At 32.7% G+C, this 72,089-nt stretch overlaps 4 protein-coding genes and 3 long non-coding RNA genes across 7 annotated transcripts; 1 reads left to right on the plus strand and 6 right to left on the minus strand.

Annotated features, from left to right (window-relative positions):
* Positions 1-2,078: 2,078 nt before the first annotated feature.
* Positions 2,079-14,731, minus strand: LOC138138623 (cytochrome P450 4C1-like). Its single transcript, XM_069058610.1, has 6 exons — positions 14,557-14,731; positions 14,024-14,070; positions 12,788-13,175; positions 12,559-12,738; positions 2,146-2,375; positions 2,079-2,099 (listed from the first exon to the last, which is right to left on the minus strand). Exons 1-6 carry the CDS (start codon positions 14,729-14,731, stop codon positions 2,079-2,081), a joined length of 1,041 nt encoding a protein of 346 aa, XP_068914711.1.
* A 10,959-nt stretch (positions 14,732-25,690) lies between these two features.
* LOC138138624 (cytochrome P450 4C1-like) lies at positions 25,691-32,628 on the minus strand. Its single transcript, XM_069058611.1, has 8 exons — positions 32,313-32,628; positions 32,067-32,258; positions 29,528-29,713; positions 29,393-29,459; positions 29,214-29,340; positions 28,771-29,161; positions 28,538-28,717; positions 25,691-28,484 (listed from the first exon to the last, which is right to left on the minus strand). Exons 1-8 carry the CDS (start codon positions 32,506-32,508, stop codon positions 28,315-28,317), a joined length of 1,509 nt encoding a protein of 502 aa, XP_068914712.1. The 5' UTR covers positions 32,509-32,628; the 3' UTR covers positions 25,691-28,314.
* An 11,467-nt stretch (positions 32,629-44,095) lies between these two features.
* Positions 44,096-44,428, plus strand: LOC138138756 (uncharacterized). Its single transcript, XR_011162098.1, has 2 exons — positions 44,096-44,232; positions 44,293-44,428. It is a non-coding gene; the product is annotated as an uncharacterized lncRNA (long non-coding RNA).
* Positions 44,429-46,898: 2,470 nt separating this feature from the next.
* On the minus strand, positions 46,899-47,279 carry LOC138138625 (cytochrome P450 4c21-like). Its single transcript, XM_069058612.1, has one exon. The coding sequence runs from the start codon at positions 47,277-47,279 to the stop codon at positions 46,899-46,901; it is 381 nt and encodes a 126-aa protein (XP_068914713.1).
* A 78-nt stretch (positions 47,280-47,357) lies between these two features.
* Positions 47,358-50,472, minus strand: LOC138139397 (uncharacterized). The gene is made up of 5 exons (XR_011162284.1): positions 50,157-50,472; positions 49,911-50,102; positions 47,664-47,849; positions 47,529-47,595; positions 47,358-47,476 (listed from the first exon to the last, which is right to left on the minus strand). It is a non-coding gene; the product is annotated as an uncharacterized lncRNA (long non-coding RNA).
* Positions 50,473-63,183: 12,711 nt separating this feature from the next.
* LOC138138626 (cytochrome P450 4c21-like) lies at positions 63,184-63,564 on the minus strand. The gene has a single exon (XM_069058614.1). It carries the CDS (start codon positions 63,562-63,564, stop codon positions 63,184-63,186), a length of 381 nt encoding a protein of 126 aa, XP_068914715.1.
* A 78-nt stretch (positions 63,565-63,642) lies between these two features.
* LOC138139524 (uncharacterized) lies at positions 63,643-67,046 on the minus strand. The gene is made up of 5 exons (XR_011162322.1): positions 66,482-67,046; positions 66,236-66,427; positions 63,949-64,134; positions 63,814-63,880; positions 63,643-63,761 (listed from the first exon to the last, which is right to left on the minus strand). It is a non-coding gene; the product is annotated as an uncharacterized lncRNA (long non-coding RNA).
* Between the last annotated feature and the right edge of the window lie 5,043 nt (positions 67,047-72,089).

Raw genomic sequence — 72,089 nt, forward strand, 5'->3', positions numbered from 1 at the left:
CTTGCATCTGTGCACTGAGGTCAGTCAGGTCACAACACAACGTACAATGAAAATTTAAAATTGACAAGTGACGCACAATTGATTGTATTTCGCTCTCTCCGCTAAACTCGACTCCCGAGATTTTAGCTTGCCACGAACGTGACGCTGCCAGCTGCGAACGTGATGCATGAAACTAATTCACTGCCCAGTAATTAAATGTATGTGGTGCGCCTAAAGAAGTTCACTTCAATAATTTTCCTTCATTTTGACGAACGCGACGTCATCAATTGCGATGTCATTATAGACATTTTACGAAAGTTTATAGGTTGGGCTTGATGCATATCAGTTTAAATTAGAAAATATGCCAAGAATAGGAAGTGTGCAGTGGAAAAATTTGACCGTATTTTTTGCAATTTTACGTACTTCAGGGAGCCTACATGCAAGATTACCTTGATTATCTGCCATATTCGTATTTTGTGACATAATTTTGATAAAACAAAAGGCGACTAGATCAAATTTTTACTTTTAAAATTAAGACATTACCAACCACCACAAAAATCCCTAAAACGACTAAAGTAAAAATGTGTGTTTAAAAACGGCATAAAAAGGGCAAAAAAAAATCGTTTCATAAGACCTTGAAGGAAACTTGTTTTTTAATACACTATTATGAAGGAATTCAATGAACCAGTCTCAATCTTTATTGGTATTATTTCACTAAATTTATACAGGGTGACTGATGAAAAACCTTTGATGTTGTATCTTGCTTATTTTTTATCCAATTTGAATAAGTGACACATCAAATGAAATAATTTTGAAAACACTTTATTAACAACTAATTAAAAAAAAATCTTCCGTCCAGTTTTTGACAGATGAACATCAGCTTCTTTTTTTCAAATAGCACTGTACATTTTTTTTTATTCAGTATTGTAGAGATTTGTGTTCTGAATATAAAAATGCAAAGAAATATACCCATTCATTAAACAAAAGTCAAGAAATTAAAGAGTAAATGTACAAAATTTAAAAATCAGGTGACCAAAATAAACAAGAGAGAAGTTTGTTCTAAATGCTCGAAATGACTAAGTGAGCTCTGAGTATTCATTTGTCAAAACGGTTTGATGATAACAATATTTTAATGTTGCTGTGGAAGAAAATTTCCAAAGACGATTTAGTGTTAACCTGTGGTGTGGCATTTTTGGAGATAGAATGGACTAGTGGGTCCCTTTTTTGATAGCAGTCTCGATCAAACAAAATATCATATTATTTATTATCAAACGAAATAAGCAACTTTCTGGGTGAGATACCATTAGCAGTGTTGAATAGAGTCGTGTTTCATCAGGACGGCGCCATACCACATAATGCACGCATAAATTTTGTATTTTTAAATCATTTAAATTATGTTGGTGAACGATGAATGGGTGCTCATGGAACTATTCGATGGTCCGCTAGATCCCCAGATTTGAATCCATTGGATTTCTTTATATTCATTCGAAACTTTCGAGACGATGTTTATTTGACCTCACCAGGTACCCAAAGAGCTAAAAAAAGGGTAGTGCGAGTATGTCAGGAAAAATCCCGAAATTTTTTACTGAATGCCAAAGTGGGCATTTCCGGAAGGTATCGACAGTGTCTGCAACAGCATTGAGGAAATTTTGAGCAACCAGAATAGATTTTGTATTGTTTACAAATTTGATTACTTGATTTTGATTTTCAATTTTTTTCAGTTAAAATACATTTTTTGTTTTTTCTTTTAACGTACGAATATTCAGAAGAAGATTCTTTATAAGAACGAATAAAAAAATATATAGAGTGTGATTTGAAAAAAAAAAAGTTGGCTATCGTCTGTCAAAAAATAGATGTCGAAAAAAATATCGAATAAGATAATAATGAAGTGTTTTTTGAACTATTTCATTTGATGTGTCATTTATTCAAATCGCATAAAAAATAAGTAAGATACAGCGTCAAAGGTTTTTCGTCAGTCACCCTGTATTATTTGCATCAGCAGAGAACAAAGGCTTAAAGTTTGTTTTAACCGTTTTTTCAATTTCCTCTCTTATCTCTCTAATCATGGTTGTTTTCATTCCTCATCCATTTCCTTGCTTCTATTTGGTGATCTTCTCGTTCTGGAACTATTTCTGAGTGGGTTCTTGCCTTCTTTCGACGTCCTACCCTCTTCTCTTTCTCTCTTGCTACTTTCTTTCTTACTTCTGACGATTTCGGCATGTCCTCTCTTTCTTGCTCTCCCTTCTTCTTTCTCACTGCCGCTAATTCCTTTCTTCGTACTTTGCTCTCCTCTACTATTCCCGCCATATCCTCTTTTATCTCTCTAAGCACGGTTTTTATTTTCTTCTCTATTTCTTGGCTTTCATTTCCTTCTTCGCTTCTACTTAGGGATCTTTCTGTTCTGGAACTCTTTCTGAACGGGTTCAGACCTTCTTCATTCATATTCATTACAGTTCCGCAGTTAAAAGCGTTGAGAAATTTACGTATCTTATACAGTGAGTTTTTTTTAAGACTGGCCATAGGGTTTTACATGCTACTTTTTCAACCCCCTGTTAACTTTTGTTCTGATGAAAATATTCAAACCATTTTTGGAAGAAAGTTGGAAGATTTTTTAAACTATCGGATAGATTACAATTCAAAATCCCAAACTGTCGAAAAAGTTGTGAAAAAAATATTTTCAGGGCGCCGAAATAATAGTACGTCGAGCGGCCGCCAGAGTAGCGCCATTGTCGGCTCAACCAGCACCTGACGATCTCCACTTTTGGACGTTTTCGGCGCGCTAAAAAATATTTTTTTCACAACATTTTCGACAGTTTGGAATATTGAATTGTAATCTATCCGATAGTTTGAAAAATCTTCCAACTTTGTTCCAAAAATGGTTTGAATATTTTCATCGGAACAAAAGTTAACAGGGGGTTGAAAAATTAGCATGTAAAACCCTATGGCCAGTCTTAAAAAAACTCACTGTATATCCTTCTGAACCTGTCTCGGGATTTTTTACAAAAACCGTTCAAGTTGTGAATATATCAAGAGTCCTGTGGAACTCGAATATATTATTTTTGCCGCTTTGTAGCATATTGTGGTACCAAATAGAAAAATAGAGGTTATGTAACTTCATTAATGAAAGATTCTTTGATTTTTGCAGTAACAGCAGTTAAACGCCTTCGTGAGGCAGCAATCCATACTCCAACCTTTATAGGATGCAAACGGGTTTCTCTACAAATGCATGCGGATTTTCTGAACTCCATATTCTATAGTTTTGCGCTTCGTCCAAAAAAAAACTGATGTCTAATAATCTGCAGGCAAAGTTAAAAAATTTGATTGTTGAATTCAATTCATTATTATTACGAACCTGTCATCATTCAAATTGTTCAAAAACCAGTGTTCTAAGCGCCTCTCAGAATCATCTGGTCGAAGTTCTTGAAGTGTTGTGATTTTGTGTGGATAGAAGTTCCGGTTTTTTATAACAATTTTCTGACAAGTTGAGAGTGGTACATCAGCTTGAAGTGATATCTTTCTGAGGGATTTTTTAGAGATTTGTTCCATTCATTGGCGGAAATCTTCAATCATTTCTTCATTCACTGGCGGTCTGCCTTCACTTTTACCTTTTTCAACACTTCCAGTTGCCACAGATCTATCCACAATCCTTCTAATATGGAATTAAATTTGCTTCCACGATGTTCTCATTTGGAAATTTTGCGAAAAACTATTCCTTGCAAGCGTTTATAGAATAAACCCACTCTCCATTCTGCAGGGTACCGTTTCGGTAATACGACATCACAATAAAGGTGTTTAGCTCTAGCGATAAAACCATTGCGGTTTACTGAAAAGATTGCTTATTACTTACTGTAAACGTACGAAAATAAATGTCTTACCTTTGCTACTTCGTAACATGTTTTTGGTATTCACAGTTTACACTTGCGGAAAAACGTTTTACTCTTGTTAAAGACTGTTGAAGAAAATCACAAGCAAATCAACTAAGACGCAGAACTCACAAACTTACGCTAACATTTAATTAATAATTTGACATTTGTCATTTGACATCTAATTTGCCAGCTTCAACGATTCGACATATTTCGGCCAAAAAAAATATAGAGCCGCACAATTCCACAGGACTCTTGATGCATGTTCTTTTATAGACACTTTGTACAATTTTCTTCTTTTCCAACAATAATTAATAATCAACAATAAACATTTCTCTAGACGGTAATAATTAATATACAGGGTGGCCCAAGGAAAAGTATCCACCTGGATTATCTTGAAAACTACAGACTTCGGGGAAAAATTTCGAAACAGGTTGATTTTGACATCGCAAGGGACACATAATATTGACGAACCCAGCGGCCCAACGTCGTCATCTCTCGCTCTAGCTTATGAAGTTATGACCCTCTTGCAGGATGAAATTGTACATCATTTTAAAGCATTTTAAATTCTCTTGATAAAGATATCAATATTTTTTAGTTTTACCTGATATTATTGGATAAAGTACATTGTGATGTGTGGTCAAGTGATATATCATTTTGAAACAATTTGAATTCTCTTTACAATATTTAGTAATAGGCATTCACGATCTTTTTGGGACCGAGTTGGCTATGATTTTTTCTTTTCATGTTGGACTAACTGACTCAGTGATGCAACGGATGCAATTTCTTTTTTCTGTCAGTGCCAGATTTATTATTTAATATTCGTAAGAAACTAAAAATGATTTATTATGTGTGTAAAAATAATTTTCCTGCCATCGATGTAGAAAGTAGGTCTTTGCGCTTGCATTTGACAACGCAAAGTTGACGTTTTCCGAGGACTGTCACTTTGTCGCTCACGCGCGAAAAAATGTACAAAACGCTCGTTCTTCGAATTTTTTGTTAAAATCAGATGTCCAGTGATTATTGTAACTGGTGACAACGAATAAACAGAAAGAATAATAAATAATAATTATAAAAATTAAAAGAAATGTTCAAAATGGCCTCCAGAGGCAGTTGTGTGATTGCTTACACAATATATCAAAATTACAAATGTCAGGTGAAATTTTAGCCTACTGAAAAGTTAAAATTGGAGCAAACGGAATTCAAAAAATGTCTTTTTGCTAACTTATTCCTTGATTCTGGTTATTAAATTGAAATTGTTTGAATACATTATCATATCCCACAACTTTACTACAAAACTGGGTTCAATATTTTCATGAGGACAAAAGTTAACAGGCGGTTGAAACATGTAGCTTGTAAAACCCTATGGCCAGTCTTAAAAAAACTCACTGTATAACAATTCATCACTTTACATAATTCATCACAACGACAACCACCGAATATGCCCATCATCAGTACAACTTTCTGAAGGATCCACTCTTGGTCCAGTAAAAACTTGCAAACATCGTTTCTTGAAAAAGTTCTAGTTTTTTTCGGCTGATAGTTTCTACATTTTGTTTTCAAAAAGGAGGTGAGACTGTTGCACCTGTACCATTTATTACATTAAAACAACTAATAGCTGATTAAAAAACCTCTTACGTGGATACCTGGAGATATCAATACAAATGAAATACAAACAGTGTAGGTACTCTTCAACATTGAATATCACAACCGCGCTGATGCTGCTTTGGTCTTTTCCCTTGATCTCGGTCTGCCATTGTGTAAATATTTCCAATTCTTTCTGGTATCGTAATTTTGATTTCGTACGCACCATTTGGTACTTCGCGGCACTTGCCTTTTCCAGGACATCATCAGGAACACAGAATTCTTCGTCATCCATTTCCACAACGTGGTGTACACAATCACTTTATTGACTTTGCAAAACTTTGTTTATTTTGTATTTTATTTTTTTCCATAGCAACAGATCTTTCTGAAAATGTGGTTTATTTATTTTATTTTAATATTATTTAAAATTTTGAATATAAAGTTACAAACTCATTTTCTAACGAGTTATGTCAGGTATCGAACAAAATCAAATACAGCACTCGAGAGTAAGGCTGCTTTTGTTCACTTGAATTGCATCGTCCACTCCGCTGCGCGTCGTGGCCGAACATGCAATTCGCGTGAACAAAAGCTTTACCTTCCTCTCTCGTAGTGTAAATAACTATTCATCTTTGCCTATTATTTACTGTAAGTACTTCAAATTGTTAGAAGCGAACTGAAAATTTAATAATGTTACCTAAACAGTAAATAAATTGTGGTATAATGATTAAGAGAAATTTGGTGAGTTGGCACTCCCGAATAATTGGTACTGCTAGTGACTTGTCAAAAAGTTGTCCGTTGATTCGTTTGCAAACCGAACAAAAATTATTTCAATCATTAAAAGCCACTCGGTAGTTCGCGAGACAGTGGCCACCTTACCAAGTTGCACTGCCGAATTTATCACTGACACGTGTGCCTTACGAAATCAAAATTGACCTATTTTTGCGTTTATGTCATGTAAATCTGGAATTTTCAGAATTCTACGGGTGAATAATTTACTTTGGGTCACTCGGTATAATGATTTGAGCAGATTCTTAAAATTAAAATTAAAATTTAAATAATTATTCCAGTTTCTTGCATATTTAACTTTTTTCTTATAGGTATTTGTCCTACATCCTCCAACAAGTAAATATAATTATGCTAAATACGAAATAATTTTGCAACAACGAAGTAAAAAATGGGAATCGTTCTTGAAATAGTATATTATGTTATGAGGAGCAAAAATGAAGTTTTATGTGCTGCGGCTGGTAGATTGGCTGCCGAACGCAGTGAGGCAGACAAACCAGCCAAAGCACATAAAACCATTTTTGCTCCGAATAAGATATACTATTTTTCTTCAAACCTTCACAACAAATTATTTAAGACATGTTAAGAAACCAGGTAGGAATTTCAAATGATTCAGCTAATTTGCTTTACTGCCGCTCATCAGCGGAGATAATAACTTCACGGACGCCCTCAGCGGAGATAATAACTTTTATCCAACATTCAATAGTAATATCGTGTTTTACTAGTTAGTTTTAATTGAGTAAACTGGGCTATAACTAGTCTGTTGTTTTAACCCACGTTGCCATTTGCACCGTGGGTTATAACATACATAACCCACGTTGCCATTAGCACCGTGGGTTATTAACGTTCATAACCCATCGGGAGCAGAATTTCATCAATAATGTCATTATCTAAAAATTGTGGAATATTGGATAAAACGTTGTATGGCATACGTGGGTTATTAAGTACTACCCACTCGAGGTAATAACCTACTCGGGCAAGCCCTCGTAGGTTACAAATACCTCTCGTGGGTAATATCTTAAATAACCCACTTATACCATAAATAACTATATCTGCCGCTCGTCAGCTCGTTAGATGCCATGACAATCAAGTGACACTTTAGCATTATCAATGCAGCAGGATAATGTCATAATTTACGGACGTTTGAAGAAAAACTACTTTACAAAGGAATTTAATGAACCAGTCTCAATCTCTATTGCTCTTATTTCAATGAATTTATTTTATTTGCATCAGCAGAGAGCTAAGGCTTAAAAACATTGTTTTAGCAGCGCAGGACGATATATTTTATTACGCCAAAGTCATTATTATTCTGTCATTAATTTGTTTGTTTCATTGAACCAACACGTCATAATTTCTCTAAAATTTTAATGAAACAGTTACTATTCCCTTCTTATAACAAATCGTTTATTGTCCAATGGATTAATCCATTATACGACAAAAATATCTAAAAGATTTATATTAAATCAGAGAAGTATTCAATAAAATGAATATAAATTACTTATACAATTATAGGCTGTCCCAAAGTTCGGGTGTTCATTTAATATTCTGGTAGCATCACCTACGGAAATCTTTTGTTTTGAAAAACGGATGTCGCAGCGTTAAAATACGACATAACCTCACTATAAAATAACAGCATGACACGAATTATGATAAAAAAGTATCGCAATTACAATTCACGTAAAATGAAGTGCTGGAAGTGTCCACCTTCTTCTTCGCTACACTTTAATATTCCCATTTTTAATACATTTATTACATTTTCTAACATATTCGGGGCGTTATTAATTTCTTTTTTTCCTCTAATTTTTCCATCCAGTTGGAAGTATCCTTCCTGCAGTTCCTCAAAAAATGGTTGCAAAATTTCCTGTCGATACCTTGCTGCATTAATTTTGCCCAAAATCAACAATTAATTTTAAAAAAATTGATTTTAAAATCATGAAAATTACCTTCAAAAAATATTGGTCCAATTATTCGTCTTGTACTAATGGCTGCCCAAACACCAACACCAACATTTTCGGAATGTAAAGAGCTTTCAATGAAGACATGAGACAATAACTGAAGCAGTGCGTTTTAGCGGTCGATCTGTGGTTTTTCTTCGGGAAATGCCTCCACCTTCACACCTTCACACCGGCTCAGATTGTTTTAGAACAACAGTAAACAGTAAACCTCTCTGAACGCAAATGTCAAAATATGACAGTTCTACTCCAATTTTACTAATCGGAAGTTCAAACGATGACATGCCTTCACAAGAACAAAATATTTCCATAGGTAATGCTACTAGAATATTAAATGAACACCCGATACATGGTATTGTTGTTTATATAATAATGTACGTTTTGTATTTGCTTTCATTGCTGCAGCCGGTTCAATTTATTTTTCGACTGTACTTACAACAAGAGGTTTCATTTAGTCTGATAAATAATATTTTTTGCAAACTAAAACGTATTGCTTAGCAATTAGACGAGAAAAATTGGCACGATAAAACCACGACGGCTGTGGGCCAGAGTTGATTTTATCGTGGTTTCTATAGGTTCGTGGTCATGAGTGTGTTGTAAACAATGTGGAGGGCGAAAAAAATTGAAATATCCCAAAGGAGTTATGAGTTGTTTTTCATAATGTGTATCTATGACGAAAAGAAACAATATCGTGTTACTAAAAAATAAACAAATTTTTTGTGATCGTTTCCTGACGTAAGTAACGTAAAAAGTGGTATATTACTTAATATACAGGTTTATTGTAAATAGTAACCTCGTAGATGGCGTAGAAAACTACACAAATTTTGGACGTGCCGCTAGCCTCGTAATACGAGACAGACTTGTATCGCAGATAAGTGGCGGTACTGGCTGTCAACTGTCATGTGGGAATATATCTCTATAAAGCGGCATACATAAAATACAGTGTCGTCTGAAAAAAATTGTTTCATTTGATGTGCCATTTATTCAAACTGAATACAAAATAAACATTTGTTTTTTTTGTAAAATGTTAATTTCTAAGTTCCCATCTAAGAAATCAACTGCACCCAAAAGTAAATCTTAATTAATTAGTTATTTTTTGCCGAATCAGAACAAGATTTTGTAAAACCAGACATGCAAGTTTATAGTTTTTAAGGTATCAAAGGTGTTATAAGGTTGATCACCCGTGAGGTCGGCAGAGTGAAACGCGATCATTACACCCGTGCTGCCTACAACGTTTAATGTCCAACTGTCATTAAAAAAAATATATATTGATGACGTCATTGTTAGGATGAAAAGTTGTCAAGATAAGTAAAGTACTGAAGGATATGAACTTTTTAAAAACAAAGTTGACCTCTTCGAGGATTTTTCTCAGAAATTAATATTTACAGTTTTATCGAATTTTTTCCGAACTTTACGAACTCACTGTATACAATACGTTGCAAAATAAGCGCAAAACCTAGAAAGAGTACTTTTTTATTTTACATTTCTTTTATATTACAATTACAACATAGTAAAAATTTGATAATAAAATATTTAAGCTTTCCCATTTTTTGAAAAAGCAGTTAGAAACCGGACAGGCAGCAGTGCCTAGAAAAATGGTGCAATGTTACTTTCAGCAACGAGCGTAACTTCTGGCAGTGGTTATGTGATGGCCATAGTAAGGTAATAAGAAGGTCAAAGTGTCAAGGGCCTCATTCAGGGTTTTTCCAGAGATGCCACGTCAGATTAACACAAGACTTGGCGATGTAGGAGGGTCAAGGTGTAATGATAGCCGATCACATTTGGTATTCATATATGGTAGTTTAAATGCTGGGAGACACGTTGTCTTAGTATTGCAACCTGTCTTGCTGCAAAATTTTCTGGGATGGCAGGGGGCTCTTTTTCCGCAAGATAACGTGCGTCTTCACATGGACGACAAAATTTTTTTAAGACTTACCCCCTTGACCTTCCAGGTCGCCAAATTCATTAGGAATACAAAATGTGCCTCTCTTTTAGCAACAATCATACAGTGTAAAACTGTACTGGAAACCACAACAAATAGCTATTTATTATACAAGTGTCTTATAAAAGTAGTTTTTCTATTATTGATTCAAAAAATTGAAATTCACGCATAGTTATCGGTGCCTGAAGTGGGTCATTTTCTAACGTGTATTTCTTTTTGCATTGTTAGTAAGATCGAAACCATAGAAACCATACAAAACAGTGTGTGAAATGCGATTTCACGCACACGACTATTTCTGTGTTTCACTTCACGCACTGTATTTTATTAGTTACCTAGCAACATGGTCACTGCATTGAAACTTCAGAGTTCCTTCAAAAATTTGAATTTTTAATTTCAATTTTTTGAATCAATTATAGAAAAAATATTGTTTATATTTCGTGCGTGAAGATGTTTTTGTGCATTCAAAGGATTATACTGCCTCGACCTTCGTCTCGGCGTAAAAGACCTTTTCATGCACAAAAAACAGTCTCTTCACGCACTTAATATAAAAATAACTATTATTTGACGAGTTCTTGTCTAAATTGGGGTATTTTGGCACGAGTGCCAAAAAAGCCCAATTGACACACGAACGAGTTGAATACAACGTTTTTTTGTTCGACGAGTCCCTTAAAAGCTCCAAATCGCTTAAAATCTTTAAAATTAGCTTGACGTTTCGTTTTGACAAGTGGTGGCATTTATCAAAATCCGTTCACATAGGAGAAAATTCTCAAATTCTGACAGTGTCGAACAAAAAAGCAAATAAGTCATCAAAGAAATGTTTAGTCACGAGAGCTTGCTCGAGTGGGCTAATTTTTCTTAAGTGATTTATTTCCTGTTAAGGCACGAGTGTAATACATCGTTTTATCTAATTCTGTAACAGTTCTTAAAACATCATCAAAACCCAAAAATTTATTTTATCTTTTAATTAAATGTTAACGTAAGCCTCAACAAATGATTTAATCTGAGATTCCTGTTTCACATAGTTCTAATTTTGTATTACATTTTTTGATGTTCAATAAACTGTTCAATTCTCTCTAAACTGTATAATTATAAAAACGGTTTAATTATGGGTTCATAAGTCCCCTAGTGTTTTATAGACCTCATAATATATTCAAGATCGGCATTCATAATAAACAGGTGTTGGATAATAGTTATTTACACAATTAGTGGGATAAAAGCAATATTACAGGATTCGAGTGTGAAGATTGCAGATAACGAGGGCGTTAGCCCGAGTTCAGCTGTAATCACACGAGCTTCCTGTAATATGCTTTAGCCCACGTGTTATGTACAAAATTTTATCTAAGACCGCCCCGAATTTAAAAAAAAAGGTAAATCTTATTTATTTCCGCCAGTTTCATTACACCACTCAGTGGAATAATAACTTACTTATCCCACTGAGTGGGGTAATGAAGCTCACTTATCCCACTGAGTGGAGTAATGAAATGCGTCCGGTAATGAAGTTCTTTATTCCACTCAAATGAGTGGGATAAGTGTCATTTATCCCACGGGATTAGATAAAATATATTAGCAAATTTAGCCTACTGTTACTTTAACAGCATACACAGATTTTTCTCTTCACTTTAATTAATACAAATCAAATTAAGTATAAATATACATATGCTTGTTTTTCACGGAAGACTTGATAATTTTAGAAGATAAGTTAATGTGGATTTATTTTTCGTTTTTACAAATTATTGGATCAAAATTAACTTGTGAAACTCTAACAAAATACATTTAAAAAAATAGGTATTGCTGTTTAAGAAAAAAAAAGTACGACTGGACAATGAAGTTAATGTTAAAAAAAAAAATCTGAATTGGAGTCTTCTCATAGTGCTTGTAGAATCATTAATTTTAATTTCTATTGAAATAACAAAGTTACATCTTGCGGCGTTTTTTAGGTATCACCCAGTATATCTGGTGTGTCAAAAAGTACGGACAAGCGTTTCAGTAGCATAGCATTGCATAATGTACACCCCGATTTTATACCAAAAACTGTTCTGCAGCTTTCAGTTAAAAAAAGAACTCTCAGAAACTGGAAATGAAAATGGCAGCAACGCAATAGGTACCTAACTAAAAACTACTGTACGAGTATGTAGTTGTCATGATGGCATTTTATAAGAAATTCAAGAGAAACTTTACAATCCATTAATATGATTTTAGCTTAAAAATTTTGCACACGAAATATCATAAAATTATTTTTTTCTAAGTTTAAGAGTTGCTCCGTAGCCATCCTTACTAGCAAGTAGTACATTGATACGAAGTTTAATACTTTCAACAGATTTGTGCTGAGTTGAAATAACTTGGAAATTTCTTATTATATTTGATAAAGATACTTTCATTGACATCATGGCAAATGACATCCCTGAAAAGATGAAAACAGTTAAAACATGAAAAATCATAGTGTAAAATATTTTACCAATACAATTTCTGGGAGGAATGCTAAAGGGCATAAACGAATAACGAGGTCTTTTTTCAATTTCCTCTGGGAGAAATCTGTCAGGATCAAATTTTAGTGGATTTGGCCAATGTTTTGGATTCCTATGTATAAAATGTACAGGAATGAATAATTCGCTACCTTCGGGGATGACAATGTCACCTACAACACATTCAGTACAGGTCGGCAGTTAAAGGCGTCGTAAACTTACATATTTTAATATCTTCTTGAACCTGTCTAAATAGAATAGGTCCTATTGGAAATAATCTCATGGTTTCTTTGATAACACGTTCCAAATAGTCCATTCGAGTTAAATCATCCAACGTAGGATCTCTGTCGCTCTTTCCAAAGATGTCGCATATCTCCTTGTAAAGTTTTTCTTGGACAGCTTGGTGAATGGCTAACATTATAGTAGCAAAACTTAATGTGAGAGCTGTTGTGTCGCTGCCTGCTGTAGTCATCGTTTGTATTTCTTCCATCATTTCCTGGTCGGTCCATTTACCCTCTTCTTCAGTAATTTTTATTAAGTTACTTAAATAATTTTTAGTATTGCTGCTATTCGCGACTTCATCCTTATTACACTTTTTTCTTTCAAGAATCTAAATGTAATTCATTTACAAATAAATTATTGAAGCGTCATTTGTACTCGCCATTCTGACGTAAGCATAAATCATTACACAAACGTGATCCAATTTTTTCTCATATCCAAGCAACTTCCACATAAGATTAATTTGTAATATTGGATTAAAGAAACGTTTCCCTATGTAAAACGCACCTCTAAAACAATTAAGTTAAAACTCTGGGGACAATTATGGTTTATTTAGTTTACTCGGCAATTCATGAAAAATATTCGTTTTGATGATTGAGATCAGCCGAATCTACCCCCATACATGTGTCTACAATAATAACACTTTAGAACAAACTTCTTTGTAATGTAATTGTAAAATGCTAACTAACCACAAATAATTTTAAATGTAGATTCGCAATATGGAGTAAAAATGTCTGTTTCACAATTGTCGTAGTTCTTTTTTAAGTTGGCAACTAATTCATTTGAACATCTCACAAAAATGTCAAGATATGAATTCAAAATGGTTTGATTAAATGTTTGATTAATTATTTTTCTATGGGTTCTCCATGTTGAAACTGAAATAGAATTAACATTTTGACAAAAATATAAAAATATACAAGACATATACTCGTATGTACTGTTACGTAGTTTTTTTTTATTTCCCCGTCCCCACGTACGCTACAAATTTCTATTTTGTTCTTTGGCTTCGCTTCGGCCCCACAATTGTTACCTCGAGAGCGCAGCGACCTATTTGGTGGAGAAGTTGGACTGCCCGGAGACAATGATACAAAATGGTATCGTAAACCAAATGTTTATTCACTCAAAGAAAAAAAAATGGCGGAAGTAAAATATCCCTAACTGGATCCGAAAAGATCTAACAATTTTAACAAAATTAACAGTATCGTCTGAAGGGTCCTTCTCCGAGTCTGCGATAAAAAAAAGTAAGTAAATTATGACTATCAGTAAAGAGAAATGAAAAAAAAACAAGGGAAGGATGTCCGATCCTTGCGACGGGCGCTAATACCGTTACGCTGCCCACACTGGCGGGGAAGCCCTCAGTTTCCTGCCTCTCTGTAGATAAGTAAAATTAAAAAGATCCTAGCGAACAAAAGTTCCACATCACATGAAAAAAAGTATGACTTTCATAACTAGTTGTACAAATAACTATTCATTACATTCGCCATAAATCAGGATCATGTCTATTTTCTCATCGTTCAAATTTTAATCGTCGTATTTGTGACAAATACAATTATTGGAAGCAAAGCCATCATGGATTCATTATTTCAATTTAAAACAATACGGTATTTTAAATAGCCACGTTAACTTTGGAAATGTGTTGTGAGTTGCATTTTCAATTCCGCCGGAGTCATTATCACTCGTGAAATACCCCGTATTAATAATAAATTACATACTTGGTGCAGTTAGTATTCCATTACCAAATGGCGGTTCAAGAAATTTGAACAACGATCCTTTGGCAAGACAATGCTTCATAACATATTCTACAACATCTGGATCGGAAACTATAATGAATAAATAGGGACCCAGCCACATTTTTCCAATTGGTCCATATTTCTCGGCCACTTCCATTGTTTTAGGATAAAATTCTTACAAGAAAAATTGGTTAGGTATATATTTTCTAATACTCTCACATTGTTTTACCATCTGGACCTTTGGCGAATAGATGAATGCTTCCCAAAAATGGGAAAGCAAAAGGTCCTTTTATCTTTGCAGCATGATAGTACAACTTTCTTCTTTTCCAACAATAATTAATAATAAACAACACTAACACGACTGATGATAAATGAAATAGAACACTACTGACATTAAAATTATTTTCCTTCATGACGATATTCATTTATTTAAATCAAAGTTCAAAATCAGTTTTACGTCTGATGTCACTGTGAAATGAAATATTTCTTGAGAAATAACCACAAATTTATGTATTCGTAAAAAGAACAAGAATCAAGTAATTAGTTAGAGGACAACAGCGTCCTTGATTCGGAGAGTTTTTCGGTGTAAACATGCCACGGAGAAATAAAACAATATTAAAAATAATAATAATAAAAATTTCTCTAGACTGTAATAATTAATATACATGGTGGCCCAAGGAAAAGTATCTACCTGGATTATCTTAAAAACTACAGACTTCGGGGGAAATTTTCCTAACAGGCTAATTTTGATATCGAAAGGGACACATAATTGTGACGAATTCAGCGGCCCAACGTCATCTAGCGGGCAAGCTTATGACCCTTTTGCAGGATGAAAGCATTTTAAATTCTCTTGATAGGGATACCAACATTTTTTTGTTTTACCTGATTTAGTAGAGATCAAGTGATACATCATTTTAAAACAATTTGAATTCTCTTTACAACAGAATCATAATTTTATTGCTGTTTATGTATGTATATGTAGAATCAGTAAGTACGAGTAGAATGCTGATGATTGAAATGTAAATGGTTTTCATCGTTTTCTATTCTTTACTGTAAGTACTGCAAATTGTTAGAAACGAATGCAGGCAAATGCTCAGTTTTGAAAATTTAATATTGTTACCTAAACAGTAAATAATTTGTAGTATTTCTTTTATTTATAGACAATTTAAATTTCCTGAAATTGTTGTATCAGTTCACAATTGTTCCCTGAGTAATTCTTCTAATAATATTGAGAAAACCCAAAGTTTTTGGTATTGTTGTAAAAAGAGTTTAAATCGCTTTAAAATGATATGTCATTCAATCCCTGTTCTCCATAATGCCGGGTGACTTTTAATGATTGACACAAATTTAGTGAGTTGGCACTCCCGAATAATTGGTACATCTAGTCATTTGTCAAAGAGTTGTCTATTGATTCGCTTTCTAGGTTAGGATTCTAGAAATAAACAATGACAATTTGATTTATTTTGACTTTTGTACTGTCATATTTGAATTTGTCAGCCAAGTGTACCAACATAAAATCGTAAATGTGTTCCCAACCCAACAAAAATAATAAATTGCACTGCTGAATTTATCACTGGCATTTGGGATTCAAAATTGAGCAATTTCGGCGTTTGTCATGTAAATCTGTAGTTTTCAAAATAATGCGGGCAAATAATTTACGTTGGGCTACTCGGTATAATGATTTGAGCAGATTCTTAAAATAAAAATAAACATTTAAATAATTATTCCAGCTTCTTGTGTATTTTATTTTTTATCATATTTGTCCCACTAGTCCTCCAACTAAGTAGTAAATATAATTATGCTAAATACGAAATAATTAATTAATACCTGAAAAATCGAAATGGCAGTGTGAAAATCGTTACAGTGACTTTAGAGACTGGTGTAACAACACGAATGTGAAAACGGTATCGGAAAATGTTGTATTGGCTTATTTACTGAAAAAATCTAAAATATTGAAAAGTTCAAGTTTATGGAGCACTTATTCGCTAACATCAGAATTTCTAGTTGTAAACAAAAATAATTTAGAGTTACTTCGAAGCCCAATTTTTGAAGATGGTTTTGATTTCATTGCCAAAAAGTAAATTGAAAAAGTTTTTCTTCTTTTGAAAAATATAGAACAAGAAAATTGAAACTCCCACGCGGCTTATTTTTTGGTAAAAAAATGTCTCTTTCTTCCAAGATTTAATTTTTTACTTAGAACATCTCCCTTCTGGAAATTTCCCAATTGTATTAAATCAATAGACAATGCTATTCGTAACAGTTTACAAAAATTTTTAAACATCAAGTTTATTGAAAATCAATGGACTCTTGCTTCACTTCCTATTTCAAATGGTGATCTTGGTATTAGGACAATTGAAGATATCTCTCTCCCAGCCTTCCTTGGTTCAAACCATGGTGTTCACGACCTAGTTTTTCAAAAATTACCAAAAATGGACAAAAATGTTAGTGTTCATTTTGCTCAAGAAGCTATTGGATTATGGATTGAATTAAATGGTAGAACATTTACAACGGAAACATTTTTACAAAAATATATAATCAAAACAACAAGAATCATCGCCAATGAAATTAATCATTGTGATAAAATTGATTCAGCTCGTTTTCTTGTCGCACAAAGAAAGGAATCCAATGTTTGGCTTCATGCCTTTCCCTCAAGAAACATGGGTACATTTGGGGATAACAAGATTTTTTTTTACAAATACATATGTGTAGCAAATCGCTTTAGTTGTGAAATTTTTGAGAAACATACTTGCCATTGCGGCTTTACAGTTTCAAATGATGGCCGTCATGGACTTAGTTGTCCTAAAAATAAGGGCAGATTTTCAAGACATTCGGATCTAGATCAAATTATCCAGCGAGCCTTAAGTTCCATCCACTTTTCCTCCTCTCTTGAACCATGTGGTAAAAGACCTGATGGTGCTACACTCATTCCATGGCGTAAAAGTCAACGCCTAATATGGGATGTAGCATGTGTTGACACTTTGGCTGATTCTTACATAAGAAAAACTTCCATAATTGCAGGATCAGCTGCCGAAGAAGCAAGCAATATCAAAATTTAAAGTCTGCAGATTATATTTTTAAAGCATTAGCTTTCGAAACGTTAGGTCCATGGAGTTTGGTTTGTAAAACATTTATCGATTTCATTGGCGCAAAACTTATGATTGAATCCGGAGATTCTAGAGCAAAATTTTTCTTCTACCAAAGAATCTCATTGGCAATTCAACGTGGAAATGCTGCAACTATTTTAGGCACTCTGCCTTATGTAACTCCACTTGAAGAAGTGCATTGTTTATGATTTATATGATTGTATACATTTAATTATTACTTGTTTATTAAATTTTACTAGTTTGTATGTTGAGTTCATGTTGAACATACGGGATGGCATTGATCTAATGAAGTTTCTGAAGTTGGTACCTTTTTTGAAAAAGAAATCAGTTGATTATCAGGCGAAAAAGTCTAAGGCAGGGTTTCTCAACCTTTTAACTTTGTAAAGACATGGCTGCAGTACATTCAGCGTCACTGTTTTATTGCAAGGCAAGATGGTCTTCTATTTTTGCAATGTGTGCAGAAAAGCGAACCGGAAGCCGAGAAGTTTCGAAATGATTTATTTGTGATGAAATTGAGTTCCTTGGTCCAAGCTCCAAGGATCAAATACATACCTACGTTGGACGAGTGATAAAGTTAATGCTTTTTGTAGAAAATTTTAATTGTGGAGGAGAAATTTAAAGCATAAAACCTAGAAATGTTTGCAAATGTGGATGTATATCTTAAAAGGCCGAAGAACAATATGTGAAAGTTGTTTATGTACCTATTTTCTGTGGCGACTGTTTTGAAGATTTCAGCTGAATATAGAAAAAGAACTCGAGAGTGTCAATTTCTAATATTTAACCTTCTTTTGAAAAACTTCGCTTTGCAAGACAGGTCCAAGGGAGTCACTAATATATTATTAAACTTGGTTTAAATTTAGTATTGATATACATTTTTTAATTTTTTTCAATATGTTCGCGCCCTCCCTTTATTGTTATTACGCCCCCCTAGGGGGGCGCGCCCCACAATTTGAGAATCGCTAGTCTAAGGTATTGACACATAATCAAATCAATTATTATTTTAATTTTATATTTTTAGGAAAAGCTAGAGATTAAAATTATTTATTGTGGAAGGTAAATGTTAAGTTCTGTTATGATAACTTGTATCATCTGCCCCTTTTTACGTCATTTTAATCATTTTTATCATTTTTATCAGGGGCCATGAGAAGAGACGAATTAACCAAAATGTTTATTGATGACATTCAGGATGAAAATTCTTTAAGTAAACTAGACAAAAATGAATAGGAAATTTTTCCATTTTTGAATTTTTTATAAATATAGTTTAAAATTTGTACTGAAAAGTGAAATATATACAGTGTGGAAACTACTTATGGAATAAATTCAATAATTTCAAAACTAATAACATTTGTCGAAAATGCTGAAACAAGTCAATTTTTATTTCGCATAATGCTTATTTTAAGTTGCTTCACTTGTTTATGACATCATTCATTTTTGAGTTATGACGTCACACTCATTTTTTTTAAATGACAACCCCCACTTTTTTTGAAGTGAAAACTTCTTTAGGCGCGCCACATACATTTTATTCCCGGCCAGTGAATTAGTTTCATGCGACACGGTAAAATCGTTCGCAGCACAAGCTAAAATCGGAAAATCGTTCGCAGCACGACACGGCAAGCTAAAATCAAGGAAGTCGAGTTTTTTAACGGACCGAGCAAAAAACAATCAACTGTGCGTCACTTGTCAATTTTAAATTTTCATTGTACGTTGTGTTGTGACCTGACTGACCTCAGTGCAGAGCTGCTGGAGTAACTGTATATAGATATACAGGATATTTCATGAGTGATAATGAGTCTGACATAATTTGAAAAGCAACCCACACTATATTTCCAAAAAAAACTGGCTACTGAAATTAAAATGTCCAGCTTTTTTTGAAAATGTATTGTGGGTTGAATTTATTATTCCGTCAGGCTCATTATCACTCGTGAAATATCCTGTATAGTTTTATATAATGTAAACGATAAAGACACGACAAATATTGTAGGTTTACAGATGAATGTAGGATTTAATACGTAATTCTCATATATAATACATATACCAAGGGACAGATATATTGCCGGAAACTTTTTCGAGCAGTCGTGACACACGAGTGTTTGTAGCAAGAAAATTACACGAGGGCGCCAGCCCGAGCGACAAACACGAGTGTTGGACAACAAGAAAAAATTTCTGGCGATATACCGGGTGTATTATGAAAAACCTTTGGTGCTATAACTTCCTTATTTCTTATCCGATTTTAATAAATGATATGTCAAACAAAATCGTTTTAAATGGGCTACAATTTGAATTGATCCAATATTTGTTCTTGAGTTCTGTTTTTGACAAATGATAGTCAACTTTTTTTTTTCAAATGGTACTATTAACTTTTTTTGCTCAGTTTTATAGAGATTTTTATTTTAAATATGAAAATATAAATAACCATGCTCATGCATAGAAGCAAAAAGAAGAAATTAAAAAACGATGTTTTTTTTTTAAATTAAGCAGACACATTAAACAGTAATAAAAGTGCATTCTAATTTTGCAAAGTGACTAAGACAGCTATGGATATTCAAGACAATGTCTATTTGACTCCGGCCAATAACAGAGATGATTTAATAAAAAGAATCGTAGCAGTATGTGAACAAATACCACCAGAATTTTTATTAAACGCCGCAATAGGCGTCAGCGGAAGGTGTCGAATGTGCCTTAGAGAGAATGGAAGTAATTTCAAAATTTCAAATTTCAAAATTCCGCTTAACTAAATTGTGATTGGTTGCTATTCAAATAATTCGGAGTTGTGATTTGTCAATATAAATCATGTGACATTTGAGGGCAATTCTCAATTATATGGCTTCAACAATTCATCTAATGGAAAAATTTGTGTAGCAAAATGTGAAGAGGAAAATGGACAAATTATCATAATACAGGGTATTGCTATTGCTATTAAAACTTGTGTTGTGTTCAATATCATCGTCAAGAAAATAAACCTTAAACATCCAAACCTAACCTCACAAATTTTGCCAGAGTGTACCTCTAAAAGCGGACGTATTTGCATTAATTATTTATGCCTTGCTCCTTATTCCTCCAAGTAGTATCATCCATAGTAATATCATTTACAGAATACATATACTTAAAATCGGTAACGAGCATCATAGAAGTTTTCACTTCTGTCGTGCGGTCTTAAGCACACACTCTTTTTTTTCTCTTTCTCATAGACCTTCCTACTAGCTAAAGGATGAATGAAAAAAATTGGTACTTACCTTACATAACAATTTTTTTTAGAAAATGACAAATTTTCATTCAAAAATTTAATTTAATTTTTAATTTAAGCACGTCAGTTATCGCAGCAGACTGATCTTTCTGTAGGAGCGTGCCACAAATTGTTACGAAAAGATGTACTGTATGTAATTGTATCTTTACTGTGTGAGAGTGGTAGAAGATCCGATCGGTGATCCGATTCAGAGACTGCCTTTGCTGCGACATCCGTTTTTCAAAATAAAAGATTTTCATAGGTGATACTACCAGAATATTAAATGAACATTCGATACTATAAAACATCTTCATAAATTATTCGTTACTTGGGGGCCTTTCGCCGTCGGAAGCTACCGCCAGTGTCCATCGCACTCAATTAGCTGTGGTCCGGCGTAAGTACACAAACAGCCGCGTCACCCATAAGTCGGATAGTAACCAAACTAGGCCAGCTGACACTATGAGTCTGTTAGTACCTTTTTCCCTTTTATTTTCAACAACCGGAATAGACCAGGCTTTGACTGAGGGCTTCAAGGGCTATCGCGTAGGGTTCAATTTATTGGGACAGACATTGTAAATCCAAACAGGATCACATGGTTCGCATCTCAAACTCTTATAATACTGTTCGCGCCAGAATCTTCGGTACTTGCCCAGATTAGTCACTTATGCATGAGTCATAATTCAATTCTTGGGCCGTGAGTCAAATTCCATTCACTCAACCGTCCACCAAAAAACTTTACTAAATTCATTTATTTATTTATACCGTTTGTGTTCTATCGTTTCAATTCCATTTTGAAACCTCCCAAAGATGCAGCCCCTCGTAGAACTTAATTAAATTAATTTATAAACAAAACACAACGTAGGGCAATTAAACATTTATTTTATCATTATTTTGTTTCATATGTATTTTTCCGCAAAAATATTAAGCGAATGAATGCTGCAACTAACCATACACCAAATAAGGGAGGAAAGTTTCATCGAAGAAGAACCAAGGAAGTCGAAACGTTTCAGTAAAACAACAAAAATGTGGAGGTTGTAATTTAAAATAATTGGTGATGACGTCATAGCTCAAAAATCGATGACAAGTGAAGCATTAAAATCAGCATTTTGAGAAATAAAAGTTAACCTGTGTCAGCGTTTTTCAAATGTTATTAGTTTTGAAATTACTGAATTTATTCCATAAATAGTTTCCACACTATATACAGGTGTTTCTGAAATACGTGTGTTAATTTTAACCAGTGAAAGAACTCGCCAATTTATGAAATGTTTTTCTATAACATTTTGTAAAATTCGTAAAAGTATTCCAAGATTTTTTGCCCCACAATTTGTACCAAACGAGTCGTTTTGTGTGATTAACTAGTTTCTATTTTTTGCAACCATGTGAATCTAAATTTTTGATTATTTATTTTTTTATACATATAACAATGGAACTTTTTAACAGAGCTCTGTTTCTATCACAACAGAAACTTTTCGCCCTTACCCATAGGCGGGTATACACTTTGATGGATAATTTATTCCAAATTTTAAATCAATTTGTATTGCTTTTTCGTAAAAATGTTATAGAGAAAAGTTCCATGATTTGGCGCGTTCTTCCATTGGTTAAAATTAACACACGTATTTCAGAAACACTCTGTATATTCGTATAAAGAAAAATACAAATAAAATTCGAAATTCAGAAAATAATAATAGTAAATTATTTGATTTTTTTTTCTATAAATGACCATTCCTGACAAAAAAAACTGGCATAAAGCGAACTTTCACAGTCACCAATCCAGATTTTGTAAAATTATACCGCAAATATGCAGACAATCGTCCAAAACATGTTGCACGTCGCCTGGTAAGTATTCTATAGTTGACTCAAGTTGCAAAAAACCACTTGTCATTTGCAACAGCATTTTTTCAATATTTCTGAACCAAATAAAGGCACAAAAGGACCAGAAAATCATAGTTTGGATTGAATATTTTCCATATAAGTACAGTTTCGAAGTAATTTCAAATGACTAATGCCATAAAAGTGCTGTTGCAAAGACAAAGTGGTTTTTTGCCACTTGAGTCAACTATAGTTTATTTTAACGGCTGTCGTAAGGAACAACGGAAGCGAAATTCGATTTCGCACTATGTTTTATGTATTTACGGGAAATGCGTACGGTTACACAAAAAATGTTTTTCAGTTATTCTGGGCTTTAATTCTGGTAAATCGAGAGCAGGTGTTTGATAATAGTATCGAACGAGTTCGACAACATGTCTTGAGCAACGAGTGTAACATGCTATTTTTACTACTTCGGCTTCATTAATTTATTTTTTTTAAATATAAAATTATTATCTAGTGACTTTTATTTTAATGGACTTGGGTTGGTATTGACGAAGCAATGTCATTTCATTGAAAATTAAATTTTAAATGGTCTCCCAGATGTTCCAATAATAATCTACCCCCTTAATAGTTTATTTTGATCCAAAACATGGATTCAGGTTCAAATGACATCACATTTAACACTGAAATTTACTTTCAATACCATCCCCAAATTCAATAATCACTAGAAACGATGCTATAAAATTTATCTTTGTGAAACTATTTTCGGTGTCACAAAATGCTCATTGTGACACCGAAAGTAAAAAAATTAAATTTTTTAACGTCCGTCAAAAAAAGTGCAAGTTTTTTCATTCTTTTGCGTTCATGAAATAAGTGATTTTTGAATCGGTCAAGAAGCGTTAAAAAAGTGCCATAGCGGTCATTTTTGCACGCATTTTGCGTTAAAAAAGTGCCGTAGCGTGTCATTTTTTAACGCAATTATAAAATTTTTCATACATAATTAGTAGTTTTTTTAACGAGTTCGTATGTAAATTGGGATTTTTTTGGCATGAGTGGGCCAATTTAAAACGCGAGTAAAACGAGCGTTTTAAAGGTCCACGGGTTCACACAGGAGAAAATTTTCAAATTTTGAGAGTGTTGAAAAAATTGTTATCTAAACTTACGGGCGCCAAAAAAATTTTGTATGTAACTCGTTAGTAAAGTTTCTTTTTTTTACTCGACGGATTGTAAATTTTCCTTCTCGTAAAAAAAGTATTACTTTACTCACTTGTTGCATAAATAACTATTTATTGTCCAATAGATAGTTGGAAATTTGTAACATCATTAGCTTTTCAAATATTTTAGAAAATATTCGTAATAAGGACACGGGACGGTAATTATTCTTGTCATTTGCATCGACTTTCTTAAAAATTGGAATTATTAAAGATTTTTTCAAACAGTCAGGAAAAGAGTTCATAGAGAGATACTTGCATAAATTGAACAGCTTTGTCAATGGCATTATTAAAATGTTTTTAACCATCTTTATTAGTTCAGTGTTCAACCCGTAGATTTCCCTGCTTCTTTTGTTTTTTAAATTGTCGATGCAGTGCTTTACTTCAATAAATGTTACTTGTTTAAAAGAAAAACCCTTTATACAATTGGTTTCTGTTAGCGGCATTAGCTTGATGGGGTCTATTGGAGATGGAGCCAAAAACGTTTATTTGTTCCCTACTTGTAAACATCAGTTTATCAAGTCACTGTATTCACCTTGAAAATGTCTCTTAACTGGCTAGCATGTAAAATTATACTAGCAAGCATGTAAAATTTTACTGGCTAGCCAGTAAACTTTTATACCCGTGCTCATATGAGTGATGTGTGTTTCCAAAGCAATACGTATAAAGCGCATACGATTTTTTTTCAAATACCGGAATTTTTAATAGTTTGTATTACTATTTACAAGTGAGGATCAAATAAAATATTCAACAATTCACGCCTTGGGCTCTCCAGTCATATCCTTCTGTCGCCAGTAGAAACCCTTTTTACCACGCTAGTAATGTTAAATACTATTTCAATTATTGAGAAATATTAGAAAAATAGTATATTAAGTATAAAGAACGATAATGACAATGTACGGATCGAAGACAATTGTTTGGAGGAGGAGCTTGCGACGACTCCAATATTGTCTGAGATCCGTACATTGTCATTAACGTTCGTCATGCTTATGAGATTTTTTGCGCGATTGAATATTTATTACAAAACATTCCTAACTAAAATGCAATGCGATACGACGCTCTTGACATCGTGTTGCCGCAATGTCGATTTTTGTATCGCGTTTCTAAGGCAATCTGCAAACAACTACCGCCATTGCAGTTTTTGTGCGCAAATATCGCCAGTTGTGTTGAAAAACAAGCAGTAAAATGAGTGATATTAGTGATTCCGAAAACGAAGTGGATATTGTAGAAGAAACTTTGAATGTGGGGTGCGTCACAAATAAAGAATTTTTGAAACTAACGACCTCAACGTGTAATTAAGAAGACAAGGAAAATTTGGGGTATGAAAATTTTGATAATACTAATGTCGCGGCAAGTTCACTAATATTATTTCATTGCAGCGGCAAGGAACGCCGACCACAAGAGCCGTGTGAGTTTCCAGAAAGTGCTAACATCTTGTCTTCAACTTCTGTCTACATAAATCAAGAATTTTCGAAACCAGCGAACTTAATATGAAATCAAGAAGACGAGGAAAATCCGGGGTACGAACATTTTGACAATTCTAATGTCGCGGCAAGTCTGTTACTAAAATTGTTTCATTGCAGCGGCAAGGTAGGCCGACTACAAGAGCCGTGTGAGTTTCCAGAAAGTGCTAACATCTTGTCTTCAAGTTCCGCCTGCATAAATGAAGAATTTTCGAAACCAACGATCTCAATTTGTAATCAAGAAGACAAGGAAAATGCGGGGTATGAAAATTTTGACAATGCCAATATCGCGGCAAGTTTGCTAATGCTATTTCATTGCAGCAGCAAGGAAAGTCGACTACAAGAGCCGTGTGAGTTTCCAGAAAGTGCTAACATCTTTTCTTCAACTTCTGTCTACATAAATGAAGAATTATTTTCGAAACCAACAACCTCAATGTGTACCTAATCAAGAAGACAAGGAAAATGCGGGGTATGAAAATTTTGACAATGCCAATGTCGCGGCAAGTTTGCTAATGCTATTTCATTGCAGCGCCAAGGAAAGCCGACTACAAGAGCTTTATGAGTTTCCAGAAAGTGCCCCCACATCTTGTCTTCAACTTCTGTCTACATAAAAATTATTATAATAATCGATTAATTTTGAATAAACTTTACTTACCGTTCTAGAACACCAAAAATTACTTACCATCGAGTTTATCGTTAGCAACGAGTAAACAGAGCTTACCATCTTGGAAACAGACGTGGTAAACAACCAAATAGAGTACAATCGCGCAAAAAAGTGATTTACTTCATCAGCACTCGCCTGAGGAATATTTTGCGGTGACTTATGTATATAGTGATTAATTGTTTTCCACATAGCTTTACAACTACGGGATCGGTGATCCGTAACCCGTATAGTGCATCCACAATCGACTCTTTAACTCCTACTATGAGGTGAAATTTAAAAAATCAACCGATATTATCTATTCAGTACAAAGTTTCCTCTTGCAGGAAAGTTTACAAAGGGCCGCATATTATAACACTTTATATGATAATTTATGGTCTTTTAGAAGACATTTTGTTTAATACTTTATTTATTAAAATTGGACAATAAATAAACGTGCTACAGCGTTTTGGATATTTTAAAAATCACCCTGTATATGATAGTCTGCACCAGTGCAATTATCGATAATTTGCACTAGAGCAAAACTGTTGTCAATAAAGCACCTTAGACACCAATTCAGTGCAAATGTCATGCTCATGACCGTCAACAACCGCGTAAAAATGTAAAGAAAAACCAATTTTTAAACGCAGAACTACGTTTATTTGTACAGGGTTATTCTAAATGATTGTAGTCGATGTAGTCGAAGTAGGCGTGAAAACTGAATGTAAAATTTATGGTTGCCACTCCACATAAAAAAACATCAAAATGATGTGAATAAGTGAGTACACACCGTTCACACACGGGAGTTAAATTGATTGCAAAACAACTCAATATCTCTGGAATCAATCGTTAATTTAACAAAAATAAATAAAAATCTCATCACCGCACTTTTCGCCTAAAAAATGACAGTGACAGCGACAAAACTGACAGTTCACATGAAAGCGGCAAAAATGTAATAACATGGACATCGCCTACTTCGACTACAATCATTTAGAATAACCCTGTACATGTACTGAAATTTTTCTCAGGAAATAGCCTGCCAAAATATCCTCTCGTGCATGTCAAATTGTCTCATTATTTCCTCTCGTGCGCCTCGCGCCCTCCAGAGAATTAAATTATCGACAATTTTACATGCACTCGGGACATTACTATTGATTATTTCATTCATCATCGTTTTCGACCAATCGTAAGGCTTTATTTTTTGGATTACAGTGATAATTCGATAATTCGTCAAGAAGGTTTCTCAGATGTTTTCAACCCTATTGCTAAAGTAATAAAATACATACTGTTGTCAAATGGTACCTACTATTTAATTCATGAAATAATCAATCGAATTACACTCTAGCTCTTGAAATGATCTGTTTTAACACTCAAGCTCTCAAAAGGTAACCACTCGTGTCACTTTAACATAATTAATACTGTCAAATTGATGCTCGTTGTTACCTAGGAGAACTTCCGTGTTAAAAATCGATCATTTCAGAGCTCTCGTGGAATTACAACCGAAAATTGACAATCGATAATCGGTGCGATTCTGATTTTTTTCGTCTAATTGCTAAGTAACAACATTGCTATCTCTGCAATGTTGTAACAATGTCGATAACCATAACGCAATTTGAGCAATGTTTATTATTATTGCCGCAGTCCATCATGAACATCGTTATTTAATAAGCGTCGCCCATGCGCAGCTTACTTAGCTAGTGGACATTGCTCAAATCAAACGTCAAAGCCGCGTCGATTAATTTAAAAACTGATTCTTACCATTCTTCTGCTAACGGTAAAAAAAGGAACAAGAAGACTAATTTCCAGCAAATGAAAATTATGGTCCAAACGTTGGAGAACGAGCATATTTTAGTAAGTTTTAATTTATTTTAATTTCTTATCAATTTATATTCTAATCTCAATCTGGCCTTGAAACCACAATAGAACTTCGTAATAGCAAAAAAGTACATACAATGTATTATTCAATTATTTGACCTATATATGTATTACACTTACTGATTCTCAACATTTTCCACGTTATTTTGAAAATGCATAAGAAAATTTGCTCATCTTTCAAATTAGCAACATGATTTGTCACACGTTTATATAACAATCTTCATAACCATGATTGTTAGAAAAAGTGGTTATGATTTGGCAAACTAGAATAGCATTTTTTGACAAGACTCTTTATATAATCAGAAAATGTTTACATAATAATTTCTGGTATTGCTAAGGGATAACCATGTTGAATTAGAATCGCACCGAATATGACTTTTAACTTAAAAATATTGCTGATACAAAAATACTCAAATTATTTTTTTCTAGGTTTAAGACTTACTCCGTAGCCATCCTTACTAGCAATTATTACGTTGATAAGAAGTTTAATACTTTCTACAGATTTGTATTGAGTTGAAATAATTCGGAAATTTCTGATGACATTTGATAAAGAAACTTTCATTGACATCATGGCAAATGACATCCCTGAAAAGATAAAGAATTTAAATCACGAAAAATTTGAATGGAAAATATTTTACCAATACAATTTCTCGGAGGAATGCTAAAGGGCATAAACGAATAACGAGGTCTTTTTTCAATTTCCTCTGGCAGAAATCTGTCAGGATCAAATTTTAGTGGATCTGGCCAATGTATGGGATTCCTATGTATAAAATGTATAGGAATTATTAATTCGCTACCTTCGGGGATGACAATGTCACCTACAACTTATTCAGTACAGTTCGGCAGTTAAAGGCGTCGTAAACTTACCTACGTATTTTAATATCTTCCTGAACCTGTCTCAATAGAATAGGGGCTATGGGAAATAATCTCAGGGTTTCTTTGATAACACGTTCCAAATAGTCCATTCGAGTTAAATCATCTAACGTAGGATCTCTGTCGGTATTTCCAAAGATGTCGCTCATCTCTTTGTAAAGTTTTTCTTGAATGTCTTGGTGCATGGCTAACATTATAGTGGCAAAACTTAATGTGATAGCTGTTGTGTCGCTGCCTGTTGCAATCATCGTTTGTGTTTCTTCCATCATTTCCTCGTCGGTCCATTTACCCTCTTCTTCGGTAGCTTTTATTAAGTTACTTAAATAATTTTTATCATTACTACTATCGCCAACTTCATTCTTATTAGACATCTTTTTTCTTTCAAGAATCTAAAAGTAATTCATTGAATAAATAAATTATTAAAACGTCATTTGTACTTGCCTTTCTGACGTAAGCATAAATCATTCCACAAAGTTGATCCAATCTTTTCTCATATCCAACCAATCTCCACACAAGATTAATTTGTAGAATGGGATTAAGGAAACGTTTCCCTATGTCAGAGGCGAATCTAAAACAATTAAGTTAAAACTCTGTGGACAATTATGGTTTATTTAGTTTACTCAGCAATCCACGACAAATATTCGTTTTGATGATTGAGATCGGCCGAATCTACCCCCATACATGTGTCTACAATAATAATACTTTAGAACAAATTTTCTTGTGATATTAATAATAATTGCACAATGCTAACTAACCACAAATAATTTTAAATGAAGATTCGTAATATCGTAGAAAGATGTTTGTTTCACAATTAATGTAGTTCTTTTTTAGGTTAACGATTAATTCATTTGAACGTCCCACAAAAATGTCAAAATATGAATTCAAAATGGTTTGATTAAATGTTTGATTAATTATTTTTCTATGGGCTCTCCATGTTGAAACTGAAACAGAATTAACATTTTGACAAAAATATTAAAATGTACAGTTGCGGCCGTTGGAATCTCAGACAGGAAAGATTTAAACACTCTGTATAAATTCTGAAATTTGATTAGCGTAAACAGGGTTTTCATCAAGGATTATAAAGTCAGTGTCAGTATTTGACATATTAGGTCAGAATCGCGCGTAACTTTTGAAATGCCGCAATTATCTGATTTGCAAAAATGTGTTAGACTGAGGGACGGTGTGAGTATAAGAGCCATTCCGAGAGAAATTAATGTGGATAATGTTTGAGTGACATTTTGAGAAACGTCACTTTCAATACCATTTACAAAGCCAAAAGTTTGGCGTTGTCAAAATGTCTGAGTTTTCAACGGCCGCAACTGTACATATACTCGTATGTACAGTTAATTTCAAAATTATCGAGTACACCTCAAAAATCGATTTGTTACAGTTTTTTCCACATGTAAAGAGGCCTTTTTGAAATTTGAGCGTCATATTTTTTATATGGGTTAGGTAAGTTTGACAACATAAAATGTCGCTGATATTTTAGAACACTAAAATATTGTCTGTTCTATCCTATGCATGGTGCCCTTCGCGATGTTATTATACTGGGCAACCCTCCGGATCGACCACCAATTTGGAAAGAATGAGCACTTTCGCGTTTTCGGTTAGATTAAGCATTTTGTTTGTCAAAATTGACATTGATCATTGACAAAAAATTTAAGTGCATTTGACACTGTAAAAAATTAGGTATACTCTATAATTTTGAAATTAACTGTACCTATATAAACAGTGAGCGGCAAAAGTATGGAATAAATTCATTAGAAATTAAACAAATTTAAAAAAAAAATCTTTGGACAGGTCAATTTTAGTTTATAAAAATACATATTTTAATATAAAATAAAATTCATTTGTTTTCGAGTTATGACGTCATCGATAGTTTTTTTAAATAGAAACCCCATATTTTTGTTCTTGATTCTAATAGGCCTTTTAATTGTCTAAACGCCAGTATAAAAATTTTGTTATCTTACATAAGGAAATTAAAAAAAAAAAAATAAAGTTGCACTCAATCAAAATTAAAATTTCTATACGTTGTGTTTCTGATAAATGATTCATTTTCGAAAACGTTTTGTAAAACAAATAACACATACGAATGAAATTGACAGTAACATTTGACTGTTTGATTTACCTACTTGATTTTTTGACTTGTTTTTGTTCTTTATAATAGTTATTTATTTAACGAGTTCGTGTGTAATTTGGGATTTTTTTGGCATGAGTGGACCAGTTTAAAACTCGAGTGAAACGAGAGTTTTAAAGGTCCACGAGTGCCAAAAAAGCGCAAATTACACAAAAACGAGTTGAATACAACGTTTTTTTGTTCGACGAGCCCCCCCAAAGGCTCCAAATGGCTGAAAATCTTTAAAATTAGCTTGACGTTTCGTTTTGACAAGTTGTCAAATTCATCAAAATCCGTTCACACAGGAGAAAATTCTCAAATTCTGACAGTGTCGAACAAAAAAATTTAATTTTTCCAACTTTATTTTTTTTTCTCAAAAATTTCCTTATGTAAGATAACAAAATTTTTATACTGTCATTTAAACAATTAGAAGAGATATCAGAATCAAGAAAAAAAATAGGGGGTTTCCATTTAAAAAAACGATCGATGACGTCATAACTAGAAAACAAATGACTGCTTGGAATTTTCTTTGGTACTAAAATATGTATTTTTATAAACTAAAATTGACCTGTCCAAAGATTTTTTTGAAAAAAATTTTGTTTAATTTTTAAGGAATTTATTCCATACTTTTGCCGCTCACTGTACAGTTGGCTTCAAAAAAAACGCGAAATGAAATTTGACCTAATATAAACTGAATATTTTATTTGTCAATTTATGTCTGTTTGACAGTAGTATTTCTGACACATAAGTGCAGTTTTTTAACCTAAATTCTAAATGGCCGTTTCAAATTATAAAAATGTAATAAAATTTGGCAGAACTTTTTCTGACAGTTCCCGTTTTTTTTTTGAAGCCAACCGTACAACCTAATTTTGAAAAGTTGTTGAAATGTTTGACGCAGTAGATATTTATTTAAAATGCATAGGTTCAGAACTAATTTTTATATTTTTAAATTTTATTTTTTGAATAGTTGCAATTAAATATTTTTACAATAAATGAAAAATAAATTTTACTTTTGTCTGCCGTTATCGTTCACTTTACTAATAATTTGCATCAATTTCTATTTAAAGAGAATTTAATAACTTTAAAAACTCCAAAGTAACATCAAATGTTTTAAAAAAGTTACATTTAAGTACTCTCTTACAGTAGGTACCAAATTATGTTACTAATAAATTACGTACTTGGTGCAGTTAGTATTCCATTACCAAATACCGGGCCAAGTAAATTGTACCACGACCCTTTAGCGAGACATTGCTTCAGAACATATTCTACAACATCTGAATCGGAAACTATAATGAATAAATAGGGACCCAACCAGATTTTTCCAATTGGTGCATATTTCTCCGCAACTTCCATTGATTTAAGAAACCAATCTTACAAGAAAAGTTGGTTAGGTATATATTTTCTATACTTTCACATTGTTTCACCATCTGGACCTTTGCTGAATAGATGAATGCTTCCCAAAAATGGTAAAGCAAAAGGTCCCTTCAACTTTGCAGTATGATAGTACAATTTTCTTCTTTTCCAACAATAATTAATAATAAACAACACTAACACAACTGATGATAAATGAAACAGAACACTACTGACATTAAAATTATTTTCCTTCATGACGATATTCATTTATTTAAATCAAAGTTCAAAATCAGTTTTACGTCTGATGTCACTGTGAAATGAAATATTTCTTGAGAAATAACCACCAATTTATGTAGGCGTAAAAAGAACAAGAATCAAGTAATTAGTTAGAGGACAACAGCGTCCTTGATTCGGAGAGTTTTTCGGTGTAAACATGCCACGGAGAAATAAAACAATATTAAAAATAATAATAATAAAAATTTCTCTAGACTGTAATAATTAATATACATGGTGGCCCAAGGAAAAGTATCTACCTGGATTATCTTAAAAACTACAGACTTCGGGGGAAATTTTCCTAACAGGCTAATTTTGATATCGAAAGGGACACATAATTGTGACGAATTCAGCGGCCCAACGTCATCTAGCGGGCAAGCTTATGACCCTTTTGCAGGATGAAAGCATTTTAAATTCTCTTGATGGGGATGCCAACATTTTTTTGTTTTACCTGATTTAGTAGAGATCAAGTGATACATCATTTTAAAACAATTTGAATTCTCTTTCCAACAGAATCATAATTTTATTGCTGTTTATGTATGTATATGTAGAATCAGTAAGTACGAGTAGAATGCTGATGATTGAAATGTAAATGGTTTTCATCGTTTTCTATTCTTTACTGTAAGTACTGCAAATTGTTAGAAACGAATGCAGGCAAATGCTCAGTTTTGAAAATTTAATATTGTTACCTAAACAGTAAATAATTTGTAGTATTTCTTTTATTTATAGACAATTTAAATTTCCTGAAATTGTTGTATCAGTTCACAATTGTTCCCTGGGTAATTCTTCTAATAATATTGAGAAAACCCAAAGTTTTTGGTATTGTTGTAAAAAGAGTTTAAATCGCTTTAAAATGATATGTCATTCAATCCTTGTTCTCCATAATGCCGGGTGACTTTTAATGATTGACACAAATTTAGTGAGTTGGCACTCCCGAATAATTGGTACATCTAGTCATTTGTCAAAGAGTTGTCTATTGATTCGCTTTCTAGGTTAGGATTCTAGAAATAAACAATGACAATTTGATTTATTTTGACTTTTGTACTGTCATATTTGAATTTGTCAGCCAAGTGTACCAACATAAAATCGTAAATGTGTTCCCAACCCAACAAAAATAATAAGTTGCACTGCTGAATTTATCACTGGCATTTGGGATTCAAAATTGAGCAGTTTCGGCGTTTGTCATGTAAATCTGTAGTTTTCAAAATAATGCGGGCAAATAATTTACGTTGGGCCACTCGGTATAATGATTTGAGCAGATTCTTAAAATAAAAATAAACATTTAAATAATTATTCCAGCTTCTTGTGTATTTAATTTTTTATCATATTTGTCCCACTAGTCCTCCAACTAAGTAGTAAATATGATTACGCTAAATACGAAATAATTTAGCAACAAAGAATTAATTAAAAATTAAAAAAAGGAAATCCTTCTTGAATACCAATTTATGAAGGAATTTAATGAACCAGTCCCTACAGCCCGGATTTTAGTCAAATTCGTATTCTTCAGTTTTTCAGCCTTTATCAGGAAACTTAAAAATAAAACTTGTTTCCTAATAATTACGTCTTTTAGCATGCATTTGTTATCGCCTAAAATTCTTTTTTTTCTAAATAAACGCGTTAATTGGCTAAAGCGCCTAAAACAGTTATTTGCATATCAAGGCCGCGAAATCGTTTTTTAACGTACCGAGAGAAAAATGATCCCCGAGGGAAACAATCTCGAGTAACTATAAAATTAACAAATAAAATTTACTTCACTGTCAGTAAATATAAATTCGGCTTACATGCTGCAATAGAAATGACACAAATAAAATACTTTATCTTGAAAAAAAATAGTAAAAATGTCCGAAGAAAACTATGATGTTTTAGTTTCGTGTGCTCCTCCAGAGTTAAAATAGTAATTTCTTTAACCAGTTCGTGGGCTTTTAAAACACTCGTGCCAAAGAAAGCCCAATTTACACAAGAACGAGTTAAATACAAAGTTTTTTTGTTCGACAAGCCCCTTAAATGCCCAAATCGCTTAAAATCTTTAAAATTAGCTTGACGTTTCGTTTTGACAAGTTGTGACATTTATCAAAATCCGTTCACACAGGAGAAAATTTTCAAATACTGACAGTGTCGGACAAAAAAATATTATAAATTGTGCGGTGTCTAATTTAATACCTGAAAAATCGAAATGGCAGTGTGAAAAAATGTTACAGTGACTTTAGAAACTGGTGTAACAACACGAATGTGAAAACGGTGTCGGAAAATGTTGTATTGGCTTATTTACTGGAAAAATCTAACATATTGAAAAGTTCAAGTTTATGGAGCACTTATTCGCTAACATCAGAAATTCTAGTAGTAAACAAAAATAATTTAGAGTTACTTCGAAGCCCAATTTTTGAAGATGGTTTTGATTTCATTGCCAAAAAGTAAATTGAAAAAGTTTTTCTTCTTTTGAAAAATATAGAACAAGAAAATTGAAACTCCCACGCGGCTTATTTTTTGGTAAAAAATTGTATCTTTCTTCCAAGATTTAATTTTTTACTTAGAACATCTCCCTTCTGGAAATTTCCCAATTGTATTAAATCAATAGACAATGCTATTCGTAACAGTTTACAAACATTTTTAAGCATCAAGTTTATTGAAAATCAATGGACTCTTGCTTCACTTCCTATTTCAAATGGTGATCTTGGTATTAGGACAATTGAAGATATCTCTCTCCCAGCCTTCCTTGGTTCAAACCATGGTGTTCACGACCTAGTTTTTCAAAAATTACCAAAAATGGACAAAAAGGTTAGTGTTCATTTTGCTCAAGAAGCTATTGGATTATGGATTGAATTAAATGGTAGAACATTTACAACGGAAACATTTTTACAAAAATATATAATCAAAACAACAAGAATCATCGCCAATGAAATTAATCATTGTGATAAAATTGATTCAGCTCGTTTTCTTGTCGCACAAAGAAAGGAATCCAATGTTTGGCTTCATGCCTTTCCCTCAAGAAACATGGGTACATTTGGGGACAACAAGATTTTTTTTTACAAATACATATGTGTAGCAAATCGCTTTAGTTGTGAAATTTTTGAGAAACATACTTGCCATTGCGGCTTTACAGTTTCAAATGATGGCCGTCATGGACTTAGTTGTCCTAAAAATAAGGGCAGATTTTCAAGACATTCGGATCTAGATCAAATTATCCAGCGAGCCTTAAGTTCCATCCACTTTTCCTCCTCTCTTGAACCATGTGGTAAAAGACCTGATGGTGCTACACTCATTCCATGGCGTAAAAGTCAACGCCTAATATGGGATGTAGCATGTGTTGACACTTTGGCTGATTCTTACATAAGAAAAACTTCCATAATTGCAGGATCAGCTGCCGAAGAAGCAAGCAATATCAAAATTTAAAGTCTGCAAATTATATTTTTAAAGCATTAGCTTTCGAAACGTTAGGTCCATGGAGTTTGGTTTGTAAAACATTTATCGATTTCATTGGCGCAAAACTTATGATTGAATCCGGAGATTCTAGAGCAAAATTTTTCTTCTACCAAAGAATCTCATTGGCAATTCAACGTGGAAATGCTGCAACTATTTTAGGCACTCTGCCTTATGTAACTCCACTTGAAGAAGTGCATTGTTTATGATTTATATGATTGTATACATTTAATTATTACTTGTTTATTAAATTTTACTAGTTTGTATGTTGAAGTTCATGTTGAACATACGGGATGGCATTGATTTAATGAAGTTTCTGAAGTTGGTACCTTTTTTGAAAAAGAAATCAGTTGATTATCAGGCGAAAAAGTCTAAGGCAGGGTTTCTCAACCTTTTAACTTTGTAAAGACATGGCTGCAGTACATTCAGCGTCACTGTTTTATTGCAAGGCAAGATGGTATTCTATTTTTGCAATGTGTGCAGAAAAGCGAACCGGAAGCCGAGAAGTTTCGAAATGATTTATTTGTGATGAAATTGAGTTCCTTGGTCCAAGCTCCAAGGATCAAATACATACCTACGTTGGACAAGTGATAAAGTTAATGCTTTTTGTAGAAAATTTTAATTGTGGAGGAGAAATTTAAAGCATAAAACCTAGAAATGTTTGCAAATGTGGATGTATATCTTAAAAGGCCGAAGAACAATATGTGAAAGTTGTTTATGTACCTATTTTCTGTGGCGACTGTTTTGAAGATTTCAGCTGAATATAGAAAAAGAACTCGAGAGTGTCAATTACTAATATTTAACCTTCTTTTGAAAAACTTCGCTTTGCAAGACAGGTCCAAGGGAGTCACTAATATATTATTAAACTTGGTTTAAATTTAGTATTGATATACATTTTTAAATTTTTTTCAATATGTTCGCGCCCTCCCTTTATTGTTATTACGCCCCCCTAGGGGGGCGCGCCCCACAATTTGAGAATCGCTAGTCTAAGGTATTGACACATAATCAAATCAATTATTATTTTAATTTTATATTTTTAGGAAAAGCTAGAGATTAAAATTATTTATTGTGGAAGGTAAATGTTAAGTTCTGTTATGATAACTTGTATCATCTGCCCCTTTTTACGTCATTTTAATCATTTTTATCATTTTTATCAGGGGCCATGCGAAGAGACGAATTAACCAAAATGTTTATTGATGACATTCAGGATGAAAATTCTTTAAGTAAACTAGGCAAAAATGAATAGGAAATTTTTCCATTTTTGAATTTTTTATAAATATAGTTTAAAATTTGTACTGAAAAGTGAAATATATACAGTGTGGAAACTACTTATGGAATAAATTCAATAATTTCAAAACTAATAACATTTGTCGAAAATGCTGAAACAAGTCAATTTTTATTTCTCATAATGCTTATTTTAAGTTGCTTCACTTGTTTATGACATCATTCATTTTTGAGTTATGACGTCACACTCATTTTTTTTAAATGACAACCCCCACTTTTTTTGAAGTGAAAACTTCTTTAGGCGCGCCACATACATTTTATTCCCGGCCAGTGAATTAGTTTCATGCGACACGGTAAAATCGTTCGCAGCACAAGCTAAAATCGGAAAATCGTTCGCAGCACGACACGGCAAGCTAAAATCAAGGGAGTCGAGTTTTTTAACGGACCGAGCAAAAAACAATCAACTGTGTCAATTTTAAATTTTCATTGTACGTTGTGTTGTGACCTGACTGACCTCAGTGCAGAGCTGCTGGAGTAACTGTATATAGATATACAGGATATTTCATGAGTGATAATGAGTCTGACATAATTTAAAAAGCAACCCACACTATATTTCCAAAAAAAACTGGCTACTGAAATTAAAATGTCCAGCTTTTTTTGAAAATGTATTGTGGGTTGAATTTATTATTCCGTCAGGCTCATTATCACTCGTGAAATATCCTGTATAGTTTTATATAATATAAACGTTAAAGACACGACAAATATTGTAAGTTTACAGATGAATGTAGGATTTAATACGTAATTCTCATATATAATACATATACCAAGGGACAGATATATTGCCGGAAATTTTTTCGAGCAGTCCTGACACACGAGTGTTTGTAGCAAGAAAATTACACGAGGGCGCCAGCCCGAGGGTAATTGTGAGCGACAAACACGAGTGTTGGACAGCAAGAAAAAATTTCTGGCGATATACCGGGTGTATTATGAAAAACCTTTGGTGCTATAACTTCCTTATTTCTTATCCGATTTTAATAAATGATATGCCAAACAAAATCGTTTTAAATGGGCTACAATTTGAATTGATCCAATATTTGTTCTTGAGTTCTGTTTTTGACAAATGATAGTCAACTTTTTTTTTTCAAATGGCACTATTAACTTTTTTTGCTCAGTTTTATAGAGATTTTTATTTTAAATATGAAAATATAAATAACCATGCTCATGCATAGAAGCAAAAAGAAGAAATTAAAAAACGATGTTTTTTTTTTAAATTAAGCAGACACATTAAACAGTAATAAAAGTGCATTCTAATTTTGCAAAGTGACTAAGACAGCTATGGATATTCAAGACCATGTCTATTTGACTCCGGCCAATAACAGAGATGATTTAATAAAAAGAATCGTAGCAGTATGTGAACAAATACCACCAGAATTTTTATTAAACGCCGCAATAGGCGTCAGCGGAAGGTGTCGAATGTGCCTTAGAGAGAATGGAAGTACCTAATTTCAAACATTTGCATTTCCCTAGGGGAGAATTCCGCTTAACTAAATTGTGATTGGTTGCTATTTAAATAATTCGGAGTTGTGATTTGTCAATATAAATCATGTGACATTTGAGGGCAATTCTCAATTATATGGCTTCAACAATTCATCTAATGGAAAAATTTGTGTAGCAAAATGTGAAGAGGAAAATGGACAAATTATCATAATACAGGGTATTGCTATTGCTATTAAAACTTGTGTTGTGTTCAATATCATCGTCAAGAAAATAAACCTTAAACATCCAAACCTAACCTCACAAATTTTGCCAGAGTGTACCTCTAAAAGCGGACGTATTTGCATTAATTATTTATGCCTTGCTCCTTATTCCTCCAAGTAGTATCATCCATAGTAATATCATTTACAGAATACATATTACTTAAAATCGGTAACGAGCATCATAGAAGTTTTCACTTCTGTCGTGCGGTCTTAAGCACACACTCTTTTTTTTCTCTTTCTCATAGACCTTCCTACTAGCTAAAGGATGAATGAAAAAAATTGGTACCTTACTTAACAATTTTTTTTAGAAAATGACAAATTTTCATTCAAAAATTTAATTTAATTTTTAATTTAACTACGTCAGTTATCGCAGCAGACTGATCTTTCTGTAGGAGCGTGCCACAAATTGTTATGAAAAGATGTACTGTATGTAATTGTATCTTTACTGTGTGAGAGTGGTAGAAGATCCGATCGGTGATCCGATTCAGAGACTGCCTTTGCTGCGACATCCGTTTTTCAAAATAAAAGATTTTCATAGGTGATACTACCAGAATATTAAATGAACATTCGATACTATAAAATTAGCTGTGGTCCGGCGTAAGTACACAAACAGCCGCGTCACCCATAAGTGGGATAGTAACCAAACTAGGCCAGCTGACACTATGAGTCTGTTAGTACCTTTTTCCCTTTTATTTTCAACAACCGGAATAGACCAGGCTTTGACTGAGGGCTTCGAGGGCTATCGCGTAGGGTTCAATTTATTGGGACAGACAGATCACATGGTTCGCATCTCGAACTCTTATAACGGGTGACTATTAAAATTTTCACTTGGAGTTGGCTTTGAGCGAGTTTTTATTTTTTCTGTTACTTTAGACACACGCAAGAACGAATGACAAATGTCATGCAGTACAATTGAAACATAGTTTTGAAATATCAAATTTGTCAGTGTCTAAGGTGCAACGGAAAACAAAGAGTGATCCATAGTCAACCCTAAGTGAAAATTTTAATAGTCACCCGTTAATACTGTTCGCGCCAGAATCTTCGGTACTTGCCCAGCTTAGTCACTTATACATGAGTCATAATTCAATTCTTGGGCCGTGAGTCAAATTCCATTTACCCAACCGTCCACCAAAAAACTTTACTAAATTCATTTATTTATTTATATCGTTTGTGTTCTATCGTTTCAATTCCATTTTGAAACCTCCCAAAGATGCAGCCCCTCGTAGAACCTAATTAAATTAATTTATAAACAAAACACAACGTAGGGCAATTAAACATTTCTTTTCTCATTATTTTGTTTCATATGTATTTTTCCGCAAAAATATTATGCGAGGAAATACTGCAACCAACCATACACCAAATAAGGGAGGAAAGTTTCATCGAGGAAGAACCAAGGAAGTCGAAACGTTTCAGTAAAAGAAGAAAAATATGGAGGTTGTCATTTAAAATAATTGGCGTCATAGCTCAAAAATCGATGACGAGTGAAGCATTAAAATCAGCATTTTGAGAAATAAACTTAACCTGTTTCAGCGTTTTCCACAAATGTTATAAGTTTTGAAATTACTGAATTTATTCCATAAATAGTTTCCACACAATATACAGGTGTTTCTGAAATACGTGTGTTAATTTTAACCAGTGAAAGAACTCGCCAATTTATGAAATGTTTTTCTGCAACATTTTGTAAAATTCGTAAAAGTATTCCAAGATTTTTTGCGCCACGATTTTTACCAAACGAGTCGTTTTGTGTGATTAACTAGTTTATATTTTTTGTAACCATGAGAATCTAAATTTGTATTATTTACTTTTTTATACATATAACAATGGAACTTTTTAACAAAGATCTGTTTCTATCACAACAGAAAATTTTCGCCCTTACCCATAGGCGGATATACACTTTGATGGTTAATTTGTTCCAAATTTTAAATCGATTTGTATTGCTTTTTCGTAAAAATGTTATAGAGAAAAGTTACATGATTTGGCGCGGTCTTCCCCTGGTTAAAATTAACACACGTATTTCAGAAACACCCTGTATATTCGTATGAAGAAAAATACTATTAAAATTCGAAATTCAGAAAATAATAATAGTAATTTTTTTTTTCTATAAATGACCATTCCTGACAAAAAAACTGGCATAAAGCGAACTTTCACAGTCACCAATCCAGATTTTGTAAAATTATACCGCAAATAAGGAGACAATCGTCCAAAACATGTTGCACATCGTCTGGTAAGTATTCTATAGTTGATTCAAGTTGCAAAAAACCACTTGTCATTTGCAACAGCATTTTTTCAATATTTCTGAACCAAATAAAGGCACAAAGGGACCAGAAAATCCTAGTTTGGATTCAATACAGGTGGTTGATAATAGTATATTTAAGGGTTTAGTTAGTTTATTTTGATCCAAAATATGAATTCAGGTTCAAATGACATCACATTTAACACTGAAATTTACTTTCAATACCATCCCCAAATTCAATAATCACTAGAAACGATGCTATAAAATTTATCTTTGTGAAACTGCTCATTGACACCGAAAGTAAAAAAATTAAATTTTTTAACGTCCGTCAAAAAAAGTGCAAGTTTTTTCATTCGTTTGCGTTCATGAAATAAGTGATTTTTGAATCGGTCAAGAAGCGTTAAAAAAAGTGCCATAGCGGTCATTTTTGCACGCATTTTGCGTTAAAAAAAGTGCCGTAGCGTGTCATTTTTTAACGCAATTATAAAATTTTTCATACATAATTAGTAGTTTTTTTAACGAGTTCGTATGTAAATTGGGATTTTTTTGGCATGATTGGGCCAATTTAAAACGCGAGTAAAACGAGCGTTTTAAAGGTCCACGGGTTCACACAGGAGACAATTTTCAAATTTTGAGATTGTTGAAAAAATTGTTATCTAAATTTATTTCCACCTTCTAAGTAAATGACACTTTACAGGTATATATTTGTGGACACTAAGTAAATGGGTAATTACAGGCAGAGCCCTGTAATAATTAACAGGCACGTAGAAGAGACCTGTAAAGACTTTACAAGGCTCATCAAAAAATAAATAATCAAAACTAATTAAATTATTTTTTTTTAAGTTTATTACAAACACAAACAAATTTAACTATTAATTGTTGCAATTACATACGTTAATAATGCATTTTGAGCCGTTTCACAAGTCATTTTCATATCGCTTTCACAAAACTTCCGACAGAAGTTTTGTTGTTTATCTCAACACCATGACGACGTAGGTATAATTGCCCCACCGCCTTTCATTACAAAATTCTTATTAACATAAATAACAATAAAAAACCAAATTTAAAGGCTGAAGGTGGAAATAAAAGTTTGTATGCAACTCGCTTAGCAATTAATCTTTACTGGGCTTACTGGCTTATGGAGACTCGTTCCTTACGTCACTCGTCCAACAAGTGCCAGCGCGCCCGTAAAGATTAATTTACTAAGCTCGTCACATAAGTAACTATTACGGGCGCCAAAAAAATTTTATATGCAACTCGTTAGTAACGTATGTTTCTTTTTTTTTACTCGACGGATTGCAAATTTTCCTTCTCGTATAAAAAGTATTACTTTACTCACTTGTTGCATAAATAACTATTTATTGTCCAATAGATAGTTGGAAATTTGTAACATCATTAGCTTTTCAAATATTTTAGAAAATATTCGTAATAAGGACACGGGACGGTAATTATTCTTGTCATTTGCATCGACTTTCTTAAAAATTGGAATTATTAAAGATTTTTTCAAACAGTCAGGAAAAGAGTTCATAGAGAGATACTTGCATAAATTGAACAGCTTTGTCAATGGCATTATTAAAATGTTTTTAACCATCTTTATTAGTTCAGTGTTCAACCCGTAGATTTCCCTGCTTCTTTTGTTTTTTAAATTGTCGATGCAGTGCTTTACTTCAATAAATGTTACTTGTTTAAAAGAAAAACCCTTTATACAATTGGTTTCTGTTAGCGGCATTAGCTTGATGGGGTCTATTGGAGATGGAGCCAAAAACGTTTATTTGTTCCCTACTTGTAAACATCAGTTTATCAAGTCACTGTATTCACCTTGAAAATGTCTCTTAACTGGCTAGCATGTAAAATTATACTAGCAAGCATGTAAAATTTTACTGGCTAGCCAGTAAACTTTTATACCCGTGCTCATATGAGTGATGTGTGTTTCCAAAGCAATACGTATAAAGCGCATACGATTTTTTTTCAAATACCGGAATTTTTAATAGTTTGTATTACTATTTACAAGTGAGGATCAAATAAAATATTCAACAATTCACGCCTTGGGCTCTCCAGTCATATCCTTCTGTCGCCAGTAGAAACCCTTTTTACCACGCTAGTAATGTTAAATACTATTTCAATTATTGAGAAATATTAGAAAAATAGTATATTAAGTATAAAGAACGATAATGACAATGTACGGATCGAAGACAATTGTTTGGAGGAGGAGCTTGCGACGACTCCAATATTGTCTGAGATCCGTACATTGTCATTAACGTTCGTCATGCTTATGAGATTTTTTGCGCGATTGAATATTTATTACAAAACATTCCTAACTAAAATGCAATGCGATACGACGCTCTTGACATCGTGTTGCCGCAATGTCGATTTTTGTATCGCGTTTCTAAGGCAATCTGCAAACAACTACCGCCATTGCAGTTTTTGTGCGCAAATATCGCCAGTTGTGTTGAAAAACAAGCAGTAAAATGAGTGATATTAGTGATTCCGAAAACGAAGTGGATATTGTAGAAGAAACTTTGAATGTGGGGTGCGTCACAAATAAAGAATTTTTGAAACTAACGACCTCAACGTGTAATTAAGAAGACAAGGAAAATTTGGGGTATGAAAATTTTGATAAAAAAAAAAAAAACCAGCGAACTTAATATGAAATCAAGAAGACGAGGAAAATCCGGGTTACGAACATTTTGACAATTCTAATGTCGCGGCAAGTCTGTTACTAAAATTGTTTCATTGCAGCGGCAAGGTAGGCCGACCACAAGAGCCGTGTGAGTTTCCAGAAAGTGCTAACATCTTGTCTTCAAGTTCCGTCTACATAAATGAAGAATTTTCGAAACCAACGATCTCAATTTGTAATCAAGAAGACAAGGAAAATGCGGGGTATGAAAATTTTGACAATGCCAATATCGCGGCAAGTTTGCTAATGCTATTTCATTGCAGCAGCAAGGAAAGTCGACTACAAGAGCCGTGTGAGTTTCCAGAAAGTGCTAACATTTTTCTTCAACTTCTGTCTACATAAATGAAGAATTATTTTCGAAACCAACAACCTCAATGTGTACCTAATCAAGAAGACAAGGAAAATGCGGGGTATGAAAATTTTGACAATGCCAATGTCGCGGCAAGTTTGCTAATGCTATTTCATTGCAGCGCCAAGGAAAGCCGACTACAAGAGCTTTATGAGTTTCCAGAAAGTGCCCCCACATCTTGTCTTCAACTTCCGTCTACATAAAAATTATTATAATAATCGATTAATTTTGAATAAACTTTACTTACCGTTCTAGAACACCAAAAATTACTTACCATCGAGTTTATCGTTAGCAACGAGTAAACAGAGCTTACCATCTTGGAAACAGACGTGGTAAACAACCAAATAGAGTACAATCGCGCAAAAAAAGTGATTTACTTCATCAGCACTCGCCTGAGGAATATTTTGCGGTGACTTATGTATATAGTGATTAATTGTTTTCCACATAGCTTTAGAACTACGGGATCGGTGATCCGTAACCCGTATAGTGCATCCACAATCGACTCGTTAACTCCTACTATGAGGTGAAATTTTAAAAAACAACCGATATTATCTATTAAGTACAAAGTTTCCTCTTGCAGGAAAGTTTACAAAGGGCCGCATATTATAACACTTTATATGATAATTTATGGTCTTTTAGAAGACATTTTGTTTAATACTTTATTTATTAAAATTGGACAATAAATAAACGTGCTACAGCGTTTTGGATATTTTAAAAATCACGTTCACACACGGGAGTTAAATTGATTGCAAAACAACTCAATATCTCTGGAATCAATCGTTAATTTAACAAAAATAAATAAAAATCTCATCACCGCACTTTTCACCTAAAAAATGACAGTGACAGCGACAAAACTGACAGTTCACATGAACGCGGCAAAAATGTAATAACATGGACATCGCCTACTTCGACTACAATCATTTAGAATAACCCTGTACATGTACTGAAATTTTTCTCAGGAAATAGCCTGCCAAAATATCCTCTCGTGCATGTCAAATTGTCTCCTTATTTCCTCTGGTGCGCCTCGCGCCCTCCAGAGAATTAAATTATCGACAATTTTACATGCACTCGGGACATTACTATTGATTATTTCATTCATCATCGTTTTCGACCAATCGTAAGGCTTTATTTTTTGGATTACAGTGATAATTCGATAATTCGTCAAGAAGGTTTCTCAGATGTTTTCAACCCTATTGCTAAAGTAATAAAATACATACTGTTGTCAAATGGTACCTACTATTTAATTCATGAAATAATCAATCGAATTACACTCTAGCTCTTGAAATGATCTGTTTTAACACTCAAGCTCTCAAAAGGTAACCACTCGTGTCACTTTAACATAATTAATACTGTCAAATTGATGCTCGTTGTTACCTAGGAGAACTTCCGTGTTAAAAATCGATCATTTCAGAGCTCTCGTGGAATTACAACCGAAAATTGACAATCGATAATCGGTGCGATTCTGATTTTTTTCGTCTAATTGCTAAGTAACAACATTGCTATCTCTGCAATGTTGTAACAATGTCGATAACCATAACGCAATTTGAGCAATGTTTATTATTATTGCCGCAGTCCATCATGAACATCGTTATTTAATAAGCGTCGCCCATGCGCAGCTTACTTAGCTAGTGGACATTGCTCAAATCAAACGTCAAAGCCGCGTCGATTAATTTAAAAACTGATTCTTACCATTCTTCTGCTAACGGTAAAAAAAGGAACAAGAAGACTAATTTCCAGCAAATGAAAATTATGGTCCAAACGTTGGAGAACGAGCATATTTTAGTAAGTTTTAATTTATTTTAATTTCTTATCAATTTATATTCTAATCTCAATCTGGCCTTGAAACCACAATAGAACTTCGTAATAGCAAAAAAGTACATACAATGTATTATTCAATTATTTCACGTATAATGTATGTAGCAACTGAAAAGTTACTAGGGAGTGGTCACAATCAAAATTAATAGATTATATTAAGTACACTTACTGATTCTCAGCATTTTCCACGTTATTTTGAAAATGCATAAGAAAATTTGCTCATCTTTCAAATTAGCAAGATGATTTGTCACACGTTTATATAACAATCTTCATAACCATGATTGTTAGAAAAAGTGGTTATGATTTGGCAAACTAGAATAGCATTTTTTGACAAGACTCTTTATGTAATCAGAAAATGTTTACATAATAATTTCTGGTATTGCTAAGGGATAACCATGTTGAATTAGAATCGCACCGAATATGACTTTTAACTTAAAAATATTGCTGATACAAAAATCCTCAAATTATTTTTTTCTAGGTTTAAGAGTTACTCCGTAGCCATCCTTACTAGCAATTATTACGTTGATAAGAAGTTTAATACTTTCTACAGATTCGTATTGAGTTGAAATAATTCGGAAATTTCTTATGACATTTGATAAAGAAACTTTCATTGACATCATGGCAAATGACATCCCTGAAAAGATAAAGAATTTAAATCACGAAAAATTTTAATGAAAAATATTTTACCAATACAATTTCTCGGAGGAATGCTAAAGGGCATAAACGAATAACGAGGTCTTTTTTCAATTTCCTCTGGCAGAAATCTGTCAGGATCAAATTTTAGTGGATCTGGCCAATGTATGGGATTTCTATGTATAAAATGTACAGGAATTAATAATTCGCTACCTTCGGGGATGACAATGTCACCTACAACTTATTCAGTACAGTTCGGCAGTTAAAGGCGTCGTAAACTTACCTACGTATTTTAATATCTTCCTGAACCTGTCTCAATAGAATAGGGGCTATGGGAAATAATCTCAGGGTTTCTTTGATAACACGTTCCAAATAGTCCATTCGAGTTAAATCATCTAACGTAGGATCTCTGTCGGTATTTCCAAAGATGTCGCTCATCTCTTTGTAAAGTTTTTCTTGAATGTCTTGGTGCATGGCTAACATTATAGTGGCAAAACTTAATGTGATAGCTGTTGTGTCGCTGCCTGTTGCAATCATCGTTTGTGTTTCTTCCATCATTTCCTCGTCGGTCCATTTACCCTCTTCTTCGGTAGCTTTTATTAAGTTACTTAAATAATTTTTATCATTACTACTATCGCCAACTTCATTCTTATTAGACATCTTTTTTCTTTCAAGAATCTAAAAGTAATTCATTGAATAAATAAATTATTAAAACGTCATTTGTACTTGCCTTTCTGACGTAAGCATAAATCATTCCACAAAGTTGATCCAATCTTTTCTCATATCCAACCAATCTCCACACAAGATTAATTTGTAGAATGGGATTAAGGAAACGTTTCCCTATGTCAGAGGCGAATCTAAAACAATTAAGTTAAAACTCTGTGGACAATTATGGTTTATTTAGTTTACTCAGCAATCCACGACAAATATTCGTTTTGATGATTGAGATCGGCCGAATCTACCCCCATACATGTGTCTACAATAATAATACTTTAGAACAAATTTTCTTGTGATATTAATAATAATTGCACAATGCTAACTAACCACAAATAATTTTAAATGAAGATTCGTAATATCGTAGAAAGATGTTTGTTTCACAATTAATGTAGTTCTTTTTTAGGTTAACGATTAATTCATTTGAACGTCCCACAAAAATGTCAAAATATGAATTCAAAATGGTTTGATTAAATGTTTGATTAATTATTTTTCTATGGGCTCTCCATGTTGAAACTGAAACAGAATTAACATTTTGACAAAAATATTAAAATGTACAGTTGCGGCCGTTGGAATCTCAGACAGGAAAGATTTAAACACTCTGTATAAATTCTGAAATTTGATTAGCGTAAACAGGGTTTTCATCAAGGATTATAAAGTCAGTGTCAGTATTTGACATATTAGGTCAGAATCGCGCGTAACTTTTGAAATGCCGCAATTATCTGATTTGCAAAAATGTGTTAGACTGAGGGACGGTGTGAGTATAAGAGCCATTCCGAGAGAAATTAATGTGGATAATGTTTGAGTGACATTTTGAGAAACGTCACTTTCAATACCATTTACAAAGCCAAAAGTTTGGCGTTGTCAAAATGTCTGAGTTTTCAACGGCCGCAACTGTACATATACTCGTATGTACAGTTAATTTCAAAATTATCGAGTACACCTCAAAAATCGATTTGTTACAGTTTTTTCCACATGTAAAGAGGCCTTTTTGAAATTTGAGCGTCATATTTTTTATATGGGTTAGGTAAGTTTGACAACATAAAATGTCGCTGATATTTTAGAACACTAAAATATTGTCTGTTCTATCCTATGCATGGTGCCCTTCGCGATGTTATTATACTGGGCAACCCTCCGGATCGACCACCAATTTGGAAAGAATGAGCACTTTCGCGTTTTCGGTTAGATTAAGCATTTTGTTTGTCAAAATTGACATTGATCATTGACAAAAAATTTAAGTGCATTTGACACTGTAAAAAATTAGGTATACTCTATAATTTTGAAATTAACTGTACCTATATAAACAGTGAGCGGCAAAAGTATGGAATAAATTCATTAGAAATTAAACAAATTTAAAAAAAAAAATCTTTGGACAGGTCAATTTTAGTTTATAAAAATACATATTTTAATATAAAATAAAATTCATTTGTTTTCGAGTTATGACGTCATCGATAGTTTTTTTAAATAGAAACCCCATATTTTTGTTCTTGATTCTAATAGGCCTTTTAATTGTCTAAACGCCAGTATAAAAATTTTGTTATCTTACATAAGGAAATTAAAAAAAAAAAAAATAAAGTTGCACTCAATCAAAATTAAAATTTCTATACGTTGTGTTTCTGATAAATGATTCATTTTCGAAAACGTTTTGTAAAACAAATAACACATACGAATGAAATTGACAGTAACATTTGACTGTTTGATTTACCTACTTGATTTTTTGACTTGTTTTTGTTCTTTATAAAATTTAATTTTTCCAACTTTATTTTTTTTTCTCAAAAATTTCCTTATGTAAGATAACAAAATTTTTATACTGTCATTTAAACAATTAGAAGAGATATCAGAATCAAGAAAAAAAATAGGGGGTTTCCATTTAAAAAAACGATCGATGACGTCATAACTAGAAAACAAATGACTGCTTGGAATTTTCTTTGGTACTAAAATATGTATTTTTATAAACTAAAATTGACCTGTCCAAAGATTTTTTTGAAAAAAATTTTGTTTAATTTTTAAGGAATTTATTCCATACTTTTGCCGCTCACTGTACAGTTGGCTTCAAAAAAAACGCGAAATGAAATTTGACCTAATATAAACTGAATATTTTATTTGTCAATTTATGTCTGTTTGACAGTAGTATTTCTGACACATAAGTGCAGTTTTTTAACCTAAATTCTAAATGGCCGTTTCAAATTATAAAAATGTAATAAAATTTGGCAGAACTTTTTCTGACAGTTCCCGTTTTTTTTTTGAAGCCAACCGTACAACCTAATTTTGAAAAGTTGTTGAAATGTTTGACGCAGTAGATATTTATTTAAAATGCATAGGTTCAGAACTAATTTTTATATTTTTAAATTTTATTTTTTGAATAGTTGCAATTAAATATTTTTACAATAAATGAAAAATAAATTTTACTTTTGTCTGCCGTTATCGTTCACTTTACTAATAATTTGCATCAATTTCTATTTAAAGAGAATTTAATAACTTTAAAAACTCCAAAGTAACATCAAATGTTTTAAAAAAGTTACATTTAAGTACTCTCTTACAGTAGGTACCAAATTATGTTACTAATAAATTACGTACTTGGTGCAGTTAGTATTCCATTACCAAATACCGGGCCAAGTAAATTGTACCACGACCCTTTAGCGAGACATTGCTTCAGAACATATTCTACAACATCTGAATCGGAAACTATAATGAATAAATAGGGACCCAACCAGATTTTTCCAATTGGTGCATATTTCTCCGCAACTTCCATTGATTTAAGAAACCAATCTTACAAGAAAAGTTGGTTAGGTATATATTTTCTATACTTTCACATTGTTTCACCATCTGGACCTTTGCTGAATAGATGAATGCTTCCCAAAAATGGTAAAGCAAAAGGTCCCTTCAACTTTGCAGTATGATAGTACAATTTTCTTCTTTTCCAACAATAATTAATAATAAACAACACTAACACAACTGATGATAAATGAAACAGAACACTACTGACATTAAAATTATTTTCCTTCATGACGATATTCATTTATTTAAATCAAAGTTCAAAATCAGTTTTACGTCTGATGTCACTGTGAAATGAAATATTTCTTGAGAAATAACCACCAATTTATGTAGGCGTAAAAAGAACAAGAATCAAGTAATTAGTTAGAGGACAACAGCGTCCTTGATTCGGAGAGTTTTTCGGTGTAAACATGCCACGGAGAAATAAAACAATATTAAAAATAATAATAATAAAAATTTCTCTAGACTGTAATAATTAATATACATGGTGGCCCAAGGAAAAGTATCTACCTGGATTATCTTAAAAACTACAGACTTCGGGGGAAATTTTCCTAACAGGCTAATTTTGATATCGAAAGGGACACATAATTGTGACGAATTCAGCGGCCCAACGTCATCTAGCGGGCAAGCTTATGACCCTTTTGCAGGATGAAAGCATTTTAAATTCTCTTGATGGGGATGCCAACATTTTTTTGTTTTACCTGATTTAGTAGAGATCAAGTGATACATCATTTTAAAACAATTTGAATTCTCTTTCCAACAGAATCATAATTTTATTGCTGTTTATGTATGTATATGTAGAATCAGTAAGTACGAGTAGAATGCTGATGATTGAAATGTAAATGGTTTTCATCGTTTTCTATTCTTTACTGTAAGTACTGCAAATTGTTAGAAACGAATGCAGGCAAATGCTCAGTTTTGAAAATTTAATATTGTTACCTAAACAGTAAATAATTTGTAGTATTTCTTTTATTTATAGACAATTTAAATTTCCTGAAATTGTTGTATCAGTTCACAATTGTTCCCTGGGTAATTCTTCTAATAATATTGAGAAAACCCAAAGTTTTTGGTATTGTTGTAAAAAGAGTTTAAATCGCTTTAAAATGATATGTCATTCAATCCTTGTTCTCCATAATGCCGGGTGACTTTTAATGATTGACACAAATTTAGTGAGTTGGCACTCCCGAATAATTGGTACATCTAGTCATTTGTCAAAGAGTTGTCTATTGATTCGCTTTCTAGGTTAGGATTCTAGAAATAAACAATGACAATTTGATTTATTTTGACTTTTGTACTGTCATATTTGAATTTGTCAGCCAAGTGTACCAACATAAAATCGTAAATGTGTTCCCAACCCAACAAAAATAATAAGTTGCACTGCTGAATTTATCACTGGCATTTGGGATTCAAAATTGAGCAGTTTCGGCGTTTGTCATGTAAATCTGTAGTTTTCAAAATAATGCGGGCAAATAATTTACGTTGGGCCACTCGGTATAATGATTTGAGCAGATTCTTAAAATAAAAATAAACATTTAAATAATTATTCCAGCTTCTTGTGTATTTAATTTTTTATCATATTTGTCCCACTAGTCCTCCAACTAAGTAGTAAATATGATTACGCTAAATACGAAATAATTTAGCAACAAAGAATTAATTAAAAATTAAAAAAAGGAAATCCTTCTTGAATACCAATTTATGAAGGAATTTAATGAACCAGTCCCTACAGCCCGGATTTTAGTCAAATGCGTATTCTTCAGTTTTTCAGCCTTTATCAGGAAACTTAAAAATAAAACTTGTTTCCTAATAATTACGTCTTTTAGCATGCATTTGTTATCGCCTAAAATTCTTTTTTTTCTAAATAAACGCGTTAATTGGCTAAAGCGCCTAAAACAGTTATTTGCATATCAAGGCCGCGAAATCGTTTTTTAACGTACCGAGAGAAAAATGATCCCCGAGGGAAACAATCTCGAGTAACTATAAAATTAACAAATAAAATTTACTTCACTGTCAGTAAATATAAATTCGGCTTACATGCTGCAATAGAAATGACACAAATAAAATACTTTATCTTGAAAAAAAATAGTAAAAATGTCCGAAGAAAACTATGATGTTTTAGTTTCGTGTGCTCCTCCAGAGTTAAAATAGTAATTTCTTTAACCAGTTCGTGGGCTTTTAAAACACTCGTGCCAAAGAAAGCCCAATTTACACAAGAACGAGTTAAATACAAAGTTTTTTTGTTCGACAAGCCCCTTAAATGCCCAAATCGCTTAAAATCTTTAAAATTAGCTTGACGTTTCGTTTTGACAAGTTGTGACATTTATCAAAATCCGTTCACACAGGAGAAAATTTTCAAATACTGACAGTGTCGGACAAAAAAATATTATAAATTGTGCGGTGTCTAATTTAATACCTGAAAAATCGAAATGGCAGTGTGAAAAAATGTTACAGTGACTTTAGAAACTGGTGTAACAACACGAATGTGAAAACGGTGTCGGAAAATGTTGTATTGGCTTATTTACTGGAAAAATCTAACATATTGAAAAGTTCAAGTTTATGGAGCACTTATTCGCTAACATCAGAAATTCTAGTAGTAAACAAAAATAATTTAGAATTACTTGGAAGCCCAATTTTTGAAGATGGTTTTGATTTCATTGCCAAAAAGTAAATTGAAAAAGTTTTTCTTCTTTTGAAAAATATAGAACAAGAAAATTGAAACTCCCACGCGGCTTATTTTTTGGTAAAAAATTGTCTCTTTCTTCCAAGATTTAATTTTTTACTTAGAACATCTCCCTTCTGGAAATTTCCCAATTGTATTAAATCAATAGACAATGCTATTCGTAACAGTTTACAAACATTTTTAAGCATCAAGTTTATTGAAAATCAATGGACTCTTGCTTCACTTCCTATTTCAAATGGTGATCTTGGTATTAGGACAATTGAAGATATCTCTCTCCCAGCCTTCCTTGGTTCAAACCATGGTGTTCACGACCTAGTTTTTCAAAAATTACCAAAAATGGACAAAAAGGTTAGTGTTCATTTTGCTCAAGAAGCTATTGGATTATGGATTGAATTAAATGGTAGAACATTTACAACGGAAACATTTTTACAAAAATATATAATCAAAACAACAAGAATCATCGCCAATGAAATTAATCATTGTGATAAAATTGATTCAGCTCGTTTTCTTGTCGCACAAAGAAAGGAATCCAATGTTTGGCTTCATGCCTTTCCCTCAAGAAACATGGGTACATTTGGGGACAACAAGATTTTTTTTTACAAATACATATGTGTAGCAAATCGCTTTAGTTGTGAAATTTTTGAGAAACATACTTGCCATTGCGGCTTTACAGTTTCAAATGATGGCCGTCATGGACTTAGTTGTCCTAAAAATAAGGGCAGATTTTCAAGACATTCGGATCTAGATCAAATTATCCAGCGAGCCTTAAGTTCCATCCACTTTTCCTCCTCTCTTGAACCATGTGGTAAAAGACCTGATGGTGCTACACTCATTCCATGGCGTAAAAGTCAACGCCTAATATGGGATGTAGCATGTGTTGACACTTTGGCTGATTCTTACATAAGAAAAACTTCCATAATTGCAGGATCAGCTGCCGAAGAAGCAAGCAATATCAAAATTTAAAGTCTGCAAATTATATTTTTAAAGCATTAGCTTTCGAAACGTTAGGTCCATGGAGTTTGGTTTGTAAAACATTTATCGATTTCATTGGCGCAAAACTTATGATTGAATCCGGAGATTCTAGAGCAAAATTTTTCTTCTACCAAAGAATCTCATTGGCAATTCAACGTGGAAATGCTGCAACTATTTTAGGCACTCTGCCTTATGTAACTCCACTTGAAGAAGTGCATTGTTTATGATTTATATGATTGTATACATTTAATTATTACTTGTTTATTAAATTTTACTAGTTTGTATGTTGAAGTTCATGTTGAACATACGGGATGGCATTGATCTAATGAAGTTTCTGAAGTTGGTACCTTTTTTGAAAAAGAAATCAGTTGATTATCAGGCGAAAAAGTCTAAGGCAGGGTTTCTCAACCTTTTAACTTTGTAAAGACATGGCTGCAGTACATTCAGCGTCACTGTTTTATTGCAAGGCAAGATGGTATTCTATTTTTGCAATGTGTGCAGAAAAGCGAACCGGAAGCCGAGAAGTTTCGAAATGATTTATTTGTGATGAAATTGAGTTCCTTGGTCCAAGCTCCAAGGATCAAATACATACCTACGTTGGACAAGTGATAAAGTTAATGCTTTTTGTAGAAAATTTTAATTGTGGAGGAGAAATTTAAAGCATAAAACCTAGAAATGTTTGCAAATGTGGATGTATATCTTAAAAGGCCGAAGAACAATATGTGAAAGTTGTTTATGTACCTATTTTCTGTGGCGACTGTTTTGAAGATTTCAGCTGAATATAGAAAAAGAACTCGAGAGTGTCAATTACTAATATTTAACCTTCTTTTGAAAAACTTCGCTTTGCAAGACAGGTCCAAGGGAGTCACTAATATATTATTAAACTTGGTTTAAATTTAGTATTGATATACATTTTTAAATTTTTTTCAATATGTTCGCGCCCTCCCTTTATTGTTATTACGCCCCCCTAGGGGGGCGCGCCCCACAATTTGAGAATCGCTAGTCTAAGGTATTGACACATAATCAAATCAATTATTATTTTAATTTTATATTTTTAGGAAAAGCTAGAGATTAAAATTATTTATTGTGGAAGGTAAATGTTAAGTTCTGTTATGATAACTTGTATCATCTGCCCCTTTTTACGTCATTTTAATCATTTTTATCATTTTTATCAGGGGCCATGCGAAGAGACGAATTAACCAAAATGTTTATTGATGACATTCAGGATGAAAATTCTTAGTAAACTAGGCAAAAATGAATAGGAAATTTTTCCATTTTTGAATTTTTTATAAATATAGTTTAAAATTTGTACTGAAAAGTGAAATATATACAGTGTGGAAACTACTTATGGAATAAATTCAATAATTTCAAAACTAATAACATTTGTCGAAAATGCTGAAACAAGTCAATTTTTATTTCTCATAATGCTTATTTTAAGTTGCTTCACTTGTTTATGACATCATTCATTTTTGAGTTATGACGTCACACTCATTTTTTTTAAATGACAACCCCCACTTTTTTTGAAGTGAAAACTTCTTTAGGCGCGCCACATACATTTTATTCCCGGCCAGTGAATTAGTTTCATGCGACACGGTAAAATCGTTCGCAGCACAAGCTAAAATCGGAAAATCGTTCGCAGCACGACACGGCAAGCTAAAATCAAGGGAGTCGAGTTTTTTAACGGACCGAGCAAAAAACAATCAACTGTGTCAATTTTAAATTTTCATTGTACGTTGTGTTGTGACCTGACTGACCTCAGTGCAGAGCTGCTGGAGTAACTGTATATAGATATACAGGATATTTCATGAGTGATAATGAGTCTGACATAATTTAAAAAGCAACCCACACTATATTTCCAAAAAAAAACTGGCTACTGAAATTAAAATGTCCAGCTTTTTTTGAAAATGTATTGTGGGTTGAATTTATTATTCCGTCAGGCTCATTATCACTCGTGAAATATCCTGTATAGTTTTATATAATATAAACGTTAAAGACACGACAAATATTGTAAGTTTACAGATGAATGTAGGATTTAATACGTAATTCTCATATATAATACATATACCAAGGGACAGATATATTGCCGAAAATTTTTTCGAGCAGTCCTGACACACGAGTGTTTGTAGCAAGAAAATTACACGAGGGCGCCAGCCCGAGGGTAATTGTGAGCGACAAACACGAGTGTTGGACAGCAAGAAAAAATTTCTGGCGATATACCGGGTGTATTATGAAAAACCTTTGGTGCTATAACTTCCTTATTTCTTATCCGATTTTAATAAATGATATGCCAAACAAAATCGTTTTAAATGGGCTACAATTTGAATTGATCCAATATTTGTTCTTGAGTTCTGTTTTTGACAAATGATAGTCAACTTTTTTTTTTCAAATGGCACTATTAACTTTTTTTGCTCAGTTTTATAGAGATTTTTATTTTAAATATGAAAATATAAATAACCATGCTCATGCATAGAAGCAAAAAGAAGAAATTAAAAAACGATGTTTTTTTTTAAATTAAGCAGACACATTAAACAGTAATAAAAGTGCATTCTAATTTTGCAAAGTGACTAAGACAGCTATGGATATTCAAGACCATGTCTATTTGACTCCGGCCAATAACAGAGATGATTTAATAAAAAGAATCGTAGCAGTATGTGAACAAATACCACCAGAATTTTTATTAAACGCCGCAATAGGCGTCAGCGGAAGGTGTCGAATGTGCCTTAGAGAGAATGGAAGTACCTAATTTCAAACATTTGCATTTCCCTAGGGGAAAATTCCGCTTAACTAAATTGTGATTGGTTGCTATTTAAATAATTCGGAGTTGTGATTTGTCAATATAAATCATGTGACATTTGAGGGCAATTCTCAATTATATGGCTTCAACAATTCATCTAATGGAAAAATTTGTGTAGCAAAATGTGAAGAGGAAAATGGACAAATTATCATAATACAGGGTATTGCTATTGCTATTAAAACTTGTGTTGTGTTCAATATCATCGTCAAGAAAATAAACCTTAAACATCCAAACCTAACCTCACAAATTTTGCCAGAGTGTACCTCTAAAAGCGGACGTATTTGCATTAATTATTTATGCCTTGCTCCTTATTCCTCCAAGTAGTATCATCCATAGTAATATCATTTACAGAATACATATTACTTAAAATCGGTAACGAGCATCATAGAAGTTTTCACTTCTGTCGTGCGGTCTTAAGCACACACTCTTTTTTTTCTCTTTCTCATAGACCTTCCTACTAGCTAAAGGATGAATGAAAAAAATTGGTACCTTACATAACAATTTTTTTTAGAAAATGACAAATGTTCATTCAAAAATTTAATTTAATTTTTAATTTAACTACGTCAGTTATCGCAGCAGACTGATCTTTCTGTAGGAGCGTGCCACAAATTGTTATGAAAAGATGTACTGTATGTAATTGTATCTTTACTGTGTGAGAGTGGTAGAAGATCCGATCGGTGATCCGATTCAGAGACTGCCTTTGCTGCGACATCCGTTTTTCAAAATAAAAGATTTTCATAGGTGATACTACCAGAATATTAAATGAACATTCGATACTATAAAACATCTTCATAAATTATTCGTTACTTGGGGGCCTTTCGCCGTCGGAAGCTACCGCCAGTGTCCATCGCACTCAATTAGCTGTGGTCCGGCGTAAGTACACAAACAGCCGCGTCACCCATAAGTGGGATAGTAACCAAACTAGGCCAGCTGACACTATGAGTCTGTTAGTACCTTTTTCCCTTTTATTTTCAACAACCGGAATAGACCAGGCTTTGACTGAGGGCTTCGAGGGCTATCGCGTAGGGTTCAATTTATTGGGACAGACAGATCACATGCTTCGCATCTCGAACTCTTATAACGGGTGACTATTAAAATTTTCACTTGGAGTTGGCTTTGAGCGAGTTTTTATTTTTTCTGTTACTTTAGACACACGCAAGAACGAATGACAAATGTCATGCAGTACAATTGAAACATAGTTTTGAAATATCAAATTTGTCAGTGTCTAAGGTGCAACGGAAAACAAAGAATGATCCATAGTCAACCCTAAGTGAAAATTTTAATAGTCACCCGTTAATACTGTTCGCGCCAGAATCTTCGGTACTTGCCCAGCTTAGTCACTTATACATGAGTCATAATTCAATTCTTGGGCCGTGAGTCAAATTCCATTTACCCAACCGTCCACCAAAAAACTTTACTAAATTCATTTATTTATTTATACCGTTTGTGTTCTATCGTTTCAATTCCATTTTGAAACCTCCCAAAGATGCAGCCCCTCGTAGAACCTAATTAAATTAATTTATAAACAAAACACAACGTAGGGCAATTAAACATTTCTTTTCACATTATTTTGTTTCATATGTATTTTTCCGCAAAAATATTATGCGAGGAAATACTGCAACCAACCATACACCAAATAAGGGAGGAAAGTTTCATCGAGGAAGAACCAAGGAAGTCGAAACGTTTCAGTAAAAGAAGAAAAATATGGAGGTTGTCATTTAAAATAATTGGCGTCATAGCTCAAAAATCGATGACGAGTGAAGCATTAAAATCAGCATTTTGAGAAATAAACTTAACCTGTTTCAGCGTTTTCCACAAATGTTATAAGTTTTGAAATTACTGAATTTATTCCATAAATAGTTTCCACACAATATACAGGTGTTTCTGAAATACGTGTGTTAATTTTAACCAGTGAAAGAACTCGCCAATTTATGAAATGTTTTTCTGCAACATTTTGTAAAATTCGTAAAAGTATTCCAAGATTTTTTGCGCCACGATTTTTACCAAACGAGTCGTTTTGTGTGATTAACTAGTTTATATTTTTTGTAACCATGAGAATCTAAATTTTTATTATTTACTTTTTTATACATATAACAATGGAACTTTTTAACAAAGATCTCTTTCTATCACAACAGAAAATTTTCGCCCTTACCCATAGGCGGATATACACTTTGTATTGCTTTTTCGTAAAAATGTTATAGAGAAAAGTTACATGATTTGGCGCGGTCTTCCCCTGGTTAAAATTAACACACGTATTTCAGAAACACCCTGTATATTCGTATGAAGAAAAATACTATTAAAATTCGAAATTCAGAAAATAATAATAGTAATTTTTTTTTCTATAAATGACCATTCCTGACAAAAAAACTGGCATAAAGCGAACTTTCACAGTCACCAATCCAGATTTTGTAAAATTATACCGCAAATAAGGAGACAATCGTCCAAAACATGTTGCACATCGTCTGGTAAGTATTCTATAGTTGATTCAAGTTGCAAAAAACCACTTGTCATTTGCAACAGCATTTTTTCAATATTTCTGAACCAAATAAAGGCACAAAGGGACCAGAAAATCCTAGTTTGGATTCAATACAGGTGGTTGATAATAGTATATTTAAGGGTTTAGTTAGTTTATTTTGATCCAAAATATGAATTCAGGTTCAAATGACATCACATTTAACACTGAAATTTACTTTCAATACCATCCCCAAATTCAATAATCACTAGAAACGATGCTATAAAATTTATCTTTGTGAAACTGCTCATTGACACCGAAAGTAAAAAAATTAAATTTTTTAACGTCCGTCAAAAAAAGTGCAAGTTTTTTCATTCGTTTGCGTTCATGAAATAAGTGATTTTTGAATCGGTCAAGAAGCGTTAAAAAAAGTGCCATAGCGGTCATTTTTGCACGCATTTTGCGTTAAAAAAAGTGCCGTAGCGTGTCATTTTTTAACGCAATTATAAAATTTTTCATACATAATTAGTAGTTTTTTTAACGAGTTCGTATGTAAATTGGGATTTTTTTGGCATGATTGGGCCAATTTAAAACGCGAGTAAAACGAGCGTTTTAAAGGTCCACGGGTTCACACAGGAGACAATTTTCAAATTTTGAGATTGTTGAAAAAATTGTTATCTAAATTTATTTCCACCTTCTAAGTAAATGACACTTTACAGGTATATATTTGTGGACACTAAGTAAATGGGTAATTACAGGCAGAGCCCTGTAATAATTAACAGGCACGTAGAAGAGACCTGTAAAGACTTTACAAGGCTCATCAAAAAATAAATAATCAAAACTAATTAAATTATTTTTTTTTAAGTTTATTACAAACACAAACAAATTTAACTATTAATTGTTGCAATTACATACGTTAATAATGCATTTTGAGCCGTTTCACAAGTCATTTTCATATCGCTTTCACAAAACTTCTGACAGTATTTTTGTTGTTTATCTCAACACCATGACGACGTAGGTATAATTGCCCCACCGCCTTTCATTACAAAATTCTTATTAACATAAATAACAATAAAAAACCAAATTTAAAGGCTGAAGGTGGAAATAAAAGTTTGTATGCAACTCGCTTAGCAATTAATCTTTACTGGGCTTACTGGCTTATGGAGACTCGTTCCTTACGTCACTCGTCCAACAAGTGCCAGCGCGCCCGTAAAGATTAATTTACTAAGCTCGTCACATAAATAACTATTACGGGCGCCAAAAAAATTTTATATGCAACTCGTTAGTAACGTATGTTTCTTTTTTTTTACTCGACGGATTGCAAATTTTCCTTCTCGTATAAAAAGTATTACTTTACTCACTTGTTGCATAAATAACTATTTATTGTCCAATAGATAGTTGGAAATTTGTAACATCATTAGATTTTCAAATATTTTAGAAAATATTGGTAATAAGGACACGGGACGGTAATTATTCTTGTCATTTTGCATCGCCTTTCTTAAAAATTGGAATTATTAAAGATTTTTTCAAACAGTCAGGAAAAGAGTTCATAGAGAAATACTTACATAAATTGAGCAGCTTTGTCAATGGCATTATTAAAATGTTTTTAACCATCTTTATTAGTTCAGTGTTCAACCCGTAGATTTCCCTGCTTCTTTTGTTTTTTAAGTTGTCGATGCAGTCCCTTACTTCAATAAATGTTACTTGTTTAAAAGAAAAACCCTTTATACAATTGGTTTCTGTTAGCGGCATTAGCTTGATGGGGTCTATTGGAGATGGAGCCAAAAACGTTTATTTGTTCCCTACTTGTAAACATCAGTATATCAAGTATCTGTATTCACCCTGAAAATGTCTCTTAACTGGCTAGCATGTAAAATTATACTAGCAAGCATGTAAAATTTTACTGGCTAGCTTTACTTTACTTGATCACTTTAACGGATTTATTAGGGAACCTAACACATTTCCAGAGTTTTTGGCCCATGGTATAACATATCTGAAACCAAAAGATTCCGATACTAAAAATCCATCAAAATATAGGCCAATCACATGTCTACCTACAATTTATAAAATTATGACATATTGCATTAAAGTAATAATTTACGACCATTGTCAAAAATTAAATATACTTAATGAAGAACAAAAAGGTTGTGTTAAGGAGTGTTTTGGTTGTAAAGAACAACTCATAATAGATACGGTAATAATGGAACAAGCTAGAAAAAATAATAGAAATATTTGTACCGCATTCATAGACTACAAAAAAGCCTATGATTCAGTACCACATTCATGGTTAATTAAAATTCTTAAAATTTATAAAATTAATTTGGATTTGATTAACTTTTTATCCCATGTTATGACATTTTGGAAAACTACTTTAAATTTATTAGCGGCAAAAATGTAATAACATGGACATCGCCTACTTCGACTACAATCATTTAGAATAACCCTGTACATGTACTGAAATTTTTCTCAGGAAATAGCCTGCCAAAATATCCTCTCGTGCATGTCAAATTGTCTCATTATTTCCTCTCGTGCGCCTCGCGCCCTCCAGAGAATTAAATTATCGACAATTTTACATGCACTCGGGACATTACTATTGATTATTTCATTCATCATCGTTTTCGACCAATCGTAAGGCTTTATTTTTTGGATTACAGTGATAATTCGATAATTCGTCAAGAAGGTTTCTCAGATGTTTTCAACCCTATTGCTAAAGTAATAAAATACATACTGTTGTCAAATGGTACCTACTATTTAATTCATGAAATAATCAATCGAATTACACTCTAGCTCTTGAAATGATCTGTTTTAACACTCAAGCTCTCAAAAGGTAACCACTCGTGTCACTTTAACATAATTAATACTGTCAAATTGATGCTCGTTGTTACCTAGGAGAACTTCCGTGTTAAAAATCGATCATTTCAGAGCTCTCGTGGAATTACAACCGAAAATTGACAATCGATAATCGGTGCGATTCTGATTTTTTTCGTCTAATTGCTAAGTAACAACATTGCTATCTCTGCAATGTTGTAACAATGTCGATAACCATAACGCAATTTGAGCAATGTTTATTATTATTGCCGCAGTCCATCATGAACATCGTTATTTAATAAGCGTCGCCCATGCGCAGCTTACTTAGCTAGTGGACATTGCTCAAATCAAACGTCAAAGCCGCGTCGATTAATTTAAAAACTGATTCTTACCATTCTTCTGCTAACGGTAAAAAAAGGAACAAGAAGACTAATTTCCAGCAAATGAAAATTATGGTCCAAACGTTGGAGAACGAGCATATTTTAGTAAGTTTTAATTTATTTTAATTTCTTATCAATTTATATTCTAATCTCAATCTGGCCTTGAAACCACAATAGAACTTCGTAATAGCAAAAAAGTACATACAATGTATTATTCAATTATTTGACCTATATATGTATTACACTTACTGATTCTCAACATTTTCCACGTTATTTTGAAAATGCATAAGAAAATTTGCTCATCTTTCAAATTAGCAACATGATTTGTCACACGTTTATATAACAATCTTCATAACCATGATTGTTAGAAAAAGTGGTTATGATTTGGCAAACTAGAATAGCATTTTTTGACAAGACTCTTTATATAATCAGAAAATGTTTACATAATAATTTCTGGTATTGCTAAGGGATAACCATGTTGAATTAGAATCGCACCGAATATGACTTTTAACTTAAAAATATTGCTGATACAAAAATACTCAAATTATTTTTTTCTAGGTTTAAGACTTACTCCGTAGCCATCCTTACTAGCAATTATTACGTTGATAAGAAGTTTAATACTTTCTACAGATTTGTATTGAGTTGAAATAATTCGGAAATTTCTGATGACATTTGATAAAGAAACTTTCATTGACATCATGGCAAATGACATCCCTGAAAAGATAAAGAATTTAAATCACGAAAAATTTGAATGGAAAATATTTTACCAATACAATTTCTCGGAGGAATGCTAAAGGGCATAAACGAATAACGAGGTCTTTTTTCAATTTCCTCTGGCAGAAATCTGTCAGGATCAAATTTTAGTGGATCTGGCCAATGTATGGGATTCCTATGTATAAAATGTATAGGAATTATTAATTCGCTACCTTCGGGGATGACAATGTCACCTACAACTTATTCAGTACAGTTCGGCAGTTAAAGGCGTCGTAAACTTACCTACGTATTTTAATATCTTCCTGAACCTGTCTCAATAGAATAGGGGCTATGGGAAATAATCTCAGGGTTTCTTTGATAACACGTTCCAAATAGTCCATTCGAGTTAAATCATCTAACGTAGGATCTCTGTCGGTATTTCCAAAGATGTCGCTCATCTCTTTGTAAAGTTTTTCTTGAATGTCTTGGTGCATGGCTAACATTATAGTGGCAAAACTTAATGTGATAGCTGTTGTGTCGCTGCCTGTTGCAATCATCGTTTGTGTTTCTTCCATCATTTCCTCGTCGGTCCATTTACCCTCTTCTTCGGTAGCTTTTATTAAGTTACTTAAATAATTTTTATCATTACTACTATCGCCAACTTCATTCTTATTAGACATCTTTTTTCTTTCAAGAATCTAAAAGTAATTCATTGAATAAATAAATTATTAAAACGTCATTTGTACTTGCCTTTCTGACGTAAGCATAAATCATTCCACAAAGTTGATCCAATCTTTTCTCATATCCAACCAATCTCCACACAAGATTAATTTGTAGAATGGGATTAAGGAAACGTTTCCCTATGTCAGAGGCGAATCTAAAACAATTAAGTTAAAACTCTGTGGACAATTATGGTTTATTTAGTTTACTCAGCAATCCACGACAAATATTCGTTTTGATGATTGAGATCGGCCGAATCTACCCCCATACATGTGTCTACAATAATAATACTTTAGAACAAATTTTCTTGTGATATTAATAATAATTGCACAATGCTAACTAACCACAAATAATTTTAAATGAAGATTCGTAATATCGTAGAAAGATGTTTGTTTCACAATTAATGTAGTTCTTTTTTAGGTTAACGATTAATTCATTTGAACGTCCCACAAAAATGTCAAAATATGAATTCAAAATGGTTTGATTAAATGTTTGATTAATTATTTTTCTATGGGCTCTCCATGTTGAAACTGAAACAGAATTAACATTTTGACAAAAATATTAAAATGTACAGTTGCGGCCGTTGGAATCTCAGACAGGAAAGATTTAAACACTCTGTATAAATTCTGAAATTTGATTAGCGTAAACAGGGTTTTCATCAAGGATTATAAAGTCAGTGTCAGTATTTGACATATTAGGTCAGAATCGCGCGTAACTTTTGAAATGCCGCAATTATCTGATTTGCAAAAATGTGTTAGACTGAGGGACGGTGTGAGTATAAGAGCCATTCCGAGAGAAATTAATGTGGATAATGTTTGAGTGACATTTTGAGAAACGTCACTTTCAATACCATTTACAAAGCCAAAAGTTTGGCGTTGTCAAAATGTCTTAGTTTTCAACGGCCGCAACTGTACATATACTCGTATGTACAGTTAATTTCAAAATTATCGAGTACACCTCAAAAATCGATTTGTTACAGTTTTTTCCACATGTAAAGAGGCCTTTTTGAAATTTGAGCGTCATATTTTTTATATGGGTTAGGTAAGTTTGACAACATAAAATGTCGCTGATATTTTAGAACAATTTTAGTGTTCTAAAATATCATATCAATATCAATATTGTCTGTTCTACCCTCTGCATGGTGCCCTTCGCGATGTTATTATACTGGGCAACCCTCCGGATCGACCACCAATTTGGAAAGAATGAGCACTTTCGCGTTTTCGGTTAGACTAAGCATTTTGTTTGTCAAAATTGACATTGATCATTGACAAAAAATTTAAGTGCATTTGACACTGTAAAAAATTAGGTATACTGTATAATTTTGAAATTAACTGTACCTATATAAACAGTGAGCGGCAAAAGTATGGAATAAATTCATTAGAAATTAAACAAATTTAAAAAAAAAAAATCTTTGGGCAGGTCAATTTTAGTTTATAAAAATACATATTTTAATATAAAATAAAATTCCAAGCAGTCATTTGTTTTCGAGTTATGACGTCATCGATAGTTTTTTTAAATAGAAACCCCATATTTTTGTTCTTGATTCTAATAGGCCTTTTAATTGTCTAAACGCCAGTATAAAAATTTTGTTATCTTACATAAGGAAATTAAAAAAAAAATAAAATAAAGTTGCACTCAATCAAAATTAAAATTTCTATACGTTGTGTTTCTGATAAATGATTCATTTTCGAAAACGTTTTGTAAAACAAATAACACATACGAATGAAATTGACAGTAACATTTGACTGTTTGATTTACCTACTTGATTTTTTGACTTGTTTTTGTTCTTTATAAAATTTAATTTTTCCAACTTTATTTTTTTTTTCTCAAAAATTTCCTTATGTAAGATAACAAAATTTTTATACTGTCATTTAAACAATTAAAAGAGATATCAGAATCAAGAAAAAAAATAGGGGGTTTCCATTTAAAAAAACGATCGATGACGTCATAACTAGAAAACAAATGACTGCTTGGAATTTTCTTTGGTACTAAAATATGTATTTTTATAAACTAAAATTGACCTGTCCAAAGATTTTTTTGAAAAAAATTTTGTTTAATTTTTAAGGAATTTATTCCATACTTTTGCCGCTCACTGTACAGTTGGCTTCAAAAAAAACGCGAAATGAAATTTGACCTAATATAAACTGAATATTTTATTTGTCAATTTATGTCTGTTTGACAGTAGTATTTCTGACACATAAGTGCAGTTTTTTAACCTAAATTCTAAAAGGCCGTTTCAAACTATAAAAATGTAATAAAATTTGGCAGAACTTTTTCTGACAGTTCCCGTTTTTTTTTTGAAGCCAACCGTACAACCTAATTTTGAAAAGTTGTTGAAATGTTTGACGCAGTAGATATTTATTTAAAATGCATAGGTTCAGAACTAATTTTTATATTTTTAAATTTTATATTTTGAATAGTTGCAATTAAATATTTTTACAATAAATGAAAAATAAATTTTACTTTTGTCTGCCGTTATCGTTCACTTTACTAATAATTTGCATCAATTTCTATTTAAAGAGAATTTAATAACTTTAAAAACTCCAAAGTAACATCAAATGTTTTAAAAAAGTTACATTTAAGTACTCTCTTACAGTAGGTACCAAATTATGTTACTAATAAATTACGTACTTGGTGCAGTTAGTATTCCATTACCAAATACCGGGCCAAGTAAATTGTACCACGACCCTTTAGCAAGACATTGCTTCAGAACATATTCTACAACATCTGAATCGGAAACTATAATGAATAAATAGGGACCCAACCAGATTTTTCCAATTGGTGCATATTTCTCCGCAACTTCCATTGATTTAAGAAACCAATCTTACAAGAAAAGTTGGTTAGGTATATATTTTCTATACTTTCACATTGTTTTACCATCTGGACCTTTGCTGAATAGATGAATGCTTCCCAAAAATGGTAAAGCAAAAGGTCCCTTCAACTTTGCAGTATGATAGTACAATTTTCTTCTTTTCCAACAATAATTAATAATAAACAACACTAACACAACTGATGATAAATGAAACAGAACACTACTGACATTCAAATTATTTTCCTTCATGACGATATTCATTTATTTAAATCAAAGTTAAAATCTGTTTTACGTCTGAAGTCACTATGAAACGAAATATGTTTTTAGAAGTAACCACTAATTTATATATTCGCAAAAAGAACAAGAATCAAGTATTTAGTTAGAGGTCAACAGCATCCATGATTCGGACAGTTTTTCGGTGTAAGCATGCCAAGGAGAAATAAAACAAAATATTAGAAATTGTAATAGTAAACATTTCTCTAGACGGTAATAATTAACGTACAGGGTGGCCCAAGAAAAAGTATCCACCTGGATTATCTTGAAAACTACAGACTTCGGGGAAAAATTTCGAAACAGGTTGATTTTGACATCGCAAGGGACACATAATATTGACGAACCCAGCGGCCCAACGTCGTCTCTCGGTCTAGCTTATGAAGTTATAACCCTCTTGCAGGATGAAATTGTACATCATTTTAAATCATTTTAAATTCTCTTGATAAGAATATCAACATTTTTTAGTTTTACCTGATATTATTGCATAAAGTACACTGTGAAGTGTGGCCAAGTGATATTTCATTTTGAAACAATTTAAATTCTCTTTACAATATTTAGTACCATCATTATTTTATTGCTGTTTATGTAGCGTCAGTAAATAGAATGCTGATGATTGAAATGTAAATGATTTTCATCTGTGCCTATTATTTACTGTAAGTACTTCAAATTGTTAGAAGCGAACTGAAAATTTAATAATGTTACCTAAATAGTAAATAAATTGTAAAGTCCATTCAAAAATCAAAAAACCACCAACGTCGCATTTTCTTCTACAATTACTATCGGCAACGCTGTTTAGTGTAAAATTTGGTGAGAATTGTAATTTTGAGGTTAAGTGTTTATAAAATGTCTTGTTTTTGTGGTCACGTTTCTAACATTAATATCACCATCACCGTTATTGTGAACGGTTGAACGTTTCACCAATGTTCTGAAGATTAACACTCTGGCTAACACTAACATTAACATTACCATTAACACTATTGTGACAGATACATTACTCAAGTTCGAAAAATCACTTTAGCTTAGTTGCAATGTTTGCAATAGCTTCAAAATTTATGAAAGCATTTTTTAAAATGAAATTACAAATAAACCAATAATCAAAATGGAATATTTATTTTACTTGTTGAATTATGTGTTCTTAATACTATTTATTGAGGTTAAGTGTTTATAAAATGTCTTGTTTTTGTGGTCACGTTTAAGTAATAACACTAAAAATCAATAAATAAATGAAACGTGCTGCTAATAAAACAATATGTATGAACGAAGTTCAAAGCAACTGAATTTTATTTTGAATCAAATAAATGTCATAATTTATAGTTACTCGTACCAACATAGTATGAAAAAATATCTACCTAGGGTTTTTAAAATTTTACTAACCTAAAGCAACAGGTGGTGTTTTTTTGATTTTTGAATGGACTTTAGTACCGGGTGAGCAGCAATAACTGTTTTAGTTGGCAATAACAAATTTTACATGAAATTTTCAAGACTGTGAATTGTACCTATTTCAGTTGGTTTTATTGACATTACTGACAGGTGGCATACATTTAAAATGTAAACGTCTTGGCTCTTGTAATCTTTTATTAATAAAATGGTTTTCTCGTTGGAACATGACATAAAATTCACCGGAATTTATTGCCAACTCAAACAGTAATTGTTGCTCACCCGGTATAATGATTGAGAGAAATTTGTTGAGTTGTCACTCCCGAATAATTGGTACTGCTAGTCACTTGTCAAAGAGTTGTCTGTTGATTCGTTTGCAAACCGAACAAAAATTATTTCAATCATTAAAAGCCACTCGGTAGTTCGTGAGACAGTGGCCACCTTGTCAAGTTGCATTGTTGAATTTATCACTGACACGTGTGCCTTAAGAAATGAAAATTGACCTATTTTTGCGTTTGTCATGTAAATTTGGAATTTTCAGAATAATACGGGTGAATAATTTACTTTGGGTCACTCGGTATAATGATTTGAGCAGATTCTTAAAATTCAAATTTAAATCATAATTATTCCAGTTTCTTGCATATTTAATTTTTTCTTATAGGTATTTGTCCTACATTCTCCAACAAGTAAATATAATAATTATGCAATAATTTTGCAACAACGAAGTAAAAAATTGGAATCGTTCTTGAAAACTACTTTACGAAGGAATTTAATGAACTAGTCTCAATTGCTCTTATTTCAGTGAATTTATATTATTTGCATCAGCAGAGAGCTAAGGCTTAAAATAGTATATTAAAGTGTAAGTGAATAAAAAAATCTTTTTGGCCTTCTGTGATGGAAACTTTGCAAACACGCACTGTTCGCGTCACATGAAACTTTGTTTTTACAGCGACTGCGCGACGGTGAATTTTTCCCACATACTATGCGGCAAAGTAAATAATCCTTGTTTTTAACCTTTAAGAAACGTAGAAGAAATACACAATTTTAACTTAATGAAGCTGAGTTTCAGGAGAACAATATGTATACATTTTGAATTCAATTAGTTTAGAAAATAAAATCCAAAAGAAATTAAAATAGTAGCGCCATCTGTCGGTTCTGCCTTACATTTGACAATTCTTGGGTGCGTTCCATTAAAATTCGAAAAGTAGTATTTGTTTTTAACATTTTAAATTAAAGAACGTCGGCCAAAAAGCATTATACATACCTTGTGTGTGAAAAATTTTGCAGCGCTTAGTTTATGAAAGACTGTAAACAGCTACTAAACCACGCGCGATTTTTCGGGCACGACGGCGCAGCCGGAGTGTTCGAAATAGAGCAAGTGTTTTAAAGACCAGTTATCTACGAATACTTTACGCCGTTTTTTTTATTGGTACACTTTGAAATCGTAAATATTACAAAAAATAGAAATAAGAACGTGAATACATTAGTGATGTGACATGAATATACCTTTCGTTGTCATGGAAAATGAAAAAAACCAAAATTAATTTCCAATCTGTCACTTAATCTCAACTATATTATTCACATTCATTTAAAAGATTAACACTGTTGAATATTTGATTAAAGCTTTTGAAACGTTTGTTAGTAGTATTTTATTTGACCTTACAAGGTACTCCTGTCAGATCAATTACTCTATCCCACCTCCACCCGGCGGCACGGCAATTTTGCCGGAGTACATACACTATTACGGATATTACTATCAAGTAATAGTGCAGTGCTTATCAACATAATTACCGGCGTCTTGCCTCCACATTTTGACTTTGTTGTGTATTATGTTCTGTGTCAATGTTAAGGAACTTCCTCACGATGTGACATGAGTATAATAATATACCTTTTTGAATTTCAACTACCAATGTGTTATCTAAATCCAGAATTTTTAAATTTTTAAAAAGAGATTGCGGTACTATTCCCGTTGCTGAAATTACAAGTGGTAAAATCGAAATTTTTTCTAAACACCAAAGATTTCTCATAGCAACGGACAGCTCTAAATATTTATTAATTTTTGTGTTATATGTCTGTGTTATATTATGTGAATTTGGAACAGCTATATCTAAAAGATATGCTTGCTTTTGTTGTTTATTTAAAATTATAATGTCTGGTCTGTTATGCTTAATATGAATGTCAGTTAAAATTGTTCTATCAAAATATAACTTGTAACTGTCATTTTCCAAACAACTTTCTGGTGTATAACTATAATGTGGTTGTGTATTCTTTAATAAATTGAATTTAACAGCTAAATTCATGTGTATAATTTTAGCGAATATATCGTGTCGTTTTTTATATTCGCTTTGAGCCAAAACGGTGCAAGAAGAAATAAGGTGTTCAATAGTTTCCCCTTCAGTTCCGCAAATCCTACATTTATCAATTATCGATTGTAAACCGCATATGTGTTTTTTATAATTTCTTGTATTTATAACACGATCTTGTATTGCAAATATAAAACCCTCCGTCTCAGGGTGAATATTTAATTTCTTAAGCCATGCATGAGAGGCCTGAATATTAACTTCTGGTTGTTCCAGTTCTTTAAAGTATCTCCCATGTAAAGACTTCTGTTTAATAAGTTAATATTAGACTTCACGTTTCTCCGGTCCTCTCGGATTGTTGATGATATGATGATGCCATGGAAACTTTAAAAAACGGGCGTTTTTAAAAGTTCGATTTATACACGCTCAGGTGTGTTTTAAATGAACAAAATAGCTTACCAATAAAAAAAACTTTGTTTTAGCAGGGCGCGTCTTCACATGGACGACAAAAGGTTTTTAAGACTTACTGCCTTGACCTTACAGGTCGCCAAATTTATTACGAATACAAAATGTGCCACTCTTTTAGCAAAAATCATACAGTGTAAATTTGTACTGGAAACCACGACAAATAGCTATTTATTATACAAGTGTCTTATTTGCTGTTAAGGCACGAGTATAATACATACCGGGTGTCCCAGAATAAACGCCCTTCCCATGAAGGAGTCGTAGTTTATTAACAATTAAATCAGAATCTTCAAAAAAAATGGGCCAGGTTATCATAGTTTAGAAACTACACAGTAGTAAATTTGACCAATAAGAGATCCGATTTAAAAAAGAAAAAATATATGTCCGTATTGCTTTAACAAATGTATTTTTAAGTAAAATAGTAACAATCTATGTTGAATGATTTTTTTTTACACTGACGTTTGTCATTCAAGTCTAAAATCATGATGCTACAGTTGCCGCTGAAGAATACGCTGCTAGATTTCCAAATCGGCGTCGTCCCAATCCTCACATCATTTTAAGATTGATACGTAGAGCAAGACATACAAGTTCCTTGAATCTTACATTAAAAGGGGTTGCTGGGGCACCAGGTACAGCAAGAGTCCATGCAATGGAAGAAGCAATAGGTACTGGAGCAACTGAAGGTGAACTGTATGGTTCTTCAAAATCCACAACCCATTGAATTATCAAAGGCGATCATCAACATCCATACCATTATACCCGAGTTCAACATCTACGTAAGGAAAACTACCCTTGAAGAGTACTATCGCGGCCAAAATACTTTGGTCGTCACTTTTTGACACTTCAAATGTAAATCAAGTATTAATGTCAATATACATGACAATTTCAAATTATTCTTGTCAAAAATATGGCACCTTCAGTTTTGGATAAATATAGAATCGTCTTACTTGCTTCTGAAGGTTGTCTAAACCGTGACCATGTTGATCTTTTGCTTTTGAACCCTGCCTCCGCAGCTGGGATTTACCCCACCTGTATGACACTGATAGATTAAAATAATTTTGACAACGGTAAAAAATAAGGTTAAACATCCTAAAGCTCGCTTTACAATTGAATATCATTTGTGTCACATTGACGACCAAAGTATTTTGGCCGCGATAGTACGCTTTTGTCAATGGTTATTAAATAAAAACATTTCGAACAACAATTTTTCTAAACAAATTTTGTTTACCGATGAATTCAAATCTTCTTAGGCAACGTG

This window comes from Tenebrio molitor, chromosome 9 (genome assembly GCF_963966145.1).
Source record: "Tenebrio molitor chromosome 9, icTenMoli1.1, whole genome shotgun sequence".
NCBI lineage: Eukaryota > Metazoa > Arthropoda > Insecta > Coleoptera > Tenebrionidae > Tenebrio > Tenebrio molitor.

What these genes read in the sequence shown, in the direction of transcription:
- LOC138138623 (XM_069058610.1), bottom strand. Translation starts at nt 14,731, where the DNA reads ATGGAAGTGGCCGAGAAATATGGACCAATTGGAAAAATGTGGCTGGGT. An exon ending in TCAAGAAGATATTAAAATAT is followed by an intron (nt 12,739 to 12,787) that starts GTAAGTTTACGA and finishes AATGTGTTGTAG; the next exon opens with GTGACATTGTCATCCCCGAA. An exon ending in TCCTCCCAGAAATTGTATTG is followed by an intron (nt 2,376 to 12,558) that starts GTAAAATATTTT and finishes GTTCCAGAACAG; the next exon opens with AAAGATCCCTAAGTAGAAGC.
- LOC138138624 (XM_069058611.1), bottom strand. Translation starts at nt 32,508, where the DNA reads ATGAATATCGTCATGAAGGAAAATAATTTTAATGTCAGTAGTGTTCTG. An exon ending in ATTCAGCAAAGGTCCAGATG is followed by an intron (nt 32,259 to 32,312) that starts GTGAAACAATGT and finishes TTTTCTTGTAAG; the next exon opens with ATTGGTTTCTTAAATCAATG. An exon ending in TTTATGCTTACGTCAGAAAG is followed by an intron (nt 29,162 to 29,213) that starts GCAAGTACAAAT and finishes AATTACTTTTAG; the next exon opens with ATTCTTGAAAGAAAAAAGAT.
- LOC138138625 (XM_069058612.1), bottom strand. Translation starts at nt 47,279, where the DNA reads ATGTCTAATAAGAATGAAGTTGGCGATAGTAGTAATGATAAAAATTAT.
- LOC138138626 (XM_069058614.1), bottom strand. Translation starts at nt 63,564, where the DNA reads ATGTCTAATAAGAATGAAGTTGGCGATAGTAGTAATGATAAAAATTAT.